This window comes from Aythya marila (assembly GCF_965140915.1).
Source record: "Aythya marila genome assembly, chromosome: 2".
In the NCBI taxonomy this organism is placed as follows: domain Eukaryota; kingdom Metazoa; phylum Chordata; class Aves; order Anseriformes; family Anatidae; genus Aythya; species Aythya marila.
Genome location: NC_139043.1, coordinates 92,840,527 through 92,912,615, shown reverse-complemented (window position 1 = coordinate 92,912,615; position 72,089 = coordinate 92,840,527). Strand labels below are relative to the sequence as shown.

At 39.6% G+C, this 72,089-nt stretch overlaps 2 protein-coding genes across 2 annotated transcripts; one reads left to right on the top strand and one right to left on the bottom strand.

Moving 5' to 3' along the window:
- Positions 1-36,793: 36,793 nt before the first annotated feature.
- On the bottom strand, positions 36,794-45,069 carry NDUFS6 (NADH:ubiquinone oxidoreductase subunit S6). Its single transcript, XM_082755110.1, has 4 exons — positions 44,905-45,069; positions 44,274-44,327; positions 38,778-38,900; positions 36,794-36,951 (listed from the first exon to the last, which is right to left on the bottom strand). The coding sequence occupies exons 1-4, from the start codon at positions 45,043-45,045 to the stop codon at positions 36,886-36,888; spliced, it is 384 nt and encodes a 127-aa protein (XP_082611236.1). The 5' UTR covers positions 45,046-45,069; the 3' UTR covers positions 36,794-36,885.
- Positions 45,070-45,099: 30 nt separating this feature from the next.
- Positions 45,100-45,986, top strand: MRPL36 (mitochondrial ribosomal protein L36). Its single transcript, XM_082755109.1, has 2 exons — positions 45,100-45,141; positions 45,252-45,986. Exon 2 carries the CDS (start codon positions 45,262-45,264, stop codon positions 45,565-45,567), a length of 306 nt encoding a protein of 101 aa, XP_082611235.1. The 5' UTR covers positions 45,100-45,141; positions 45,252-45,261; the 3' UTR covers positions 45,568-45,986.
- The last annotated feature ends 26,103 nt before the right edge of the window (positions 45,987-72,089 follow it).

Sequence of the window (72,089 nt, the reverse complement as noted above, 5' to 3'; positions counted from 1 at the left end):
GAGATGTTTGGAACAGAAAGCCACTTTCCAAAGCAGTATGGCAAGAGCATGAGGGTAGGCAAGGATTGAGCTGTCAGGGCTATACTGATTGCAGGACAGCACTTGAGTTTAAGCTCACTGCCAGCTTTTGTCCAGACTTGGCCCTCCTCTACAGTGCAGCCAGCTGACACACTACATACTTAACATTTTGGAATACAAATTGACACACAATTGTTGTAAATGATCCAGGAGATGAGGAGGAGCAAGGTTTGTTTTCAGCAAGAAACTCAGACTGCAACTACCTCATCAGCCAACAGATACAGTCAAAAGAGATCTGGCCCACAGACCCAAAGGCTTGGGTGGCATTTCCAAAAGGAATGACTGGTATCAAGTAGTTCCACATAACTTCTTAAAAAATCAATGTCAAATCCATGTTCACACTGAATAAAAACTATCCATAAAATAGAACACTTTGTAGAACATTGTCTGCAGAAAGGTTCAGTCAGTCATGCCTTTTGGTATCAGTGACCTGTGAATTTTTTTTTTGGTTCTCAGCAAGTATCACTGGAGCAAGCAGGAGAGAGGAAGCACTTATATTACAGTGCCTATTTTTGTAATGAAGTAAGGCATAGCCAGATGTATGTCTCCTAGGTCACTCAAAGTCTTGAATCTTAGGCTAAGAAATCCAGTGAAATAGTAAATGTCATCAAAACTGCTTATAACAAGGACAAATAGCATTTCAAATATGAGACAATCAAGATTAATTAGAAACCAGAATGATACAAGATGCAAAGCTGTATATCTTTGAGAATTAAAGCTGATTGTCATTGGCACAGCACACATTGTATTTATGCAACATCTTGCAGATTGTCCCCAATCTGTATCTTCCTCCATTATCTTCTTCCCACCTTTCCCTTCTTGTTCTAGTCTTACTATTTTCAAAGGGAAATTATTATATATTTCAGCCTTTTTGACTTCTTAGGGCTGAATTTTCCATCACTGTTTTTCTTTTGCTACATCATAACCTTCTAAAATTAATTATACAAATATCAATAAAACCAGTGAAGAAAACATTAATGGCAAAGGGAATTATATATTTTCAATACACACCTATTAAAATGTAGTCTTTACAAAACACATCTTAAAAGCTGTACTGTAGACTGAAGTTTCTTTATATACAATAAAAAGGAAAACCTGATTTTTTGTATCAGTGCAAAAATGCTACTGGACTAGCTACTAGATGACAAGGGTTTTCAAATTGATTTATTTTTTCCTCTTTTCTCTGCAACAACAGCACGATTTTAACCACCATATAAATTGAGATAGATTGTCACACTGGTAGCCACTGGTCTTGCTGGTGAACCAGAATGACAAGAGGAATTAAACTCCTTTCAGAGGCTGGAGGTATCTGTGTCAGTCAAACAGGATAGGTGGGATTCAGCTGCTTAAACATTGCCATCTCAAGCCACCCGAGTTGCCCTGGGGCAGACACAATAATCTCCATGGGGCTGGCAGCTCTGCAGCAGGACCACAGGGAGACCCACTCCCTTGCAAAACAGCAGGTGTGTGCCAGGCAGGCAGGCTTAAAATGTCAGGGCCAATACCAAAAGTGATACTTGACACTTCTGTTTGGGCAACTGAATCTTCCCCTCCTTCTTGAGTATTCATTCTCCTGACCTCCTTGGAGTGCCTGGGGGCTGTAGCTCACCTTTCACTCCATTCATATTTGAAAATGGACTTTTTTCCAGATATTTCAGTGAAACTAAATCAAATGCAAGAACTCTCACCCAAAGAATTTGTTTACCTGGTTATACACCTGGGAAAGGATTAAAATTACTTTTGTTTGTTTCCTTTTTTTTTTTTTTAATTCTTTCCATAATCTATAGAAATTATGGGATTTGCTAGCCTGGTCCTCTTACCTCATTTCTGACCACCTTGGAAGAATGCAGGGGAACACCTCCTGCAGCTTTTAAAGTTTGCTAACAATTTTCAGTATCTTTTGGAAAGAAATGTCTAAGAAAAAACTTCTCACAGAAGAAAAAAAAAAACAAAAAACTATTTTATGATGGTGAGTGCTCTCCATCAGGAAGTGAAAGGTCTGCTCTGAGATATGTATTAATTTTGAAGCAAGGCTTTCAACCCCATTCTCCTACCAGCCAGGAGACTGCCCACAGCAGAAAACCATTGAAGAACTGCAGGTGCAACCTTCCCAGGCTTGACAGAGCTGTTCCATCTCATGTTAATAATTAAATATTCATTGGAGCATGGACCAGAACCTGACTCTCCCACTTCCCAGGTGATAGCCCTAATTACATGCCTGTGTCATCAATCTCTGTCTCTGCTGTAATGAATTGTCATTATTTGTATATACTGGAAGAGTTTTAACAAGAGAAATGAACAGCTCCCATTCCTACTCCCCTCCCCTCTGAATATCCAGCAGCCAAGAGGTTACAGCGTTCTTTCTGGCACAGATGAAGAGCTGAATTTAAGCCTTTCATCTGAATTACACAGAGTAAAGAATTTGAGAAGAGATGCATGGAGAATAGCCATAGTCACTGCAAGATAGCCCTTGAGCAATCTTCCTTTTGTTAAGTTGAGAGAGACTGAATCTGGTAGGAATATGATTGAGGTCATTATGAAGAAAGTTCTTGACAAGGTTGGCTGTGGGTAAACTTTCACAAATACTCATTGGCCACTGAACTAGGGCTTAGCAATCTTGCTAGTTCCTTAAAACTAGAGTTATGCACCAACAGGAATGCATGAATGCTTAAGTCTCATTGCACATCTAGTCCCTGTTATCTACAGGATTACCTACACAGGTAAGCATTGTTTCAAATCATTTGCTAATGAAAGGCAGTGCCAATAATCAATATGTTGTCCCTACTCTCCTCTCTCTTCAGGTGTCGTTATATAACCCTTGCCACTGATGTGAACAGCAGAAAGATTTCGCATTAAGACTCACACAAAAGGTCCTTCAGACTCTATAATCACATATTGCCTCCCCAGGGCATTTTCTACAATGGAATACCACATTTTCATATCCATTACTCACATTCTCTGTAATATCTTCAGCACTAACAGTGTTGAAATTCCTTGTGCAGGCTTTAAATAGTCTGTTTTTGCAACACTGAGTAGGTGTTTCCCTAGAGTTTTCCACAGCTAGATGCTTCCTGAAATGCAGTACAAGAGAATTAATCTATCACGAGTTAAGAGTCTATTAATGCTTATCTTTTCTTTAAGAAAACAAATGAGATTAGAATGGATACACTTAGCTCTATTTATAATAGACACGCTGGTTCTGTGCACTTTCTGTATGTGCAGAATTGCTAAATCTACAGTGTAGAAAAGCACTTTCTGTTACACTGCAGTCAAAGGAGAGCATGGATATTTTTACATGACATCTTCACTCATTAACCCCTTTAATATTGCAGCCTCTCCCTTTAATGTCTGAGAGTTTTGGCAAGTCAAGCTGCAGCAGGGGCCAATGCAGTCCCCATGTGTCTATGAGAGGCAAGGAAAAGATGATAATCTTTAACCCTTGCACACCTGATCACATACTGGAGCATGATCCTTCTTGCACCAAGATGCACTAGCCAGGACAAGACTCCCACTCACCAGCCGATGCATGGTGCCACAGATTCCCTTTAGTGTTCTGTTTCTGCATCCTGTGGCCAAGGTACCAAGGAGAAACTGCAGTGCTGCGCTGCAAATACTCAGGCTCATGGTGCTGCAGCAAAGAGATGAAGATGGGGACTACCCCGCCTGTAAATTTGCACCTGCAAATATTGACTGAATTCTATTACAGATAACATGTCCATAGCCAGTTTTATCTTCCTACTTTCGTCCTTCCCTGTTGTATCTATTATGTTTGCCTAAAAAGTAATTACTACGTAAGCCAGCAGTAATTAAAACAGTACTTTAAAAAATCCATTCAAAGCTGTAATATCTGAAAATGCTTCCATGTAAATCTTTTGCACTCCAATTGTTCTTTTGCTAACAGCAGTTACAACAGTGTCACCCCAGTGAGTTATTTGGAATTACTCTTAATTTAACACTAACAAAAGTGGCAGGAGAATCAGGCTTCCTGAATCAGGCTATAAAACTCTCAGAAGGAGAAAAACAATGAAGGGAAAAATGATTTTTGTTTTCTTTTGTTAGTGCCAGCATTCAAATGTCATGCCATCATCCCAGCATAGACTTTGTGAAGCTAAGTAAGATGTGCAGCAGGACAGTGTGTAGACATTCACAAGGTTTTACAAGAATAAGCAGAAATTTTCACCTGCAGCTGGGTATAAGGGCATTTATGGCACAGTGGTAGAGCCTTATTCATAGCATTTCTACAGCAGGAAAGACTGGAGAAAAGCCATGAGAAGATCTATTAGAATTCAAGTGTGCTTTCTGAAATAAAGCTACAAGCAAGAGATTTCACTTCCTTTCATATAGGAGAAAGACAAACCTTAATTCTGAATGTAAATGCTTTAATAATTAAGAAATTAAAAAGCATATCTATGATCTCTCACATGTAAGTAAGAAAGCATGACCAAAAAACTGAAGAGAAAGGAGTAATGTTGGCTAAGCAGTTGACTAGGCTATTGTGCAGATAACATACTAGCACACCTGCCTTAGCACATCATTATTATTGTGGTGGCTTGTTATGCCATCTAGCAGGGACTCTAGGAACTACCAGTTCTTGGGAAGTGAAAAGACAACATAAAAGCGAGACAGGGCAAAAAGTTCTGCATTTTATATTTGTTAAGAATAAATTCAAACATTTGCATTTTTCAAATGGTTCAGTTTCTGAATGAAGAGAATCTTCTAAGAAAATGACCATTTACCATTATTTCTGTAATACACACTGTGTTATATTACGGAACATTTTCACACGTTCACTATACATTGTGGCATCAACCTTTTCCAGCTGTCAGTAAAAAGACACTAGATTTTTGATCTATCCCACCAACACAATCTTTATATTCTTATGCTTTACTCTCTACCTTATCTAGCTTTATTAAATCCTTTTAGAGGGGAATAAAGAGTAACAATAACTGGTGACAGTACTCCAAATACAAGAGCATTATACTTTATAAAGTCATAATGGTTTTTCATTTTTCTTTCATATTCTTTCACTGACCGTTTCTAGACTTAACTACTTCCATCACTAAATATCTAATTAATATTTAAGAGAATTATCCACAACTTCAGTGTTCATCCTTGCATAGATTCCTCCCTTGTCTGCATTATTTTACATTTAACAGTATAACATTTAACAATATAAAATTCCTAAACTATAATTTGGTTACTCTGTATCTTGACATACATTTGCAACTCTTAATTTTTTACTGCCCTAAATAATTTTGTAATATCAGGGAATTTTCTTAAACTAGTCTTTATCCCCTTTGCTAGATGATGCATGAATACACTGCTATTACAGATTTCTGACGTACCAGTTTAAAACCAGTACAAGAGTAACTCTTATGAAAGTAACTTTACACTTCTCTGCACAGTTTTAAATATACAGGATGACCACACAACAAATTCATTACTCAGGAGCCTGTAGGGATGGGGTACACTTCAAAGCACATGGAGGAACTCCAAATGATGCATACTAAAATATCTACTTACCAAGACTTTGACACCAACATGAGATAAAATGATAAAGAAAATATTAGAATTAGTATTTTGGAAATTTCTTCTGTGGATTCTTTAAAACAAGAGTATCAACAAACAAACTCCTTGAAGAAGGTTGCTACCTGTAATAAATTTGCTCTCTGGTATTTAATACTGGAAATTCTGAACAAAATACATTTTGACAAATACACCAATTAAAAAAAAAAAAAAATAAAAATACACAAACATACAAACAAATAAAAAAGCAAAGAAAAAAAAAAAAAAGACAGAAAAAGAAACTCTAGGATGGAAACCTAAAGATTAATATAATATAAAGACTGTTAGTAGGTGATTGCAGTAAGTAATCATATCCAAACATGAACCTCCTCTCCTTCATGTTGAAAAACAGATTTCCCTCACCATTCATAATATGATGTGTACCATCTGTACAGACATGGCCTAGGAAACTTCCTGGAACTAGAGAAACCAGAATGGGACGTGAGTGTGGATGCAGTCAGCAAAGTGCCGATTATAACAGAATACCAATATGAACTGAAAGCTGTTATAAGCATTATTCTCATCCAAAATACAAAACACAGCACCAAACCACCCAGTATGAAGAAAGTTACCTCTATCCACATCAAAACTAGGACCAGCTGCCACTTCTTCACAAGGGTTGGGGGATGGCACAGGAGGGCTCCCACAACCAGAAGGGAGATGAGCATGCACATAGTCACCAAAGTGAAAGAACATAAAAGTGAAAACACAAAGCAAGTGATGCCCAATGCAAAGGTTCATCTCCTGCTGACCGACACCCAGCCAGACCCCAAGTAGCAGCCCCATCTCCCTGGCCAACTCCTCCCATATTTATTGCTCAGCACGATGCCGTATGGTCTGCAACATCCCTTTGGCCAGTCTGTGCCACCTGTCTGGGGTCTGTCCCTTCCCAGCTCATGCTGCACCCCCAGCCTCCTCGCTGGCAGGGCAGCACAAGAAGCTGAAAAGCCCTTGGCTCTGTGTATGCGGGGCTCTGCCACAACTAAACCATCGGGGTGTGATCGGCAATATTGTAACCCCAAATCCAAAACAGCACCACACCAGCCAGTGTGAAGAAAATTACCTCTATCCATGCCAAAACTAGGACAAGCTGCCACTTCTTCAAGAGGGCTGGTGGATGGCACAGGAGGACTTGAACAACCAGAAGGGGAGATGAGCCCACATGCAGTCCCCAGAGTGCCAAATAGAAGAGGACAGCATTTTTACCAGGTGCTGGTGGTGGTTGTTTTCTTGCTTTCTTGTTTATTGCCCTGTCTTGGGAAGAGCTCCTCATGAAGCATCTCAAAAGGACCCCAACACTGAATTCCAGGTCTCCTTCCTGGCAGACCTGAAGTCTTTTCCTTCTCCAGAGGAACTGCTGCCCCTCTCACTTCCTCATATGGTCTGGAATTTCACAGAATCACAGAATGTTAGGGATTGGAAGGAATTTTGAAAAATCATGTAGTCCAATCCCCCTGCCAGAGCAGGATCACCTAAATATGTCATACAGGAATGCTTCCAAGAGGGTTTTGAATGTCTCCAAAGAAGGAGACTCCACAACTCTCTGGCATGTTTTTATCAAATGCTGGAAGAACTTGTGCATCATCGGCATAATATTTTTAGAAAAGAAAGAAAGTAGTCCTTGAGTTTGTAGGACCTCATACAGAAATTCATTTTCTCATCAACTTTTTGCTATCACAACACAGCCTCTTTTGGGTACAAGTGTCATCACCATCACAATGGCTATCACAGTGGCCTCCTAATATCAGAGGAAGCCACTTATTTGTCCTTTTTCTGATAGCTAAGATTAGTAGATACACAAGATAGATACTAAACCAGTTGTAGTTTTGCATCTTTGTGATTTGTAGCTATGGGATGTACGGATTTCATATCTTTGTAACTAGTAGCACTTGACAGATTTTTTTTCTCACCTTGTTTAATCCTTTTTTGAATTTGTGTAGTTATAGCATCTGCAGCATTTTGTTGCAAGGTGTCTGTTGCACAGTAGCATGGGTCAGAAGTACAGAAAAAAATCTGCATGAGGCAGAATTAAACAGACTGTCACTATTCAGCTTGGAAGAAATATGAATGAGAGCATGATATGGGGCTTCAGAACAAGGTAACCAGCTCATTGTGTTGTAAATCAACTGAAAAAGGAGGGATGGGAACAAGTCTAAAAGGTTCAAGGCAGATAAACAAAAGATGCATACCAGTAAAGTCCTCCAGGCAGTACCTGACACCCTGTAATCGCCCAAGTTGGCAACAGATGTTCTTCAGTGGTACTTTGCCAGGAAATAGAAGCCAGTACTTACACAAATTTTGGCATAGAATGTGGACAGGGATCACAGCACTGAATAAAATGACCTAGCTGAGTCTGCTCTGAGATGGATGTTTTACTGGAAACCTTCTGCTATTCACCCTCACTTTTTTTTTCCTCATTGTCTTAAATCCAGTGTTTCAGTCTCTAAAAGCAATAATTTGGGTTTTGTTTTTTTGTTTGTTTTCATTTTGTGTGTGTGTGTGTCTGTGTGTGTATGGGGGTTTTAAGACTTTATAGTCTTAAGAGACATCAATTGTTTAAAAACAATGTCAGGTGCGTGGAAATGTTAGGTAAGAAATAGAGTATTTGCCTGTCTGGACTTTAATGTACACAATTTTAGACTAGTTCCGTCCTTTTGTTACTTCATATGTTCATTTTCTATTTTCAGCACAGAACTAACATTATTCTTTCATACCTTTCATCTGTGATTTTCAACATTTACTACAGTTCCCAATGGAAGAAGAATGTGTATGCTCTGATATAACCTTATTATGCTTTAATAGGAGTATAGTATGGAAGGAAAAGTCCAGTGCCTGTAGTACTGTGGGAAATCAGTTTTTCTGATGGCATTAGCTTTGAGAACAGCTTAAGTTTTGATATCCTAGTACCAACGGGGGGACACAAGTATATGAAATCTGATCATGTATATAGAGATTAACTTGTTATAAAAGATCCAAATGCTCTTCCTAACTATTTTATGAGATTTTTATGCATTTGGAGAGTGATCACTAAAATTTAATTTGTTTGGACTTTATCATTTTAAATTTTAAATAGCTGCACAAAAATAAAAATTTAAATTTATCCTTGTCTAATAAATTAGTACAGTAATACTGATACTGCCTCTCAGGAATCAAAATTCAGTTTAGCATAACTAAAGAAGTCTTGTCAAATATGAATGGTCTAGCCATCTGTCATTGCTAGAGACTATAATATGCCTGACATGGCTGAATTAAAGTTCTCTATAAAGGGTTCATAATGTGATGTAAGTAGCATTTTCAGTATCAGGTAAATTTCTCAGATTTTTAGAACACATGATATAAAAGGTTTTTACAACCACTGTAATCACAGTAGATGTATACAAAAATACTTTTTGTGTTAGCTACAGCCAACAAGGAAATTTAGTGGCATTTTCTTAAGAGTTCAGCACTGCATTCAACACTGCCACAGTTTTTGTGCATCTAGGTAGGACGTCAACTTTCAAGTAACGACTGCATAAATAAAGCAAAGAATTCCCATTTAAAACAAACAAAAACAAACAAGCAAACAAACAAACAAAAACTTTATTTAACAACCTGTGCATAAGTAAAGCTGAGAGGTTCTTCAGCATAGACAGGTATCTAAAATCAATTTCAGCCAATGGAACTTAAATTAGTAAGCAACTTTAAAAGTTGATAAGTGACTTGTGGTAAAAGTTGATCATAAAAACATATAATCATTCATGTTGGAAAATACCTTTAAGATGATTTAGACCAACCTTTAACCTAGTACTGACAATTTCACAACTAAACCATGCTACTAAGCTCTACATCTACACATTTCTTGAAGACCTCAGAGGATGGTGACTCAACCACTTCCCTGGGCAGCTTATTCCAATGCCATGCAACCCTCCTAGTAAAGAAATTTATCCTAATATCCAACCTAAACCTCTCCTGGCATAATGTGAGGCAGTTTCCCCTCATCTTATCACTTTGGTGCTTGGGAAAAGAGCCAGATCCCTACCTTGTTAAAACCTCCTTTAAGGTAATTGTAAAGTACAATAAGGTCTTCCCTGAGCCTTCTTTTTTTTCTAAGCTAAACCCCATCTCCCTCAGCCGGTCTTCATAAGACTTGTTCTCCAGACTCTTCACCAGCTTCACTGCCCTTCTTTGGGCACAAAGAATGATGACTGATGACTGGACAAAAAGGATTGATGATTGGTCCTTGACACTTTTGAGTCTGTTCGGCTTTTCTATTTGTGATTAAAATGATTTATGATTGTAAATGCCTAAATACCCAGCTAAATTCAGTGAGAACTAGAAAGCTAATATCCTTTGAGGAATAAGGCCCTGTACTGGGTTTACATGGCAAGGGTTTGGTAGCAGAGTTGGGCTGCATGGGTTGCTTCTGCGAGCAGAGCCCAGGAGTTGCCCCATGTCAGATGAGAGCCAGCTCCAGCAGGCTCCAAAAGGGACCTGCTGCTGGCCAGAGCCAAGACAGTGACAGTTGTTGGTTGGGCTTCTGGGAGAACATATTTAAGGAAGGGGAAAAACTGCTGGGCAACAGCAGCTGGGAGAGAGGAGTGAGAAGCAGCCGGGCAGCCCTCCAGGTGAGTGCAGCAGAACGGCAGGAGGTGCTCCAGGCACACAGCAGCAGTTCCCCTGCGGGCTGTGCAGGGAGAGGCCCCTGGTGGAGCAGGCTGTCCCCCTGCAGCCCATGGGTGCCCCATGGAGCAGATGTCCACGCTGCAGCCCCCCCGTGGGTGGAGGAGCCCCCGGTGGAGCAGGTGGATGTGGCGTGGAGGAGGCTGCAGCCCATGGAGAGGCCCCGCAGTAGCAGGCCCCGGGCCAGAGCTGCAGCCTGTGGAGAGGAGCCCCCGCAGGAGCAGGGGGTCTGGGGGGAGCTGCCGCCCAGCCGTCGGGGACCCGTGCTGGAGCAGTTTGCTCCTGGGGGATGGATGGATGGACCCCGTGGGACGGAGCCGTGTGGGAGCAGTTCCTGATGAGCTGCTGCCTGTGGGCAGCCCCCGCAGGATCAGTTCGGGAGGGACACCACGGGGAGCAAGATAAGAGAATGAGCGTGAAGTGGTGGTGACAAAGCTTTAGGGACTGACCACAGCCTCTGTTCCCAGCTCTTCAGGAGGAGGTAAAAGAGTAGGATGGGGGGGAAGGTGGTTTTGGTTTGCTTTTAGTTCTCACTGCTCCAGTCTGTTAGCAGTTTGCAATAAAGGATATTAAACTCCCTACAATGAGCCTGTTTTACTTATGACAGTAATTGACAAGTAATTGATCTCCCTGTCCTTATCTCAGCCCTTGAGCTTTTTCCCCACCATTGTATTTTCACCCCTGTTGTCCTTCCCAGGAGGGGGAGTGAGAGAGCAGTGTAGTAGTGCAGAGCTGCCTACCAATATAAAACCAACACAGCACCTGTACACATTACACATGGAAAAGATTAAAGCAAGCATGACTTCTATTCAGAAAATGCATCTTTGAATGAGCATGTCTGTAAGAGGCCATGCTAATAAATTGTTTCATTCCACCTAGATAAAGTAAACTTACATGGAGGAAGGTTAGAATGCAAGGTTGGAACAAACATCGGTTTCAAAATAATTTTAGACTAAGAAAGCATTAGAATAAGTCTACAAGAAACATTTTATACCTGAGCAAGCATGGCCACATCGCATGAAGATCTCAGTAAAAGATTTGGGTACAGATACAATGATTTTAGAAATAAGTCTGCCACATAAAGGAATTTACACAGGACATGATACTAGGGGCACATAATGAAAAAAAAAAATAATAATATAAAGCAACAGCATAAGTATGTCAAGAGTATCAGAAAGATAATGCACAAAACAGCATTGTTAACAACAAATGTTAAAAGTAACAATCAGTTTACAGCTATACTTGAAAAAAAATAAAAGTATACTTAGACTCATTAACAGATAGAAAAAGAAGAATCTAGCAGTGTACTGGCTGGGATGGAGGTAACTTTCCCTGCAGCAGCCCATACAGTGCTGTGTTCTGCACTTGTAGCTAGAACAGCAGTGGTATCACACCAGTGTTGTGTCTATTGCTGAGCAGTGCTGCCACAGCATCAGCACTCCCTCTAACCCCCCCAGAGCCAGCAGGCTGGGGATGGGCAAGAGGGGGGGAGGGGACATCACCAGGGCAGCTGACCTAAACCAACCAAAGGGATATACCATACCATGTGATGTCACACTCAGCAATAAAAGGTGGAAAAGGGAAGAAGAGAGGAGGGGTGAGCTTTCATTGTGAAAACAATGTCTGTCCTCCCGGAAAACAGCTACGTCAATTGAGGCCCTGCTTCAAGGATATGGTCAAGCATGGTTGGTGGGAAGTAGAGAGTAATTTCTTTCATTTGCACTTCCACACACTTCCACACAGTCTTTGCTTGTATTTTTGTTTTGTTTCCCTTTTTCCCCTTTTCCCTTTAGTATTATTAATTAATAATAATTTTCCTTTAATAATTATTTTGCTGTAATTAAATTATCCTTATCTCAACCTGTGTTGTTTCTTTCCTTTTCCTCTTCCCCTCCTCTCCGGAGGAGGAGGAGTGAAAGAGTGGTTGTGGTGGAGTTCAGCTGTCTGTCAAGGTAAAACCACCACTAGCAGAGAAAAAAAAGTCTGGAGAAACTACTCATTTTCTTCTTTTGCGAAGAACTAAGCAAAGAAATTGTGATGACATATTTGATGAGAACACCCTTACAAAGAAGACAGAGATGTAAGTTAGAATATGGAAAGAACAGATTGCAAGTTCTTTGTAAAGGAAATAGGATGAATGTCCTTAGACCATGTTGGCTTGACCCTAGGAACTGACCAAAGCAATCTCCTCAGCATTCACAAATTTCCTGGGAACTCAAAGGCCAAGAGAGACCTAGAGGACAGAAAAGTAGTCACTCTCTGCATTTACTTTTTACTATTTACGGGGAAAAAAAATAAAATAAAAAATAAAATAAAATAATTACATTTGAAACATCTTTAATGCATTCACTGGAAATAGCAAATATGCTTCAATCACCTGGAATAAGGACATTAATATAAATATATATTTTATTATTATTATTATTATTTTTTGCCAACACCTCATCATGTTTGCTTCCTCCCTTAACAGGTCAGTTATCCCATTTCTTCCCCCCTTATCTATGAGGCTATACATCACTGATAATAAGGCTGTGAGCATTGTTACCTACAATATGCCTAAAGCAAGCAAAGGAAGACAGCTACGGGATTGTAAAAGATCTCCACACAATCACCATATTTTTCTTCCCACTTAGTACACTAACAACTGAGTGACAGACCTGACATTTCTCACCTATTCAATCCACAGTGCTCTCTGACCACATATGGCAAGTTTCTGGAAATTGTCCCAGCTGTGAAAAACATGTGGACATCCCATCACACCTTAGTCTTGCAAGTCATATGTTATAATACCAGCACACAGAAGGTGCGAAACCATGATTTCTCTCCAAGACTGCTGCATGCCCCTCTAGGCCAAAATTTTAATCACATTCATATTACAATTTAGCTAAAATTTGGTTTTGACCATGGATCCATATTACCTGCACCAGCACTAGAAGAACTGAGCAACATTGCATTCAACTATTACACACTCACTGCAAAAGCAATATTTCCTAGAGCTACAAATTTACCAAGTCTGAACACATGTTTTCAAGAGGGGCAAAAGTTCCCTCATTCTCTGATACCATAGTTATTTTCCTGTTAAACATCAAACTTTTTAAAAAAGCAAGCCTTTTCTTGACAATGACTGAAGTTTGTTTGGTTGGTTTTTTTTGGTTGGTTGGTTTGTTTTTGTTGTTGTTGTTTTGGTTTGTTTTTTGTTTTTGCTTCTGTATTTTTTTTTTGGCAAATTCATTGGTAAACATTCTACTGAAGCTTTCATTATTAAAAAATAGCTAATACATTTAAAATAGATGGTAAAATGCAAAACATAGGCACTGAGGAAATACTTCAAATAATATTTTTTCTTTGTTTGGTTGGTTGGGCTTTTGTTTGTTTTTGTTTTAAAATATAAGGTGCTTCCTTTAGTATCATGTGAGGATGTTTTGTGTCTGAAGGGAGAGGGGCACAAGAGAAGAGCAGCAGTCTTACAGTCAGGCTCCGGATAAGATCTAAGAAATACCACAGGATCTCCTCCTCTGCCCCTAACTGCTGTCTGGTGCCTCTCCCATTTACTGCTCTTGATAGGAGGACCACAGAATGCCAATAAATAGGTTTTATCTTGCATGGCTAATAATAAACAGAAAATTGGCAGCTTAACACATACTTGCTGTTTTCACCTTACATATGTTTTGCCTGCATTCAGTTCCTTTTGTCAAACTTCTATTTAGTGTTTTAGTGCACATACAGTTATAGTAGAGAGTTACAGAGTCTCTAGTATATGATTTCTAGTCATATGATTTCCTTGATCAGAGCACAAGACAAACTATTCTTGAATTTGCCACTTTCTCTCTATTTGCACATAACTGCAATTTACCTAAGAAAGGATAATTATTTTTTTTTCTAGGCAACTGCTATTTACATAAAATGTTCATCCTGATTGTTCATTTGTCTTTTCTGGTAACGTAATTTAAAAGACGTATTGAGAATGAATACAATTACCCTTCTAAGGCAGTTGAGGCATTTTGTTTTTAAAGAGAGTTTGAAAGTTTCTGTATTCATACCTGGCATTGAATGTTTTCTGAAAATTCCTTCATGCAACGTCTACAGATATTTCTTATATTAGGAAAAAAATCAGACAAAATAATTTAGACCAAAAGCTTGCTACCTCTGAATCTCCCTTCTTTTCCTTGCTTTAGCTTTCACTTTTTTCCACTACTACTCTACCCTTCCCAGTGAGTCCCCCTGCCTTTAATTCTCCTTTGCTTCTGCTTTTGTCTCTTGTCAGTGGCTTACATCATGACTTAAGTGCTGGTAAAATGGAGCAGATGAGTTACGGATTATATGATTTTAAAATGCTTTTGTCTTTGTTCCCATTGGAAAATACTATAGATTGGTTATATGAAAGACTTACAGATATATACATCTTCTAGGATCAAAGGTGCACCCACCTTTTTCTTGCTGTTTTGTATTTAAAAGTAGTCATGTTGGTCAGGAAATATTTTACAGGTGACCTGCTGCCAAAAAGAATTTGATTTTTTTTTTGGTCATTTTGATTTACTAGATCTCAAGATAAAAGAAAAGAACATTAAGAATAAGCCATTAAGTCACTTAACCAAACAGTCCTAAAGGATCTTACTGCTGAAGTGAACTGGATTTCAGTGTTTCTTCACCTGCTATGATGAATGATGCATGAAACACTTCAGATAGCACCAGAGTGATGAGCTGACGATGGGATTTTACTTGGCTTTGCTGGAAAATTACCAATGGAGGGGGCTGAGGGGGGAAGTATTAAGTAGTTTTGTTTCCCAGCTTTTACTGTACTCCTTAGTACACCCACATATACTTTTACTTGAATGAATTAAAGCTCTTTCCCCCGTCCTTCATAATGGAGGAAACACTGCATCACACTCGCTTTGTAACTAAGATTTACCCACATGGAATTAAATCCATATATTTGTAAAAAATATTTTACAGGTCTCCATATACACAAAATGAGCATTTTGTTATGTTACTAAGTAGAGGCTGTACAGAAAGTAAGAATTTTCTTTTTTCTTTTATTTATTTCTTTTATTTATGTTCATTTATCTTATTTTAACAGGCTCTTTACTGATTTTCCTCACAGAATGACTAACAGAAATATGACCCTTACACACCATTTGTAGTTAATTCATTAGGTCAACTCTAACTACTAAGCCCCTTGTCAGGTTATTTCTATTAGCGCTAAGGAGTAATTGACATTAAAACATTGAAGCCAAGTAGATGAGCTTATTCCACAAGGTCTCTTGGCTCCACCTTTGTGAAATGAAATCTGCCAGGTGGGGATCATATGACCTTTGCTATATAGGAAGCATGAGGAGTTATGTGAAGAATTACTTCCCTAGGGGAGATTGAGGCTCAGGTTATGTAGGGTGCTCTTCTACTGTGATGGTAAAACAGATGCAGCGTTCCCCAGTAGCTTGCTTTTTCTTCATGTTTTCTACCATCTCTGTGAAATAGTTCTAGAGACTATGAGCTAATTACACTGATGTTGCCTTCTCAGTACAGTAAAACCCTGGTGGTGCTACTTCACTGGGAAGTAGTTTGTCAGTGACACAAGTTCAGATGCTGGCAGGTAAGTGTCCCCAGTCCTGGCCCCCATTTCTAATAGTAGCTTCCCAGGATCCAACCTGAATGATCCTCTCATAGGAGAGGATAGTAGTCCTCCAGTTTAATGAGTCGCAGCAGAGCCTTCCTAACATCTCTGACGCATGCCCCAGGAAGACAACATGCTTCTCTGGCTAGGTTATTTGGGCAGCAGATAGGAGCCTCAGTGCCTCTCAGCAAGGAGTCCACAGTCACCAGGACTCTCTGTTTTTTTTTGTGGCACAGGTTACAATGCAGTGCTCCATCTGGCCCTGACCCTTATGTCTTGTGCTTCCCCCAATCTTGACTCTCTTCTCGGGGTTGCTTCCTGGGTTTGGACTACTGTCCAGACCATCAGCCTCTTCTGCAACCTCCCTGAGAGCCTCAAATCTATTTCCCAGAAACACCGTGGGGGTAGGTGGCACTGTGGGTGTTGGGGGCAGACGTCTCTTTCTGCTCCGAGCCAAGACAAGGGTCCAGCCCCTTGTGTCTTGCAGACAGTCTGGCCCTCTGTTCCGCATGTGTTCAACAGGGGCAGCCTCTACCTCTTGTCAGGACATAGGAGAGGGCTGCCAAGCAACAGCAGGGGCGGGGAAACCACTCCTATTTGTAACCCTCAGAGACTCCCTCAGGCTGCCAATTTCTCACTGCAGCCCAGCCACCTGCTTGAGGAGTCCCTGAAGCAGGGCACACCTGCACCTGTGACAGCGCTCTCGTCCCTCATGGCCCAGGGGGGCCTCCAGATTCTGGGGTTCCTCACAGTGACCTGTCTGGACTGCTGCCTCCCCCCTCAGGGGATCCATCTGGGTGCCCACATGAGACCAGAGAGGCAGCATCTCCTCTGTTTGGGTTACCACCTCGGACCGACCGCTGTGACGGGTGCCCACAATGGCAAGTTCTAGGTTCTCCTCCCTGCCCCGCGCTAACTGCCAAGCCGGTCCTGTTAGCATGTCCTGTTGCGGCGTCCTGGTCCCCAGATTTTTGCACCAGGAATGTGATTCCACAGAACTCTCAACCAGTTCTTTAGCTTTGTAGGTTCTGAAATCGTCCCTGGCTTAAAAAGAACTACTTCCCCACCTGTCACTAAGAATCGTTGCTGAGAAAAGCTGAGTTGCTTTTCTGTTACCTGAACAGGCAGACACTCGGCCTCCCTTCTCTGTTGAGTTTGGTTCTGCCTAGTCTTAACATTTTCAGTACTCAGTAGTGTACCCCAGACTCTCATATTTTGAGAGGGATTGCACTTCCATTAAATAATATGGAATATTATTTATATAAACAATATTTTTCTGTCTCAGGGGTGAATGGTGTGAGGCATTTATTAACCATTGCAGATTGTGGTTCTTTTCAATTGCCATGTAAATTAAGGCCATGCAAGTACCTTCTACTGTTTCATCTTCCCTTTCATTTGTAGTCAGGTTATTACTAAATATTACACATTTGGTGGTGAAATGTCCTAAAAAAAAAAAAAATAAAATAAATTACTTTTTAATTTTAACAACTTTTTTTTTTCTCTCTCTCTAGGTCTGCCAGTAGCTGACAAAGTGGAAAGGTGTGCTTTTCTCTTTCATTCTTGTGAAGTTAGAGGCATTGCCAATTTAAACTGTGACTGAGGCTCTGCAATGAAGTCTATCTTACTATTTCAAATTCAGTGATGCTACCTGAGTCTACGTTAATTAACTTTCAAGGATTCAACCAATTTAAAGCTTTTGGACAATGACAATTATTTGAAAATATTTCTACAGGTTTATTTTCTTCATTTACATTTGTTTGCTATCTCCATCTCATTCAAAGCAGTCAGGACTGGTTTGCTTCTCTCTTCTCTGGAAATTTGCACTAGGAACCATTGTTAGAATCAGAATCCTGATCTAAGAGTATGATGAAAAACGTTGCACTCCAAGTTGGAAATTGGAGAGGAAAATATTCATGTATATGTAAGAATTGTACTCAAATAGCTGATTAAACCTTTTCTTACACTTCAACAGATACTTACACCTTTTCAGGGAAAATTTTAAACCTGAGAAGCAACAGATAGTTTCTACGTTTCCCTTGGAGATAGTGTACTCTTCTGTATTTTGCTTCTATAGAAACAGTTCAAAATTTTAAAGTCATTTTGTGAGTCATACAACCAAACAACTTTGCACAGCATTGCATGTTTCTCCCTCCGTCCCTCCCCCTCTCCCCAGACAGATCAAGCCCTGAATGCAAGACAAGTAAATAATGCCAACATGTAAAACTAACTTGTAAATACTTGTAAAAATCAGTTGTGCCAGACTAATATGTGGTTGTATCTGAGCTTGGAGACTGCAACCATCTTCAGACTTCCAGATCTAGAGGAACACTTTGGCTGTAGCCTAAAAGCCACATGTACATAAGCTCCTCCAAGGCAGCCAATCTTCTTCCCATGACCTGCCAGGAAAGAGCAATGTAGGCATGTAACCAAACTAAAGCCAAAACTTCCAGCCCAGTCCTTGACCTGAATAGTGAGTGAGGATCTAGATCCTGGCATTTATATGTGATAATTTATATATAGCCGAAGTAAATACTGTAGTCAGAGGTCATGGGGCTAGATTTTTGAAAAGTCCTACATAAACAAGAGATCTCAGAAAAGCAAAATTTAAATAATATTAATGTCAAGAAAAGTAATTCTAATTGCTATATTCTTTATCTGTTGTGACTAGACAGATGAAAATCTATTATAGCAATTTTGCCTCTAAGGTCATTTATTTATTTATTTATTTGTTTAACAGGCTCTGTATTTATTTTCCTCACAGAATGACTAACAGAAATGTGACCCTTGTGCACCTTTTGTAGTTAATTCCTTAGGTCAACTCTTCCAGTTTTCTTAACACTTACCTGTGCTCCAAGAGGCAAAGTTAGATTGGGCAACATAAGCAACATGGAAAGCTCCTGGAACAATTTCTTTTAAACGGGTTAATACCCATTATCCAGTCCTGCAAATCTGAAAATCTTTGTCTGGAGATTGTCTAACATCCCTTCGATTTACTGTTGGAATAGAATATGTTTCATTATCACTTAGTATAAATGTATGATATCCTTCACAATCATTAAATATTTAATGTCTCCTATTTTTTCTGGTATATTTATTTCTAATGCAGACCACGATCAAGGGTTTTGTTGTTGGTGGTTTGTGGTTTTTGTTGTTTTTTGTTTTTTTTTTTGAATATACTTAAACCTTCCAATTGCTCCTAGAATAAGGATAGTTTCACTCATATGTACATGTTCTCCTACTATTATCTTAGGCCCTCCCAAAATGCCTTAATTCAATGAATAATTTATGCTAATTGGCATGAATATCAATCATTCCATGACTGTTCTGAAGATGATGCTACTGTTCAACACATGGAGATGCTGAATACTAGCTACTTCATCAAAACCATAGAAAATCTAAGGCACTAATCTAGAGTACCATTCAAACTGGTAAGCAAAGCTTGCAAAGCTTAGAAGAAGCATAAGCCCCTTTATTCCAGTAGCAGGTATAGTATAAAGAGCACCACAAAAGCAGTACTGTCAAAAATAATATTAAAGTCCCAGTTTTAAAAGTTTAAATGGAATCACTTTTTCATTTTCATCCCAAAAAGTAATACAGGTTTCATATGTAATCTTAACTGGGAAAAAAAAAAAAAAAAAGTGAGAGCAAAGAGGAAATCCACCTGTCTGTCCACCTTCTAAAGCTAACTTTATTTCATTTTAATTCATCTGGCTTTGTTAGGTACTGACATGATGACAATTCCTTGTCAATGATAAATATCAGGATTTGAGATCTGGTCTTTCTTTTTGCAAAAACTGGGTTCAAATCACCATCCCTCAGACAACTGGAGTATTTTTGTGGAGAAACAAAGTTCAAGTCCTTTCTGTACCTTATTCAGAAGAAGGCTTGGAATATATTTCTAACAGCACCATGTTTAATAGAACCAGTGTCTTTGACTTAATATGCATTTAATTACTACAGATTGAGTATGGACTATTGCAATGATCTAATTACCTTTATAACACAGTCCACAGTGGTTTTCAGGTATCACCATTGTTTCAATTAATATACATCTCAGAAACTACCAACACTAAAAATAGAATCAGCAATGCTGCAGAATCTTACAGGCCTTGGTAAGTGACACTCATGACTGAATCTGCCTGTCTATATCTTCCAGCAATTAGATTTTATTTTTTTTTTTCAGCCAGAAAAGACCCCATTATCAGAGCTTTGTTCCCTGTATGTGTACTTGTAGACCCTGATCAAGTCAGCCCTTAACCTCATTTATGAGGAAGTGCAAAGATGAAGCTTGTTAAATCTTTCACTACACAACACGTTTTCTACTCTTGTAATTTGTGCCATTGCTTTCTCTGAACTTTTTCTAATTTATCCCCATTAGTTAATGAACCATAGACCTCGAACTGGACTCAGTATTCAATAACAGGTGAACTCATGAAAAATTTAGAAAGATGTGCCTATCCAATGCAGCTCTACTTATTCTTCCAAAGCTCACAAAAGTTATTCAAGACAGAACTGAATTGTAAACAATTGTAAACTTACAAGGATCTGATAATCAAAAAAAAAAAAAAAAAAAAAAAAAGAAGAAGGACAAATGTAATATTCAATGTTTGCTATTGTCTGCTATTCACCTGGGATAAAATGTAACTTTGGTTGTTACAGGTATCCCCTCACTAAAATGCTTCTTTTTTCTGCAAATATAGACAGCACTTTATTTTTGGTTTACTTTTCTTCACATTAAGATATACAGCTTTGTGCCAGCTTTGGCTGGGCAAGAGGCAGTGAGCAGTATCACCACTGAATCCTCTGTCTTACTTAATAGCCCCTCAGTCTTTCAACCCTTAAACCATCTGTAGTTACTAATGTTGCCTTACGACACTGATAAGAAGCTAAGTGCCACACAGTTGAGAACAGATGCCATCAAGAGTCTGACAGAAATAAATAATTTCAGCAATGATCCTCCTTTTACACTGAGGTTTTCACACCTAGAAAAGGGCTACTCTTTAATACACATAATCCATATGAGTGCAGCTGGTTGATTATGCAAGACTTCCACTTCTGAATCAAAATATCATGGAGCACTACCAAATCTAATCTTTGCAAATATCAGAGGGTATTACATTAACACTTTTAGTTTTATCAACCACTACTACTCATTTCATCAAAAACACATCAAGCTAGCTGGACATGGTCTGATTTTCCTATGACTCATGTTGATTGGCACTAATTATACAACATTTCTTTAATTCATTATTAATTAGGTCCCTTATTATTTTGCCCAGAAGTGATGTCAAACTGACAGACATGTAATTATCCAGGTCATGCCTTTTACCATCTTTGAATGTTGGCATATTAGCCATTTTTGTTCTCTTTTTCCAATATTTCAAAGCTTATCAAAAATCAGCATTAATGATCCACAAGGCTCATTGGACAGCTCTGTGGAAACTAATTACTTGGGCATGCCAATTTAAAAATGTCTAAATTTAGCAGACATTAAAGAGCAGCCCCTTCTATTACTGGAAAATATTTTATTGATTTCCTATCATACAGTTATATAACGTAACAGATAAACCTCTAATTTTAATCTTTTAGCATTACTAAATTTTACCACATCCTTCTTACATTAGGCTTGTACACTTGTTAAAATTCTTTCAATTTCTAAAATTTCAGTGCTTTTTACTGGCCTTAATTATGTTCTCTATTGGTCTTGTTTCCCTCCTATTTTCTTCAGTTTCTCTTAGCTGTTCACAGTATACATACTGCTTAATTTTATAGCTCTTCTAGCTGTCCTCTGAATATGGGAATAAGTTTTTAACCAGTGTGGCTTCCTTCAGTCTGACTCTCTTTTTTAAAAAATGAAGATAGAAGGACCATACCTGTACAGAAAAATACAAGGCACAGGTAAGATTTCAGTTTAGGCAGCAGCACAACTGTTTTCTGTTTCACACTGTTCTTTTCCTAATAATTTCTAATACAGACTTGATTTTGTGACCACTACTGATGTTTGAACTGATGCTTTTATGGAGATATGGAGATATTGGAGATATCTGATGCTTATATGGAGATATAACTTAGTTACAAGAGATGAGGAAAAGGCGGAGGTGCTCAGTGCCTTCTTTGCCTCAGTCTTTAGCGGCAATACCAGTTTTCTCTGGATACCCAATTCCCTGAGCTGGTGGAAGGGTATGGGGAGCAGGATGTGGCCCTCACTATCCACAAAGAACTGTTTGGTGACCTGCTACGGCACTTGGATGTGCACAAGTCGATGGGGCCGGATGGGATCCACCCAAGGGTACTGAGGGAACTGGCAGAGGAGCTGGCCAAGCCACTGTCCATCATTTATCAGCAGTCCTGGCTATCAGGGGAGGTCCCAGTTGACTGGCGGCTAGCAAATGTGACGCCCATCTACAAGAAGGGCCAGAGGGCAGACCCGGGAAACTACAGGCCTGTCAGTTTGACCTCAGTACCAGGGAAGCTCATGGAGCAGATCCTCCTGAGAGTCATCACGCAGCACTTGCAGGGCAAGCAGGGGATCAGGCCCAGTCAGCATGGGTTTATGAAAGGCAGATCCTGCTTGACGAACCTGATCTCCTTCTATGACAAAGTGACACGCTGGGTGGACGAGGGAAAGGCTGTGGATGTGGTCTACCTTGACTTCAGCAAGGCTTTTGACACCGTCTCCCACAGCATTCTCCTCAAGAAACTGGCTGCTCTTGGCTTGGACTGGCGCACGCTTCGTTGGGTTAGAAACTGGCTGGATAGCCGGGCCCAAAGAGTCGTGGTGAATGGAGCCAAGTCCAGTTGGAGGCCAGTCACTAGTGGCATCCACCAGGGCTCAGTGCTGGGGCCGGTCCTCTTTAATATCTTCATCGATGATCTGGACGAGGGCATCGAGTGCACCCTCAGTAAGTTCGCAGATGACACCAAGTTAGGTGCGTGTGTCAATCTGCTTGAGGGTAGGAAAGCTCTGCAGGAGGATCTGGATAGGCTGCACCGATGGGCTGAGGTCAACTGCATGAAGTTCAACAAGGCCAAGTGCCGGGTCCTGCACCTGGGGCGCAATAACCCCAAGCAGAGCTACAGGCTGGGAGATGAGTGGTTGGAGAGCTGCCAGGCAGAGAAGGACCTGGGAGTGATGGTGGATAGTCGGCTGAATATGAGCCAGCAGTGTGCTCAGGTGGCCAAGAAGGCCAACAGCATCCTGGCTTGTATCAGAAACTGTGTGACCATCAGGGCTAGGAAGGGGATCGTCCCCCTGTACTCAGCTCTGGTGAGGCCGCACCTCAAGTACTGTGTTCAGTTTTGGGCCCCTCGCTACAAGAAGGACATCGAGGTGCTTGAGCGGGTGCAGAGAAGGGCGACGAAGCTGGTGAGGGGCCAGGAGACCAAGTCCTACGAGGAGCGGCTGAGGGAGCTGGGCTTGTTCAGCCTGGAGAAAAGGAGGCTCAGGGGCAACCTTATCGCTCTCTACAGATACCTTAAAGGAGGCTGTAGCGAGGTGGGGGTTGGCCTGTTCTCCCACGTGCCTGGTGACAGGACGAGGGGGAATGGGCTAAAGTTGCGCCAGGGGAGTTTTAGGTTAGATGTTAGGAAGAACTTCTTTACCAAAAGGGTTGTTAGACACTGGAACAGGCTGCGCAGGGAAGTGGTGGAGTCACCATCCCTGGAAGTCTTTAAAAGACGTTTCGATGTAGAACTTAGGGATATGGTTTAGTGGGGACTGCTAGCGTTAGGTCAGAGGTTGGACTAGATGATCTTGAGGTCTCTTCCAACCTAGAAATTCTGTGATTCTGTGATATTCTAATCCTAAACCTGACCTCAAATCTTAACTATATCCAGCTGTACATTAATCCCATTCTCTGTCTTGACCCTATATTTCTCCTATGCTTTGGCTACAGTGAGGTCATCTAGGAGCACATTTATGATTCTTGGCCTATGTTCTGGCTTGACCTCCACTCTTGATAACAGGAATACCACAGTTGTAGACTACATTGTGACATGCTTTTCTCCAAATATCAGTGACCTGAGAAGGGCTGCAGGGAATACAGGGAATAAAAACAGCCATGTCAAATACTTTACTGCCCCTTCCTACAAACTCAAGCAACACTTCCCTCTCAAGTGTAAAGCCAACTTTAATTTCCATGATGGAATCTATGAAACTCAGTTTCTGGATCTGAACATGCCAGATTTCATCACATCCAGCATATAGGCATCAAATCCAAGTATTTATGTGTCCAGAAACATCTGTATAGAGGACAAAAGAACAATACTAAGTTTATGGAAATTTATAAGTTAATCAATATATCAACAATATGAAGTAAGAATCCCCTTAGTGTAGGTAGGCAACCACCCCATTCCTGATCATTGGGATTATGAGTAACTAATAAGACTACATGCAGACATTACCCCATGTATTCCTGCTCTGTAAGTCACTCAGCTTGCTTTTAGAGTTGGCACAAACTGTACATGGAGCAAGTCCAGTTCTCACTCTAGATGTGAGCATCCAGAGAGAGCTTTGCAGGAGGCCACAACTGATTAGATTTACAGCTCTGATGCCAAAAGGCAGCAACTGCTACAGTACCCCTGCCAACTTCAGCCCTTACAATGTCTCATCCCAGATCTGCCCAGGCCCTCTTTCCTGAGAGACAGGCCTGTGCTACCCAGAACATCAGTGGAATCTTCGTTATATGCAGTACATTTCTGGAAGTCATTTTTATTTCTGATATCCCCTTATTTCAAGTGTTCAACCTCCCTTACACCCAAGCATTCCAATCTAAAATTAGGTCAGGCAGATCCCACTCTTCAGTCACACTGCTGTGCTTCTAACTTGTTTTCATTACACAAGGGTAAGGGCATTGTATTATCCTAAAATTAAAAATTAAAAACAAATTTGAGAACCATTTGAGGTTCTGCTATAGTCACTGGTATCCCAATTTGTTTACAAATCCTCTTTTAGCACCTAAAACACTTCAGATTTCCTTTCAGTAGCAGATGCATGAGAACTTAGTTTTATGATCTGTGAATTTGAGAAGATTCAAAGAGCATTGCACAGTCCAAAGATTATAGTACTTGCTTACGTCTACTTAGGTATTAAACCACAGGTCTGCTAGCAGAAGATGTCTCCTTGGAGAGGAGGGAAGAGATGCACCTTGTGCAAATCCTTTCTAGAAACCAAGAACTGCCTTACTCCAGGTTTTCCTGAAAGTGACTTTTTCCTACAAAACAAAGTTCAAGAAAATGTACATGAACATAAAAATCAGGTAATTTTTATTCTTGTATTCCTAACTACATTAAAAAAATATATAAAAATCATTATGTCCACAGCGAATACATTAATACAGACTTCTAAGCTAGTTTCTTCCGCTTCTCTAGTATCTCTACAAGAAAAAAAAAATCAATAACTTTTGGAAGTTATGACAACGAAAGTTGCAAATATACCAGTATTGACATAAAGTTAACACAAACAGAAATGACTTCCTGTTAAGATAAATCATAAGTGAAGACTAAGAAATCTTATGCAATACTTTGCCAGGCCAGTACACTATAAAACGTCAAATTTCCAAATAGAGATTTCATTTTGATCATTAATCACTGTAGTGAATGCAGTTTTAGATTTCTTGATCCACTCAAGAGTAAAAAACTCTAGCCAAATGACTGCCTTCTTAAATGTATGCTTCAGACCAAGCAACAGAGTTTCATAAAGAACAGGCTTTGGAGTTAGGCACTCTGTTTTATTGAAGCAGGAGATAAGCATTAGAGGTAAACCAGAGAGACAGGTTTATTACAAGTAAACCACTGATTTGTCAAAGATCTAGTCCTTATTAATAAAGGTATAAAAGAAGGGACAGATGAGTGAAAGGAACAGAAGACATAGGAAAAGGAAACAATGAGCAAACAGGAAAAAATTAAAAACTGTAAAGGAGAAAATATACTCACTGGGGAATGTTAAAAAGGGTGGGAATGCCTATGGAGCTGTAGCCAGTTTTTACAAATTCTGTAATGTTTAACTGTATTCTTATTTCACGACTGGATTCACACTGCTTAGGGATAAGAATTTTTTGCTTGAATTCTGGTGTTTGCTAAAACAGCTTCTCCATTAGAAAGTGCTGTTGATAGCGTTTGTACTGGTATACAGTTGCCAGTATGGCAATAAAAATGTATGCACAGCAGGGTCATTGGAAAGGTTTCCTAAAATAGGATGTAGTATCAGCAGAAGATAATATGGATGGGTGCAGTTATGCATATTCTCACAATATTTACATCACTCTAAGGGAAACAAACAGCCCCTTTAAAAAAGAAAAAAGGTTTAAAAGCAATATTCCCAGTGTTCCATCACATTATTTCCATTTTGCAGTAATTGCATTCTTTGTTCCTCTGCTCCTCTTTCATAATCTGTTCTTCCACATGACGATTTTTGCTTTGTCATCTCAATTTTTTGACACCTGAATGCTAAGCATTTCAGATGGCAAAATGAGCATCAAGTGGCAATGTAGACCTGGAATAATCAATAATGACTGCATAACTTTCAGGCTGAGAAAAATAAGTTCCTGTTACTGTCAGTTAAATTCACCATATCTCAAACACATCTGAGCTCTGTGAGCTGCTCTCAGCATGGAAAGATAGTCAGCATGTTCAACTCTAATCCCCCACTGCGACCAGTCCGTAGAAAATTATTTGGGGTCTGGAAAGACTAGAGTGAAAACTGTCACTACCTGGGTATGCACGGTCTTTAATGTGTCTTGTTGCACAGGCCACTAACACCAAACACAGCTTGACATAAAGAAAACTCTGTGAAATTCAATCATACAAGTCACTGACATATGCAGAAAGGAGACATATGTTTTTAATTCTACTTTTCTTGCTCTGCTATATTGCTTCTGATTATGAAAACAAACTGCTATTCTTCCTTAGCTACTCAAGTCCCTGCTGGACCTCCAGAAAGGGAGACAAATGGTAATTTACACCATAAATTTTATGAAAAGTTGAATGTGGGGTCATTTTTACCCTGATCAGTCCAATCCATTGACAAGATTGAATTGACATATGTGATTCTAAGGAATCCCTAGCTTTAAGTTTGGGCAGCAAACTCAAGAGACCGCTACAGAAAAATTTAATTACTTCTCAAACCAGCGTAGACTTATAGCAGAAAAAAAAAAAAATGCCAATGCAACATGGCTAATATAAACCAACCATTTCTATTGCTGTGACAGTACTCTGCATTTTATTTAGTTCTTGCTCAGTATTAAATAAACAATGCAAATATTACTTACAGGTCAGAAAGTAGGAGGTATAAGGATGCTGTCTGCTAATTTTGAGAGGCATGGTACAAGAGCAACCTCCAGAGCAGTAAGATGCCATAGGACTCAAAGAAGCTTCAAAAGCATGCATTTGCCTGTTATGGCATAGTCAGATCTTCATGCCTTTATGAACTAACTATACTTGGCTTGTAAACTAATTCTAGTTATTTTTTAATTAGAGAATAGAGAGCACTGAATATTGAGAATAAAGAACACTGAATATTATGGGGGGAAAAATGGATCATCTTTATTCATTTTTAAAGTTTAAATGCATAGTGACTTTCACCATGAAAAGCTTAATATATGTAGCAAAAATAATGAGAAGATATGCAAACTGTTTTTATTTAGCAGGTGAAAGAAAGATACAGCCATGAAGACTAGCTACACATCAATGTAGAACACTTCCTATTTTCACAGTGACTGAACATAAAGCAGTTTTTACTGTAGTAACTGGGATAGGCCATAGATAATTCCTCCCAGGCTGTAACTATGAAAAGCAGAACAATGACTGATAGAATTCAAGTCTGTAAATTTTATTCCATTATGCTTTCTAGTCTGAATTTGCTGTCTAAGTATCAAAGCAGCATTATGGTTGTTCAGTGTTTTAGTCTACCCTCGAAGATCCATTTTCACACATCTGCTTATGACCAGCCCAAGAATTTCTGCTTTTCTCACTTTTCCCCCACCTACTGGAGGTTAAGGTTGGCCTTTCCACAGGTATGTGAACAGCAGAACTCAAATGTGCAAGACTTCATATAAACAGCCATTCACAACTAGATACTTAAGCCTAGCAGATACAAAATGAGCAAAGTCTGGAGTTTACCTACGAAGATTCCCAGAGCAGAGACCTTCTTTGCTTCACTGGTGTTAATCAGTAGCTCCACATACAATAAGTACTTCAGGGAGAACAAGAACAGTGTTCCATAGCCAAGACTGGTGAGATGGGATTTGTCAGGGTCCTCAGCAGATGCTGTGCCAATTCATTATGAGAAACACTAATCCAAAGAGCTGTATTATTCATAAGAAAAATCAAAAGCCCACAGATGACCACATACACTAACATATTTCTTGTGTCTATTTGCAGAGAAGGCAGCACATTAACGGAACTGCACCAGTCATATATAACATTGTATAACTCATTATTTCTTAGGTCTAGGTCATTACAAAGAATAAATCGAAGGCTAACCTGATGATCACTGAAATGAGCAGCAATGGAATGGAGGAAAGAGGAAAGGAAGAAGGTGAAAGATATAGAAAGGAAGGTTAAGTTCTCACAGGTGAAAAAAAATGTTTAAAAAGGCTGTATATGCATCTGAGCAGTTGCAGTGATAGCCTCTAAACACATCTTCTCCAGACAGAATAGCTCAGACCTCCCCTTAAGCTTGATTGCACTTGTTGAATTTCATCTATAACTTGACACAGGCAAGTTCAGTAACCATAGCCTTGTGAAATGTGTTCATCTGATTTGTGTCAATATGGAATAATGCTAGGGCCACATGGCATGATGAATGTGACCTTCTGTCTTACATATCCTCGTATAACCACAAGTCTAAGAAAAACAGAGTAGTTAATGTATATAGTTCTTGTATCTTGCAAAAGAATGTTTTAGCAATTCCTGTCAATAGAGAGCTTGAAGGGAAATGTATTTGTAGGCTTTTCCTTGAAGTCTCTGATATCTGGGGGGCGGGGGGGTTCAGAATAACTGCTATTATAACTATTGCATGGGACACTATGCAAGTCTCTGATATCTGGCCAGGAGATTAAGGAGCAAGGGAAAGCTGAAGAACAACTAAAAGACAAAGCTTGCAGGGGATGCTGCACAAGTCTCTGACATACAGCCAAGTTGGACAAAGGAGAAGGACAAGAGGGAGGAAGACTATGAGCCTTCAGCATGAGAGACCCCCAGAGGGACCACCAGATATGGATGCGCATGCTCCAGTAGGAGGGTTTGGATTCCAGAAACTAATTATAATAACCCTGTTTTTTTTAGAAGTAGTAATGAATATGTATTAGTCTAGGAGCATAAAAATCAGATGCTTGATGTAACTGGTGTGGATCTTGGTAGAGTAGAGACTCCCGGCGCACCCAGTGCTGTTTGCTTACCTCTATTCCTTTAATAAATTGTAAACTTTTATTATAGTCCTATTTTGAAGACTGAGCCATTTATAACAATTGGGGGCTCATCCGGGATGGCTTTGGTTCCTGCATTCTGATTTGATCTAGGAGAGGCATCCCACCATTTGGTGGCTCCTCTTCAAGTCAGGTCAGAACTAATGCCATCTTGAACCTGAATAAAGGTAAGCAAAGCTTTTCATTTTTTTTATGAGCTCCCTTGCTGGCTACAGCACTGTATTTTGCCTGTAATTCTGCGTGTGAAGATCTGAACGAAGACGACGGAGTCATAAGTGTTTAAGGAGTATACCATTCGGTTGGGTGGGATTCGGTTGCTTGTGTGTGTAAGAGCATGGCTGAGACAGAATTCAGTTCCCAAGTGAGTGTGGAGGTCTTCTAACTACAATTCCAATCTCCTGCGATGGATTTGGCCAGTGAAGGACGGAAGTGAATTGAGTACCGACTGGGTGACGAGATGCTGGAGAGCAGCCCCGCAGAGAGGGATCTGGGGGCAGTGGTTGACAGCAAGTTGAACATGAGCCAGCAGTGTGCCCTGGCAGCCAGGAGGGCCAACCACATCCTGGGGTCCATCAAGCACGGCATTGCTGGTCAATCGAGGGAAGTGATTGTCCCGCTCTACTCTGCGCTGGTGCGGCCTCACTTCAAGTACTGCATGAAGTTCTGGGCACCACAGTACAAGAAGGACATTAAACTGCTCAAGAGTGTCGAGAGGAGGGCGACGAAGATGGTGAAGGGCCTAGAGGGGAAGCCGTATGAGGAGCGGCTGAGGTCACTGGGCCTCTTCAGCCTGGGGAAGGGGAGGCTGAGGGGGGACCTCATTGCAGCATACAACTTCCTCGTGTGGGGGAGTGCAGAGGCAGGAGCTAACCTATTCTCAGTAATCACCAGTGATAGGACCCATGGGAACGGTGTTAAGCTGAGGCAGGGAAGGTTTAGGCTGGACGTCAGCAAGAGGTTCTTCACCGAGAGGAGGGTGGTCGCACACTGGAACAGGCTCCCCAGGGAACTAGTCACTGCACCAAGCCTGTCTGAATTTAAGAAGCGATTGGACTGTGCACTTAGTCACGTGGTCTAAACTTTTGGGTAGACCTGTGTGGTGCCAGGAGTTGGACTTGATGATCCTTATGGGTCCCTTCCAGCTCAGGATATTCTATGATTCTATGAATAGTGTAGTCAGAGGTCATGGGGCTGGATTTAGAAAAGTCCTGCATAAAGAAGGGATCTCAGAGAAGAAAATGTAAATAACATTAATATCAAGAAAAGGAATTCTGATTGCTAAATTCTCTATCTGTCATGACTAGACAGATGAAAATCTATGATGGCAAGTTTGCCTTTAAGGTCATTTTCTTTTTTATTCATTTCTTTTCTTCATTTGTATTTATTTTTTTAACAGGCTCTGTACTAATTTTGCTCACAGAATGACTAACAGAAATATAACCCTTGTGCACCTTTTGTAGTTAATTCATTAGGTCAACTGTAACCACTCAGCCCCTTGTCAGGTTATTTCTACCAGTGACAAGGAGCAATAGACCTTAAAACTTTGAAGCCAGGTAGACGAGCTTATTCCACAAGGTCTCTTGGCTCCACCCTTGTTAAGTGAAACCTGCCAGGTGTGGGTCATTTGACCTTTGCTTTATAGGAAGCCTGAGGACTTGTGGGGGAATTGCCTCCCCAGGAGAGACTGAGGCTTGGGTACCCTAGGGTGTTTTTCTCTCAGGGTGAATCGGGCTCAGTGTTCCCTACTTGGCTGCTTTTCCTTCATGTTTTCTGCCCTCTCTGTGAAATAGTTTTAGAGACTCTATGAGCTAGTTACATTGGTGGTGCCTTCTTCAGAAAAACCCTGGTGGCACTATTTCACTGCCAAGCACTTTGGAAGTGACTCGAGTTCAGAAGACAGCAGGTAAGTGTACCTGGGTTCTGTGGTTGTTACGGTTGAGGAGTTTGAGTACTTCCTTCACCTTGTCTGTTTTCTGTGAAATTACTTAGGTGGATTCTAAGCTCCCTTCCAAGCACTGGAGGGGAAAAAAAAAAAAAAAAAAAGGCCTCAGAAGCCCAAGTGCACACAGGTCAGCCTGATGCTGAAGAAGGTTCTTAAGTATTTGGAAGATTGAAAAACAGGCTGTGTGAAAAAGGTGCCTTAATGTGAATGCAGATTTTGCCTTGTGGTAAGTAGAAACAAGTTAGGATGGATACTGGTGGAAAGATGGCTACTTTGACTAAGTGGAAATGGTGAGAACATGCTGTTCTTCATAAAAGAAATACTGTTTTCAAAATATGCAGGTCAAAAGCAGTATGGAGAAAGTCTGTCATCTTCCCTTCAGGCCTGGGTCTCAGCTGGGAACTGCTTCCTGAAGAGGTCCAGCAACTTGAAGAGAATTGACCATCCTCCCAAGCTCCATGAATCAGAGTCTCAGCTATCAGGGGTAAGCATCTTTCTCTGCAAAGAGGCGCGGAATAGAGGCGCAGAATAGAGGCGCATCCCAACAAGTCGTCTTCTTCCAAGGAAGTTCTCTGGGGTATCAGGGTAAGCTCTGACTGGGAATGAGTGGGAAAAGCACCGCATTGTGACTGGCCTGGATGCTCCATGTATACTTGGCATAGACTATCTTAGAAGAGGATATTGCAAGGACCCAAAAGGGTTCTGGTGGGCTTTTGGTATAGCTGCCTTAGAGACAGAGGGCATTAAACAATTATCTACCTTGCCTGGTCTCTAAGGACTGCTCTGTTGTGGGGTTGCTGAGGTTTGAAGAACAGCAAGTGCCAATCGCTACCACAACTGTGCACCGGCAGCAATATCGCACTAACCGAGACTCCCTGATTCCCATCCATAAGCTAATTCGTCAATTGGAGAGCCAAGGAGTGATTAGCAAGACTCACCTTTCAATAGTCCCATATGGCCAGTACGAAAGTCTAATGGCGAGTGGAGACTAACAGTGGACTATCGTGGCCTGAACGAAGTGACGCCACCACTGAGTGCTGCAGTGCCGGACATGCTGGAACTTCAGTACGAACTTGAATCGAAGGCAGCCAAGTGGTACGCCACAATTGACAATGCTAATGCATTTTTCTCCATCCCTCTAGCAGCAGAGTGCAGGCCACTATTTGCTTTCACTTGGAGGGGAGTCCAATATACTTGAAATCGGCTGCCCCAGGGGTGGAAACACAGCCCTACCATTTGCCATGGGCTGATCCAATCTCTGCTGGAGCAGGGGGAAGCTCTTGAACACCTGCAATACATCGATGACATTATTGTGTGGGGTGACACAGCAGAGGAAGTTTTTGAGAAAGGAAAGAAAATAGTCCAAATCCTTCTGAAAGCCGGTTTTGCCATAAAACAAAATAAAGTCAAAGGACCTGCATGAGAGATCCAGTTTTTAGGAATAAAATGGCAAGATGGACGTCATCAAATCCCAATGGATGTGATCAACAAAGTAACAGCTATGTCTCCACCAACTAGCTAAAAAGAAACACAGACTTTCCTAGGTGTTGTGGGGTTTTGGAGAATGCACATCCCAAATTACAGTCTGATTGTAAACCTGCTCTACCAAGTAACCTGTAAGAAGAATGAGTTTGAATGGGGCCCTGAGCAACGACAAGCCTTTGAACAAATCAAGCAGGAAATAGTTCATGCAGTAGCCCTTGGGCCAGTTTGAACAGGACCAGATGTGAAGAATGTGCTCTACACTGCAGCCGGGGAGAACGGCCCCACCTGGAGCCTCTGGCAGAAAGAACCTGGGGAAACTCGAGGTCGGCCCCTGGGGTTTTGGAGTTGGGGATACAGAGGATCTGAGGCCTGCTATACTCCAACTGAAAAGGAGATATTGGCAGCATATGAAGGAGTTCTATCTGCTTCAGAGGTGGTTGGTACTGAAGCGCAGCTCCTCCTAGCACCCCGATTGCCGGTACTAGGCTGGATGTTCAGAGGAAGGGTCTCCTCTACACATCATGCAACTGATGCTACATGGAGCAAGTGGGTTGCACTGATTACTCATCGGGCTTGAATAGGAAACCCCAGTTGCCCAGGAATATTGGAAGTGATTATGGACTGGCCAGAAGGCAAACACTTTGGGATATCATCAGAGGAGGAGGTGGGTCGTGCTGAAGAAGCCCCACTGTACAACCAGTTACCAGAGAATGAGAAGAAATATGCCCTGTTCACTGATGGGTCCTGTCGTATTGTGGGGAAGCATCGAAGATGGAAGGCTGCTGTATGGAGTCCTACACGATGAGTTGCAGAAGCTGCTGAGGGAGAAGGTGAATCGAGTCACTTTGCAGAAGTGAAAGCCATTCAGCTGGCTTTAGACATTGCTGAATGATAAAAAATGGCCAGTTCTCTATCTCTACACTGATTCATGGATGGTAGCAAATGCCCTGGGGGGATGGTTACAGCAATAGAAGCAAAACAACAGGCAGCACAGGGGCAAACTCATCTGGGCTGCTGCATTTTGGCAAGATACTGCTGCTCGGGTAGAGAACCTGGCTGTGAAAGTACGTCACGTAGATGCTCATGTGCCCAAGAATCGGGCTACTGAAGAACATCAAAACAACCAGCAGGTGGATCAGGCTGCTAAGATTGAAGTAGCTCAGGTGGACCTGGATTGGCAACATAAAGGTGAATTATTTATAGCCCGATGGGCCCATGACACCTCAGGCCATCAAGGTAGAGATGCAACATACAGATGGGCTCGTGATCGAGGGGTGGACCTGACCATGGATGCCATAGCACAGGTTATTCATGACTGTGAAACATGTGCTGCAATCAAGCAAGCCAAACGGTCAAAGCCTCTTTGGTATGGAGGACGATGGCTGAAATATAAATATGGAGAGGCCTGGCAGATTGATTACATCACACTCCCTCAAACTCGCAATGGCAAGCGCCACGTACTTACAATGGTGGAAGCAACCACCGGATGGCTGGAAACATATCCTGTGCCTCATGCCACCGCCCGGAACACTATCCTGGGCCTTGAAAAGCAAGTCCTATGGCGACATGGTACCCCAGAAAGAATAGAGTCAGACAATGGAACTCATTTCCGAAACAACCTTATAGACACTTGGGCCAAAGGACATGGTATTGAGTGGGTGTATCACATCCCCTATCATGCACCAGCCTCTGGGAAAGTTGAACGATACAACGGACTGTTAAAGACTACATTGAAAGCAATGGGCGCTGGGACATTCAAAAATTGGGATATGCATTTGGCAAAGGCCACCTGGTTAGTCAATACTAGGGGATCTGCCAACCGAGCTGGGCCTGCCCAATCAAACCTGTTACGTACTGTAGATGGGGATAAAGTTCCTGTAGTGCATGTAAGAAATATGCTGGGTAAAACAGTCTGGGCTACTCCTGCCTCAGAAAAAGGCAAACCCATTCGTGGAATTGTTTTCGCTCAGGGACCTGGATATACTTGGTGGGTGATGCAAAAGAACGGAGAGGTCCGGTGTGTACCTCAAGGAGATTTAATACTGGGTGAGAATAGCCCATGAATTGAATTGTACCATGTTAATTACTATATAATACAATACTGTATGTTATCACTACCATGACTACTATATACCCTACATGAAAATGGTGACTAATTAGAATATATGGAAAAGTGTGTAACCTGAGCATGACATAAATCGTATGGAATAAGGGGTCGATAGATGCCCTGGTTTCAGTTAGAATAGAGTTGATTTTCTTCCTAGTGGCTGGTAGAATGCTGTGTGTTGGCTTAGGATGAGAAGAGTGCTGATAACACCCCGATGTTTTAATTGTTGCAGAGCAGTGCTTATACCAAGCCAAGGACATCTCAGCCTTTTGCTCTGTCCTGCCAACAGGCAGGCTGGGGGCGCAGCAAGAGCTGGGAGAGGACAGACCCAGGACAGGTGACCCAAACTAGCCAAAGGGGTATTCCATACCATCTGACATCATGCTAAACAATATATAGGGGTGGCTAGCAGGGGGAGGGGGCTGGACTGCTCGGGGTTAGGCTGGGCATCGGTCAGCGGGTGGTGAGCAATTGCATTGTGCATCACTTGTTTGTACATATTATTAGTAGTAGTACTATTATCATCATTGTATTATTATTTTCCTGTCTTAATAAACTGTCTTTATCTCAACTCACGGGCTTCACTTTCCATTTCTCTCCCCCGTCCCAGAGAGGGAGGGGGGAGGGTGAGCGAACGGCTGCGTGGTGTTTAGCTGCCGGCCGGGTTAAACCATGACATTCCTATAGGATTTGTGGGTGGGTGATAGGTCCTAAACCCCCTGCAAGACACTCTTACTAAGGTAACCAAGGGCTGTGGGAATTGCCATAGCAAAATTTCTAGATGGGTCAGACAGAATTGAAGACCAAGGACCAGAAGAAAGGGAGCAAATTACCAGACATACCACTAGAAAGTCCATTAGGAATAACAATTAGAAATTGGAACAATAGGGACCCCAGAAAATGAAAAAGTAAATTTAAAAATGGTCCAATACTATATGATAGAATGACCAAAAGAACCCTTAAGACCCCTTGTATTTTGGCTGATATTTGGGTCCACGGAGGCCTGGGTCTGTCAGGCTTTGAACATTAATGTTAATAGTAGAATACCTGTGGATCCAGAAGAGAACAAGTATGCTGCAGCTGACACATGGAATTAGAAGTTAGAGAGCAATTGATTAAGAATGAATATGTGCTACATTTGCGATGTACTGTGCCTGTGCTGCGCTTAGACCTCCAGATAACAGGAGCCCCTTGGACCCCAAGAACCAGATCAAAACAACCTCATGGCTCGGACTTTAACCAAGGGGTCTGAAATAAGGAGGACTGTTCACAAAGGGACAGGGTATGCATATGTATAGGAGTGTTGGGAAACTTCATGTATATGTAACTCTTTACTAGATATAACCAAAGCCCACGTTAGGAGTGCACGACTTTGGTGGGACTACCCCCCACCCTCGTGCCGCCCAGCACTGAGTAAACATACCTTCTTTACAATCTTACTGATTGTGGAGTCAGCTTCAACTGTGGAATCAGCTTACACTGATTACCATTTTAGGGCACTGTTTCTTTTACACAGTAAAGGAAGTATAGCTACTTAATTCAGGTATCATGATTTTGCTCCTGAGATAGATGCCTATAAATGTTACAATGCTGAATTGTGCTTCCACTTTTTGAATTTAGCAGGCCATGAATAAGTTAACAGTATTAAACACCATCAAAAGACAAACACCTAGGATAATCAACCACCCTATAATTTATAATCAGATTCATTGTTAAAAAGAATACAAATTACTCATTACAAGTCACCCCTTGCCTCAGTCAGATGCCACTTTCAAGCCCACAAGAAGTCTGACAAACAAGGCTGGACATTTGTTCCATAAAAGCAAAAATAAATACAAGGTAGATATTGTAATACCACTTGGATCATCAATACTTGTAGTTTTAAAAAGGCACAAACTGGACTTTCCATAGTTAAGAAACACAAATGTAAATCTTGAGCTTTTAATTATATTGTTTATTTATAGTTAAACATTAACATCTTAACAGAAGTCTGCAAGCATGCAGGGATAATCTTTCAGTGATGTTTCTGTTTAAATTGAAGTCCACAGTAGCCACACGTTCCTGTCTTCGTTTCTTTGTCCTGCAAAAATATAGACACAAAAGATGCTAGTTTCACTTTACAGAACTTTTAGAAACTACAAAGTTTCTCTTACTTACATTCACCATCTTAAAACGGATCAATATAGGTCAGTACAGAATTTATGCTTACTTGAAACACTGCAAGTAAGAAAGGTGGTAAGAGATTCATACTTGGTATCTACACCATACGCAGCTTCCCTGCTGCCATTTTTAACTACCAGTCCTGATCTCTAAACACAATTTTTAAGTCCAGCCAAACAGTATCTTTTCAGCAATAAAGGATTCTCTTACCAAACTGGACAACTTAAGTCACTTCATTCATATTTGTTCCAGTGTTCTGAAAGGATCATTTTGTATTTATTTTAATAGAGAACGTGATTTTTCATTTTCAAGTTATATCTAGATAGGAATTTCAGCCAATTATGTACACTGACAGAATTAGTTACATGAAGGAGGAAAGTTCAGTAGAATTTCAAGAGAAATCCTAAAAAGAAACATTTTGGAGAAACAGATTACTACAGAATAAGATTTTATTCTTCTTTCCAAAAGATAAAAAGTTTATATATAATTAAAATTTAGAAGTGTGACTGATTGCAAGCAGTCGTTGTCCTCCTTAACATGAGGAAAAGACAAGACAAGCAGACAAGGAGGATTTTCTGCTATTTAGCAACATGACTATCCACAAGTTAATATTCAAGTGAAAAAATCCAGACTACCCTCCAACCCCCTAAAGTTGGGGTTTCAATTACTATGGCCAAGGAGAACAAGCTGATCTAGTATCATTCTCTCTGTTTGCAGGTACCAGCATTCAGTAATTCAACTACAGACCTCATATAAATTAATTGTTAACACAAAAAGATATCAAAAGTTACAGAAACTAAAGCATTTCTCAAGAACAGTGTGATGCAGGTAAAAAAAAATTAACGTTAAGTCAGAACAGATTGCTACAGAAGTTAACTTCTTAAGACTAAAGAATACAAGCTCCCTAAGTTTTATGAATTAGAACATCTGCTTTTGAAGAATGTAAAATAAATCATTATAAAATGCTTATTTTGTTCAAAATTGAAGAAATTATGATTGTCTCAACAATGCTGATGCTAAAGGACACTATTGTGTGTTCCCCCACCACTCTCTTGGGTATTAGGCAAATGTCAAATTTGAGGTAACCAAGCAAAGACTAAATTATCTTCAGTCTGCCTCAGGACAGTGCCTATTCAACTGATTCCATCAAGTTCATCAGTAGCCTCAATATTCTTCAATCCAGAATAAGAATACATTGGAAGCTACATCGCTACTGCCAGGGAGAATAGGAGGATAAGACATCTATTTTTCACTGATTCTCTGCCTATAATGAATCTTTCAGTCTTCAGAAATGCCAAGATTTAGATTTCTAAAGACAGGTTTTTTTTTCCTTTTTTCCCCCCCCTTGACCTTAGAGGATTCTAGAATAAACCACAGTCCCAAGAATAATGCAGAAGTATGGCTAGTCTACACAGTGGATTTAAGTAGTTAAATGCCTCAAGACACAGCAAGCTTTTTTGTTTTGCTTACAAGGCACTGCTCGTTAATATTACGTTTTATTTGTTTTGTTATGAGATTTATTTTTTCTAGAAAGTTAAAATCACAAGCAAGAAATTTCTGGTAACTTCAAATGGAAACTCAAATTCTTCTAGGTAGAAATAAATCTTAATTTTGTATTAGGAACTAAATAAAATGAGCCTCTTAGTAGTTTTTTTTACTTCATTGAACTAACATGCCAAAGAGCAGATGAACTTACACACAAGAAATAACAAACAAAACATGCTATATGAAGAACAAAGATATTACCAAGTTTATGTATACTTTAGGATGTCCCAAAGCTCCACCACCACCATCGCATGATATCACTCTGCTTTCAACTTCACTCACAGGCTGCTCTGCAATTAAATCAATTGCAAAGTTCTTGTTCACCTGAAAGAAAAAGAAAAAAAAAGAAAGCTTTCAGTTATCTTGCACACTCAAACAGAAAACAATTGCTTCCCAAAATAGTTACACTACAACCAACTTAAGAAGTTCCTACGCAGTTTTTTTCCTGACCTTCTCCACAGCTGTAACAACTTCAGCTGCACTGTATTTGTTCACCAGACCAGTGAACTGAAGGTGTTAAACCCCACAAAAATAATGCCCATACCTTAACACAGACCACAACAATGCTCAGGTTTACATGACCTAAGCAGATTCAGCAAAGAGGTGGAGCAGGAACAAGCAGCTGAGAACAGAAATTTTTTTTAACTGACACTGCCTCTGTATTGCTTTTGCCACTACATGATAAAATTGCAAAAATCTGTGCTGATAAACTCAAAATAATGGCGGGACAAGTAAGGTCATGAGAGAGATAAAACAACTGCCAGTAATTTAGAGCCTCCCACCACACATGTTACTCCATCACTGCACATAAATCTCAGGAAGACATTAACTTAGTACACAACAGTTATAAAGGCAAATTGTAACGAATTAGAAAGAAGAAAAGCCTCTAAGCACTGTTATGCCACTCTGTAAATCCATCTTACACACAATTCTTGAATATGTATATCACTACTGACTGTCAGATTTTTTACTCGAGCACATCTGTGAGACCTGCTGAACACACCCCCTCCTGGAGAGCGCCAGAGGCAGGCAACAGAGCGAGCTGCACCTACGCAGAACCTGCAGCACCTCCCTCATTCGTCTGTGCCACCTTCTTCCAGCTAGCTCAGAGCCAGCACTGAGCAGACAACCATCCCTGTCAAAAGCAACGTTACACGCATGAGAATATAAAATAACATGCAAACCCAAGAAGGTGCTATCTACCATACTGTGCATAAGTTTCATCAACTTGTCAGTATCTGAGTCTTAGGAAAAATACAAGATTTTTAAGTGCCCATTAAATGAATCTAAGAACCACAAGGGGGTTTTTTATGTAGTTCTAGTACATGACAACTTGGATTCTTTTGCCAAGCCTTCAATTAAAGCTCCACAAAAATCTGTGTTTTCCATACAGCAATAGAAAAGTCAGTTTGTCAACCACAGGATTTTATTTGCCTAAAGCTATATAAAGTTAACAAAAAAAATTAACTTTCAGTATTGTAGCAAAACAGCAACGTCAAGGAACTCATTGCTTGGGAATGACATCCACAAGTCATGTGCAATCTCAGTCAGCTTGCAAGGATTTTAACTGCTGCTTTAAGTAATGATCAAGATCTTGGATCTTTCTTTTTATGCTGAAGGAGGAAGACAGCACTCTGGTGCAACTCAGCTTCAAGATCATAAAGAGAACTCCACTCTTCCATATGCTGGCTTATTTCTGAACCACAAAAATATCTGTGGGGATAGGGGGAAAATAAGAACCTCTGATCTGCTGTACAACAATGACTTGTTTCTGGTTCAGCATGCTAAACAAAAGTCTAGGAATGTGCGAGGAAAACATGCCAGAAAAAAAGACTGAGAAAAAAAATTATGTGGGGAAAAAAAAGAAGCAATTCTTGCTTCAGTTATATCACGTCCCTTCAATTAAAGCACAGTAGTAGTTACTGAGGAAGGGAGATTTCTCCCTAAGCACACCCAAACAGCATGGTCTTTACCCAAAGCATAACTCAATGAACAACTTTTTTTTTTCTCCCCAGTGCCAGCCTGACAATCCCACTGCTGCTTGTTTCCAGCTACTTGCCTGTGCCAGCACATTGTCTGTGAGGCTGAGAGTGAAAAACCAAACTTGGAACCCACCCAGGTCCAAGAGTCCAAAGGAAAAGAAGTCTGTATTTAAACCAGACCATCTCTGATGTCAGTTCTTCTCACGGCTTCTGTTGCTGTGCTAGCACAACAGGAAGAGTGGAGCTGAAGTGGAAATTGCAGTGTGGCATTAGATTCTGTGTCATCTTAGGGATTATACGAGGACAGGATTACACTGGTCTGGCTGCACAGATGCAGTTTAATAGCTGCCATTCTCAGTTTTCTCACAGCTACTTGTTTTAGACCCTTGCCAGAGATCATTAATCCCCCAGTTCTGCAGATTTAAACATTCAAGATCCAGCACAGAGAACAATGATTTCAGCTAAAACACATGGATTTCGTTAGCCAAACAATTAGACTGGCAGAACTGAAGTGACAGCGTCCACATAACCTGGCCCTGTTCTCCCACAGCTTGGCAGGCGCTCAGAAGGGCCACGTGCAGAATCAAGGTGTGAGGCCAGACCTCGCTGGGGGCACGTGGAGCCAAAGGCTGAGGTTTGAAACAAGTGGCTACAGAGGCTGTACTGGTCTGGTAAGGAGTCCAATTTGATTAAGCAGTGAAGAAAAAGAACTAAGTGAGGAAGCACAGTCACCATGTCAGCAGGCTAGCTTCAGAAACACGGCAGCATTCAGACAACACTGCTGTGAAATTCCAATACTAGCAGCTGAAATGCATTTGGGGAATTCCTATAAGGAAAAAAAAAGCCACTAGAAAGATAACCCACTTTGCTAAACACCACAGATAAATTCACCACAGATAAACACAGATTAGGATTATTTTCAGTGTTAATAGGTAGATTTTGTTCCATCTTCACAATTAAGAACTAGCATTAAGTCTTGCTTAACAGACCTAGAGCTTGCCTTTTGCTGGGGAAAGGGGAGCTGGGCTGAACTTGAAGCTTTCAGCGTTCCTTCATACAAAAAGTGAACCAGAAATAAATTGGTCATGAAGACACATTAGCAGGACTGGCAAGCCATGGAAAATTAGAGTCAAAGAGCATGTCCTACAAAGTTACAGAGGTAGAACTGAAATAGACATTGCATTTGGGAAATACTCAATCACTGTTCTCCCAGGAGTAAGCTTCCGACCACATTTTAAGCAACATTTTCATTTAATTATTTCCCACATATAATTCCTATTTTTGCCATGCAGCTTAAGTTAAATAGCATATATCTTACGAAATTCATGATACAATGAAGTCAACAACACAAAAAAAAAAAAAAAAATCAAAGATAAGCATGAGTTCAGGTTAAAATAGAAAAATAATATTTATATATGTATGCATTAGAAAACTACCACATCTTATAGTTAATACCTCTAATATCCATACACATCTGGAGCATTAGCACTAACACACTGATCATGCATTGGAGAATACAGACCAGCTAAAACAATTCCTGTTTCTCTCCCAAAGGACAGCAGCAGATCCCTCAGGGAATTGCGGTGCCTGATTATTAGGGAAAACTGAATGCTGGAGGACATAGTTTCACGTACCCACTCTGTTGATACAAAGCAGCAGCAAGCCTACAAAATAACTTTTCATTTGGCTGATGTTAGTGTTACTTAATTTTGCCTTTGAGGCTTCATTATTTTAGAATACTGTAAATCTTAGTTTTATTTATTAAATTGTATTGCTGCTTCAGCAAATGCTCGTATGCCTTCATAAAAACACCTTTGCAATATGGGTAAGGACTCAGATTTTAAATATGCAAGGCAAATTACACCTCAAAACACGTATTTAAACAGATATATAGATAGGTGATTCAGCAAAGCATTTAATTATGTGCTGCTGCTAAACAAAAATGGCACTAGAATCATTCTTAAAGTTTTCTTTCAAATGAAAACACCGTCTAATTTTCAGATGCCAAACGCTTACAGCTCCCACCTTAAATGTAAACACCTAATGGATATAAGGTGAGTCTTGAATTTTTACAGCAATTTGAGAAGGAATTTCCATTGAAGTCACAAATGCTTGGAGAGAGGGAGAACAAAGTTAAACTTCATCAGCCAGTAGTCTAAAAACAAACGAGAAAAGCCCTCAAGCTTTAAACATACAGCAAACCCTGACAGAGAGACTTTCTTAGAGACTAGTGTATTATCATACACAAATTTACACTAGAACTTAACTCTTAGGAATCTGAAATCATACCACTAAGTAACTAAGAAATATGTTTAAAAATCACACTACTAACTTGTAAATGATATTGGATGGCTTTATAGCTTACTTTAAGGTAAAATGCATAACACGGAAATGATAACTTGTAAGTTTGCAAATTTAAGATCTTTCTTCAAATTAACTGGATACACAAGGTTATGGATTTATCCAATTACTCTGCATCTATGCTTTCCACTATCCTGAAATATTAGTTATTTCAACCAAAGTTCAGTTGGAAACTAGCATTTCCAAGTCTATCCAGCTTACTTCAGTTTTGAGTACTCTCAGTTTGGAAAAGCAGAAACATGTAAAACAAAAAAATGTTTATTGATTGAAGTTGGATGCTTAAAGCAAGCAACATGGCACTTTGTTTTACACTTTATGCCTATAGAAAAGTATTGTCAGATAGTTATTAGCAGTGATACAGCACTATAATATTTGTATTTTCTGAATTTAGTAAGTCGTGGTTAAAAAACATTTTACCTCAAACAGAAAAATACGAGGCATTTTGGACTCTTCCCCCCTTCCCCACAAGTCTTCTACTTGACAGAATCATGCAGAGAAACACAACTACATCAGCACTATGCTTTAACTTGGATCCCAGTTTCTAGGACAAGTCATGGGCAGCATGCAAATATGTTATTCCAGAAGTATCAACATATGTATGTATACTTTGCATACTCAAATTACCATACTGCTAAGACATGAGTTCTAATGTTTGTGCTCTGTTTCCTGGGTAGTTATTACATATTATAAATGATATTCAATTTTTTTCTATTCCCGTATTTAGATACACTATGATGTTCAGCAGAGAAAATAAGTCACTGCATTTGAGATTACCAGAAATGAAAACATGCCATCAACCTACATAGTTAACATGTACTTAGATAGCTAAGGTTACTAAATTTCTTATCTCAAATGTTTATGTTTGTAACATACAATCTAAAGCCTAGCTTTCACTTTTTTTGCTGTTAAAAGAAGGCATATTCAAACAACACCATTAATTTTGTAGTTTACCAAAAGAAAATAATGAAAACATGCCATTATTTACAGTTTTAAAATGTAACATTAGATTTCAGGCCCAACTGCCAAATATTTTAAAAACCTATAAACTTCTGCAGGGTTCCTCATCATTTTTGACCGTTTTAAACTTCAGCCCACCAAGCTACTGAAAACTTGGTTTTCTGTCAAAGCAGACTTCTTTATAGACAAGATCAAACAGCTACATTAACAAGAATAGGGTGGCACACAGAAGCTACCATATGCTGTACTGAAAGAAGATTTTTCACTCCAGTGAGAAGAAAACCACACAAAACCCGAAATCCAACAAACTTCATTTCTGAATTTTGGTGGTTGAAGACATCAAGTATTTAAAGGAAGTGCTACTTCCCCTCCCCTGAGGGAAAGTGGCAGGAGTTACCTCTTTTTGTCGTCCAACAAATCTAACTTTCCTGTAATCTTTTTCTTCATATACCTGAAAAATAAAAATGATCTGATTTAAAAAATAATGACCTCGAAGAACACAAAGGCTTACAGAACTATCAAGTGTAAATCGTTTAAATCTTTTAGTCAGTTTCAAGCACTGTCATCATCTTACAATTATATACTGCATAGGAAAAACTAATTTTCATTTCTGTCACAGAGAAAATAAATTATAGGTTGGAAAGTTAAAAAGAATAGGCAGAGGGGGCAAGGCAGGGATGCTTAAAGCCAGTAAACAGAAGCCTTGGCTGCGACCAGAGATACAAACAGCAGATTTATTACTTCTAGTGATGGGTTTTGATCCCACACTGCCACCCGGAAGATGACATACACTGTGACATGTAATATAAATAATATATGATATGTAACACGTATATAAATATACATACACAGTTATTTACTTTCTGAAGAGACCTCCGAGACCACCTGGTCCAACCACCCCCCTCCCACCACTGTCACCCACTAAACCATGTCCCCAAGCACCACGTCCAGCCTCTCCTCGCCCACCCCCAGGGTCGGTGACTCCACCACCTCCCCGGGCAACCCGTCCCGGCTCCCCGCGGCCCCACCTGCCCGGTGTGTGTCACCGCCTCGCCCGTGGCGGCGGCGCGCAGCCCGTAGCGCCGCGGGGAGGCCGCGGGCAGCGCCGTGCGGGTCGGCAGCAGCAGCGGCAGCAGCAGGCGGCGGAAGGTCGCGCCGGGCGCCGCCATTTTGCGCCCGCTCCTTCAGCCGTGCGCATGCGCCGCCACCGCCCCTCCCTCCCTCCCTCCCTCAGCGTGGCTACCGAGGAGCGCCGGTTGCGAACGGTTGGTGGCCGTTATGGGGTGACCGTTGGGGACCGTTGGGGGCCGTTAGGGGCGGTGGGGGGACGGAGGGGGTCGTGAGGGGGATGCTGATGGCGGCGCTGTCCCCGCAGGGCGCGGAGCATGCTGTCCCTCCTGGCTAGAGCCGCGGCGCCGCTGTGCCGGCTGTGCCGCTCGCCCTTCAGCTCGCTGGCGCCGCGTTGGGGGCCGCCGTGGGCCGCCGGGGCCTCGGCGCTGTGGAAAGGGGCGGCCGCCCCCCCGGCCCTGCCCGCCGGCCCGGCGCTGCCCGGCCTCCTGCAGCTCGCCGCCGGGCTGAAGACGAAGACGACGCTGCGGAGGCGCTGCAAGGACTGCTACGTGGTGCGCCGCCGCGGCCGGCTCTACGTCTGCTGCAAGAGCAACCCCCGGCACAAGCAGCGGAAGCTGTAGCGCCGCGGCCGCTGCCCGGCGGAGCGGCGGGGAGCGTCGCCCCAAAGGGGACCTCTGTGGGGCTCCCGGGAGGGAAGAAATAAACGTGGTGTTGCTGTGTAAGGTCTTGGGTCCGAGTGTGTGCGGCCTCCTGACAGCTGGCTGCTAGGGAGCCAAGGCAGAAAGTGCTGTAGGTGACAGGGCTGGATGTTAATTCCTAAACTAGACTACATCAAGTTCGTGGTGGTCACTGCCTTAACTTTGTTTCAAACTGTGGATGCTGAGAACTCAAAGAAACGACTTTCAGGATCTCTTGGTTATTTAGTCTTAATATTAGCCTTACAACCAAGTAGCTTGCTCTTAAGTTAGCAAGAGTGAAGCTAAATCTGACTTGGGTGCGTCTGTGCTTAATTAAAGTAAAATGGAAATAAACATGGCTGATAGTGCATTATTACAACACACTATGAATCTTCCATGAAGAAAACCGTGATGTTGAAAACTGTGGTAACAGAACCAATAGTGTCAAACTTAGCTGGGCCCTGAAGTGGGAAATAGTATTAAATATGTTACATCAAAAGATGGTATGCCAACTTTGGGGTTAGTCTGTATGTAACATAAAAAATTCTTTTCACTGTTGAGTTACAGCAGGGACAACCTAATGTAGTTTCATAACGCCAGTGTAAGTAACCCTTGCTTAACATTATGGGTTTTAACACAAGGTGATGGCATTTTATCAGTATAATGTGAGACAATCTAGAAATCTTAAGTTGAAGTTATCTAGCATTATCATTTAATAATATATCACCTATATAATACATGTTGGAGTGTTCTTAGTGTCTTCATCCTTCTGAGATATCCCCATTGATGGTTCTGGTGTACCTGCTATTCTACTAGTAAAAGGTTTCCTGACCCCTAACACAAAAAGGCAATAGCTGGGGTAGCTAGGAATTACTGCCTTTTGACTAGACTTTGTAAATTGCTTTTTGTAGATATCTACAACAAATGTGAAAACAGTAATTTCAGCTCCCAGCTAATTTGTCTTAAGTTTCTGCAAAGATTTAGGCTCATCAACAAATACTAATGAGGCCTCAGAATTATTTGAATACAGCTTTTTGTGTATCCCTTGAAACAACTCTCCAGCAGAGAATTTGGGGAGAATGACTAGGAACATGGATGCCCCAAAGGTCATATGGCCAAGCATACTGTTGAATGCAAGCTGCTGGGTCTGTGTAGCAGCAGGTGAAAATTTAGACAGCCATAATTGCTGCAATCCCCAAGTGTGTTCCTACTGCTTCTGAATATTGCTATGCTTGAAGCAGGGATGTTTGGTCTTCCTGTGAACCGCAAGTTCCCAGCACAAGGTACCAAACTAAGCATTTGGGCAAGTAGGTTACAGCTACAAGACTGCCAGAGTAGTGTGAGATAGTGTCCGAGACTTAGAAGAGGTGAAGGTGATGGAGCACCACCCATATTTGAGGTTGCTCAAATGGTATGGTGTCTAGAAGGACTTTTCTGCCCTCCTAAAATTCTACAACTTGAAAATTGTACCAGCTTCTATAATTATATCCTTTCATTTTTACTAGGTGCTTGGCAGGCATTGAGAAGCTGGAAAGTTGTGGCTAAACAACCCAGAGGCAATGGTTATTGGCTGGTCCCTATGTGCCTGAGCACTTTGTCTTTTCACTCGTCTATCTCACTACAGGAAATGCGAATTTGGAGAGAGAGGAACAGGTTAGTTAACATAGACATCCATCTCAGGAGGCATTGAGGAAATTCATGGCAATGAATCCCCGGGGAGAAAAATGGCTAGCGTCATCACACCAAAGGGACATGGACTGAATCAAAACTTGGAAGTCTCCTCAGAACCAAAGAACCTTGTAGTAGTTGAAAACTTGATGTACCTCACAAAGCATGGCTGAAGTTTACACGCTCACAAATAAGAGCTCCTACTTTATAAATAAATTTTCCAGGACAGTTTTACCCCTGCTTTAATGCAGCTTGCCAGCTAAGCAGTCAAAGAGTGTGCGTATGTTCAGAAAACCCAATGGTGAGGTCCACCCCCTTTTCTAGAAGGTCATGGGGAATGTGCAAGGACTGACCATGGGTTGAATGAGTTGGCCATCAAATGAGGAGAGGGTCTGCAGGGGATTTTTAGCAAAAGTAGTTATCAGCTATACCTACTGCCTCCCAAGCAGTTGATCCAGACCCATGTTTCTGTCAGAAAAATGGCTCGTACTCTGGTACAAGACCAAACGTTCAGGGGTTCAGTCTGGGGCTTGCTTGCCAAGGGCAACATCAGATGGCGAAGAGAGAGACCTGCAAGTACGAGTTGACAGGGCTAGGAGCAGCGATCGCTCTCCAGTTAGAATCAAGGGCACATGGCATTCAGGGGCAGCTTTACCCAGGTCAGGCTGGTATCTGTTAGGTCTGGTCTAATTCTGCTCAGCAACAGGGAATGAAATTTACAGATGGCTTACTCTACAGGAGAGAGGGGCACAAATTACTGTGCTTTCATTTTCCCTGTTAGCCCAAGGCTTTAGTTCAAGTTTGTATACAATCCAGATTGAGCAGCCTATTTCAACAACTTATAATTAGGAAAAATCATGTTACGATTAAAGCCATTAAATTTAGTGCTTCTAGTCAGAAGTTTTAAGATTTGAAGTAATGTGAATTCAGATGTTTAACATGGCTGTAGATTACTCATGTGTCATCATCTGAACTGTTAGCTTGTGATACCTTGGGGTGGAGTGTTCAAAAGAAGGGAGTATTCGTGGTCATCACTGAAACGTCATGTAGAAACGTCGGTAGTGCTAATAGATTTTGGAAAGAGGATTATAGGATTAGAAAACAGAAGGCTCAGAACTGTAATTGTACTCTGCCATTGACTTACTGTATTATCTGGAAAAGGTAATTTTGCCTTTGTCTCTATTTCTCCATCTGTTAAATGGGAATACTGAATCTCCTGCTTCTAAGTACCTTTTTTGTTTTGTTAACACCCACAAATTGTTATAGAGGTATTCTAAAAAAATAAAATCAGATTTCGTAGCTTTCTGTAATTTGGGTGACATCATGAAGGTGACTAGAACTGGTGGCGGTGCATGTTTATTTTAGGTTTATTTGCAACGCCAAATTAGATGCTGAAATAATGTCAGTCATTAACCTAGTTGTTGGCAGGTGAGGGTTTACATCTTTCATTACAGACTTTCTGGATGTCGTGTTGCTTAATAGCTTTTTTTTCAAAGGTTAGGGTATACAACTGCTACTTAAGCTACCCAGGCCAAAAATTTAGTCCTGTAAAACTAAAAAAACCGTCAATGTTAGTTCCATAAATGTATGATTTTTCTTTTTTATTTCGTCCTTTTTACAAGATGTTGTGAGGGCAGAAGATGAAAGGTAGAGCAATGATAAGGAGAGCGCAGCTAGAATGTAAAATGGTTTAGGGGAAAATAGGACCCAATAACACGGAGGAAGAAGAATCCTTACACTAAAAAATGAAATAAGACTCAGGCTCTAATTACAGTTTCAGCCTCTAGTTTTCTGCTGATTTTGTGTCTAGGTTACCCCTTCCAGCAATTCTTCGTTCTTCTTTAAATCCCTGCAGTGGAGTAGGAGTGTGACAACTGATGTCTCCTGTGACTGCCTCCATTGTACAGTTACGAAAATAATTTGCAGTTGTGAGTGACTGAACTTGCTTAATTCCTCCAAACTGTTTCAGGGAATGAGACTGTCACATTCCCAGTACGCAACAGGTGGATATGTATTTAGGTCATCTGGAGGATAAATCGTAGAACTCATGTATATTAATGACTGTCAGACTTTGTGATTGCATGTATGGGAATTACTGCGTTGGTTGCTGAATTCAGGACAACAGCTCTTCAGTGATGACAGGTGAGGGAGAAATGTTTGGAAACGGTGCTACTGGGGGAGCTGTGTCTGCTTGGATCCAGCAGGTGCATGCAGAGGTTAGCTGACTGACAGGTGACTTTTCCGGATTCTGACATCACCAAAGTAAGTTTCATAACAGCTATAACAGCTTTTTTTTTTTTTTTTTTGGTTCTGCATACACCTTGTAGCTTTTCAAATTATTTTATCATGCCACATACACATCTACACAATCAGAAAGATAAAAATAAGCACAAGAAAAGGCAAGCCTTAAGAACAGTTGCTAATGGCTTTGTGAAATATTAACAATTGGAAGCTTTCATTTGTAGAGGGATGAAATAGATGACTCATCTGTCGATAATATCCATAAGTGTGACTATGCAAGGAAAATTAAGTTGGAATTTTAATTTTTACAAGAAAAATAAAAAATAAGTGCTCTTGAACAAGGAAGAAGAAAGTGAGAAGCTTTCTCATTGTTTAACAATGCAAAGGGACACTGCAGCACCACTGGAGACGCTGTTCAGAATGTGTTCTGTGTAGTGCCAGGGTCTTCCTGTAGTTTCAGTGAGTTCCACGCATCTGATATTAGATAGGCTTCATTACCAAAGGTAGTTTACATCTATCTGCAGTACCTCCATACTCTAAGGTTCTGAATCAACAAGGTACATGCATATAATATGTATTGATGAAAACTATCACATGACTTTTAAGGTATAAATTAAGGGCACTGTTGTCCCGTTCATGTTAATGAGGCTGGTTATCCATTTACATACTTGTATGCATTCCGTCACAGCTCATCAGATTATTCATTTAGAGCTCAGAATCTGTACCAGTAGTTTAAACGGTGGGCTGAACATGGTAGTCCAAGAGTCTGAGAATGGGCTGGATCTTTCTGACTTGCTGCGATGGTTTACTTCACAAAACAGGAGGGGTCAAGCCCTCATCTGTCCAGTCTCTCCTACTCTCCAGGACAGAATTTTTCTGTGTGTTAGAATAGCTGAACTGCCCAAGAAGCTGCTATTGAACTGTCACACTTTCAGCCCAGTTTATTTAGGTACGTGGTGTTGTTTTACTTTTATACCTCTGGGAGATAAACTGCAGCAGTTTAGTTATTGCTCCATATCCCACTCATAGTGGAGGCAGCAATCTTTATAAGAGATTCATCACAGTGAAGACATTGAACCTGATCTAAAAATGATGAAAATGGTTATGGAGAGAATATTGGTACCCAAGATGAAGCTGTCACTTACTAGAGTTATCCACCAGCCTCCAGAAATGGAAAACTCACATTTCACTGAGAAACTTGGGCATCAGACTTTGAACTCTGTTGTCTGTAAATGTGAATACAGAGTTGAAAGAGAACATTGTTTTTCAAGGAGGCACATGTTTTCATATGCCACATTGTGCAAAAAGAAAAAGTGAACTCAGCACTTTGTGGAGTTGTTGATCTAAAAATATATTGGTTCCCTTTAGTGGCTGAAAATAAGCCAAGAAACGTGAAGGAAATAATACAAGCTTCTCTGTTGTAAATGATTAAAGATTGGTAACGGACAATGCCCAAATGAGGAAAAGGCCAGGAACAAGCAGTCTCAGGGTGTAAAAAGGGATTTATCATGAAGGGAAACTTCATGATAAAGCAGGAAACATTTTCTTTATAGAAGTGTTTGTGATGTCTAAAATTGGCCACTTTCATAGGAAGTTGAAGTTTTAGATAAAAGCCACTGTATGTAGATTGTGTTCCAAGTACTTTATTTTTGCTTTGAATGCTCATTCTGCTATTAAGTGATATGTTGGTTTCAATAAAGTTGTCTTAACATTCATCCTAATCTCCAATTGCAAAGTCATGAAAAGGAAACCTATAGGATATGTTTAACAGAACTACAAGACAGTAAATACAAAACAGTAATCCAGGACTCAGTCTGAAGGATGAAGAATTCTATCCTAAAACAGGTAAACACATAACGTCAAAAAACACAAGGCTGTAGCTTGTCATGCAACTAAAATTCTGGTCCAAGACACTGCCACTTCGCTGGTGAGCTGTTTTGGTTTCCTTTGTTTTCATATAAAGCTACAGGAACTGTATGCAGAATCAACCTTAGTAATGCTGAACACTGAGGTTAAAATGCTCCTGAAGTTTTCACTCACCAATCTTCTACTTCCATCATCTGAAAGTCACATTAATGGTACAGCTTTCCATTAAGGGTTCAGGTTTGTGGTCATTTTTCTATGACCAGAAAAGACTTCACACCTCAAGCAATTCTCCATTGCGCAGGTATGGCCGCAACGCCTAGTTGCTACATGTACAACTTTGCACTTGAATGTAACAAAATAAAATTGTTTTGTGTAGGTTCATTGTGTTGAGCAGCATACATTATTTTTCCCTGTGACTCTCCTATCATTATTACTTCTTTGCTGATTTTTATTACACCACATTTATCATTGTTTGATCTATATCACTCCCATGTCACTGATAAAAACACAAGATATCTGTCATTTGTTCTGATACTTCTGAAACCACAGTGAAAGAAATTTAAATTTTATGATGGTTCCCAATTTGCACTTACTTTTCAACATCTGTTGCTCAAGCAGTTGTTCATCCATACACGTTAGGTTTTCTCTGAAGTTTTGAAACATAGGACATCTCATGTCCTGTGCCAGCTTATTTGATTTTGGTCCTGCATCTTCTTCCCTTGAACATCCACACTACATGCATAATGGACAACTTCCAGATGCTTTCATTGCTCAGACAAAACCCGGAAACTCTTCAGTGTCTCGACGTGTGTGGCTTATTCTCATGCACAGTTGGGCTGGTTCCTCCAGCCCATCCTGGGTGTCTGTTGCTATTCAGCCAGCTTTGATGTCTCACACAACTTCACACCATGCCCTCTGCACTCAGCATTCATCCTCAGCATCATCCACTCAACAGACAAACACGGAGGGCTGTCTCATCACCCATCTCATTGCCTTGAACACATAGTAAAGAGAATTTATTTTGTAAGGAACTTGAGATTTGTGGCATGCATAATGTTCAAAGAGGGGGCAGGAGGGAAAATAAACCCACTGGGCAGCTGCTTAAGTATCCCGAGCCCAGCACACAAGGAGATTGTGGTGAAAGTACCTTTCTGGCCTCCAGGTATGTGGCAGAACACCTCCACACTGTGAGCTTCAGCTGCATCCCTTGATACTGCATGAAAAAGTAAAGAGCATAACTAAAAGCAGCCCCCGTGAAGGTTCTCAGTCATAGACGGCACAGCTGGGTGCTAAGCATTGCTCAAAGACTGCGTATGACTTGAGTGGTAGGTCAGAGAGCGGTGGCAGCAGGGGCCAAGGTGGAGGACACTGGTGTTAAGGGCTCTCAGAAGTTCAACATCTGGAGTCTCCTTAAGCATTTGCAGTGCCTCCAGTCCCTTGCAATGATGCTGCCTATGAGCGTATGGTAACAAGCAGCTCTGGGACAGCTGGGAGAGTGAAGGGATCACTGGAAAAAGTCACTGACCATAAAGGCAATGTATAGATAAATTCCAACTCCCTGATACTCTGTCAGCTACTTAAATATTAAAATACATTAATTACATTTTGCATTGAAAATTAAGTTTCTTTTACTAACACCATTCTTTGAAAGATATTGTAGAACTGCCCTCCATTTCCTAATCTTCCAACTCCACCTCTAAATTTATTCAGGACTTATTTATATTATGCCAGCAGTATCTTTTATGTTAAACAGCACTTCTGTTCCTGTGGAATTCACCCTCTTGATATTTCTTTCTAGGTAGCAATCATGTCCTTTCTCAATCTTTGTTTTCCTCAGCTAAACAAGTCATTTTAGTCTTTTCTCATGAAACAGACTTTCTGCTTCTCTCTTCACCCTAATAGACCTTTTGTGTAACTTCTGAATTTGTGAGATAAGGTTTGTAAGGAGAGGTAATATATTTTATTAGATCACTGATATTGTTAGAAAAAATAGAAAAGCTTTTGGGTATACAAGTTATTTTCACGTATGCCCAAAGCTTACCAGATTTTTTTCCGACTGTTTCAATTGTCTAATAAAAGATATTGCCTCTGCCTACAAGCATTTCCTCTCATATGTTCTTAGACATTATTGACTACACCATATGTCTTTTGAGTTAATCTTTCCTGAAATATTTTATATAATTCTGTCCTCCCAAATATTTCAGGTTTTGCCAATATGACAGATGAATAGCTGCCTCTGTGCTTCAAGGAAACACACCTCACCCTATATATTTTAGGATTGCCTTTGAACAGCTCATGGGCCAGCTTACAGTAGTGCCTCAGCATCTTTCCTTGAGATACTGTTATGCACAGGTTTTTCTCCTACAAATAGCCAGCAGCCTACTTTCCTTCAGTTCATGCATGGTGTTATTCTTCCTATAGGATATTCCCACTACCCCCCCCATGCTAGTTTCCTCTTGCTACCTTGTCCAGGCATTTCGATGAACTTCCCACTTTTTGCACTAGGTTGTAAGGGACACACCACTAGTTTCTCCTCTCAGTGAAAGTTTGCTTTTTTGGCACACCCAGGCTTTTCTTAGCCACTCAGATTATACAACCGTAAAAATCTCTGTGCTCATACAGAGGCTTTTATATCCATCAAGTAGTATGTACGAGAGAGTAAAAACATTACCTTTCAAAAACGTACATGGATTTGAATACTGAAATGTATTACTACTTCAAAATAAGTATTGCACAATCTTTGTTATTTTTAAGAGGATTTTTAAATCCCAGTAATAAGGCCAACAAAAGGCCTGACCTAAACCCCACTGGTGTAAGTGAGAAGAAGCCAAGTGACATGAGCAGGAAGAGTAAGATGCCATGTATACGTTCCCTGCAGAGCACACCCTACCAGAGGTCTGTCCCCAAAAGAGGGGACAAGGTGGGAGCTGGGATGCATGAAGCCTGTTCAGTGATTCATGCCTGTGCAAAACAGCTGCTCTAAGGGACTGGAGGGTCCCTCAAGGATACACATGCTGCATTTCTAATACAATTTTGAGGGGCGAGGGTCTCCTTTCCAAAAGTCTTCCTATTCTGTGCTGCAAATAATAGATGATCCTGTTAAAATTATATAAAGAATGGGTGTCCTATAAAGGGGAATGATATGCTATGTAGGAATCAAGTCTAATCCTGTTAAACAGTCTATTTTAGTGATTTCTTAAGAAATTTTGTGCATGTTTGTATATGTGCAGATTTGGCTGGACTCACCAATCTCCCCTTTTTTTAATAAACCAGCATAAAGTAGAATTTATTTACATAATGCAATGATCCATGAAGGTTACCATAACATCAAGGGACCATATTAACCGCTTGAATGGAATTCATTAGAAATTAACTACCACTTAAATTAATTTTCCCACATTCACAAGGCTGTAATGGTGGAAAAAGGAACCGTCCATCAGCATGTACTGACAGGAGAGCTGTCACTGCTTTTATTTATAGGTGAATACATTAACCCATGAAGCAGCCTTTTCAGACCAAATCTTGAGCTTCTGTACAAATAAGCCCCTTCAGAAGACTTTTAATAAGAAATCCAGCCTCAGTTAAGCAGGAACACATACTGCCTAATGCTTTTGCTGTTGGCTACACATTGTAGCTTTGTCATAAGAACCACAGAAAAATTTGCTTCCAAAAAATCCGGGCTTCACATTGTATGTAGTTCATTTTCAAGAGTTAGAGTGATACTGTGTTATTAGTATTGGGAAAACTATACCAACAAAAGTTTATTGTCCTTTGAATTTTTTAAGTCTTACAAATGAATATTTGTAATATAGTAGGATGAAATTCAAAGAGACTTGCACCCATGTATGACTGAGTACTTTGGGCAAATTTACTGTGGTACATTACAGTAATCAATATTAATTTAAGCTACAATGAGAAAGAACTTTGTGGCACCTGTTAGATGACCACGACTGTCGCAAACCAATACAGCATTGCAGAGTGGTGTCTCCATCTATGTAAACCTTATAGCTGAAATGTACTTAGGACAATTTCCTGCACAGTTAAATCCAAACAGTTTTTTTCATGAGCAATTATGGCTCAGAGCTAAGAACTGGTCCTTACCAATTAACAATATTTTTTATTTTCTTTTTAACAGAGGAAATACAGTAAGAAAATGATGGGATTCTTAGCTTTTAAGAAATATCCTTTATATATCTCTTTTAATATTAAAATAATTAAATTTTACATTTTTTTTCATTGAATGCTCTCATACCTAATAAACAGTGGAGACAGAACATCAGATGTGGTTGTATGCCAGCAATATTGCTCACTGAAGTGTTTCAGTCTCACTGCCATCAAGAAAGAGAAAGTATGAAACATACAGTGAATCTAATGGCGTTGTGAACACTTTCTCTTAGTGCTCCTCCATGGTTTCCCTACCAGTGTCAAAGGAAGCTTCCCAATAGTGTTAGTACGAGGAATTTGGTAGGCAGGTGGCTTTCTCAAGTTACAGCTGGTGTTTCAGTGAGTTTATTGCTGTGCCCAGACACTCGGCAGGCATAACAAATATATGAGCTTCTTCTGGGTTACCGACAAGTCCCTATATTCTAGGGAGCTAAAGGCTGTCCTGACTCAAGTGATAAAATTGCATGTTGTTATCTTTTATGTTGTCCCTTCTGAACAGATTCTTTTCAACAGCTTCTCAGAGGTATGGATACAATACATGCTCAGGGCTAAAAATATAAGCTCAGTAAGTGAAGAGAAAATCTGTTGCAGGCTCTGCACCACAATAATATATGTTGTTTTCCATTTCAGTTATGTAAATATGGCTACACTATGCTGTTCAACAATGCTGAATTAAAATCTCACTGCCAATATTACCTAAAAAGACTAGTGCTGCAGCTATGGCTCAAGCTGATGCCAGAAAGTATTTTTTCATGATCATTTTCCTTATTCCTTTTATTGTTACTTTTTAATTAGTTAAACTAAACATTCATAAGTACTTCTACTAATGGCTTAGGATGTTATTTTTTTTGCAACATATGCAAAGGATTTTCTAATGTTCCTATGGCAAACTGTGGGAAGCTTGTATTTGGACACAGACTAGCCCCCGTCCTTCTGAAATAGCAAGTGACACCAGTACAACATATGAGTAATTTATTATTTAATGGGCTTAGAACAATTTAAATTCTTATAACCACTATTTTGTTTAATTCTTCCACATTTTACATGGCACTGTCTTTTAGTTTTTCTGATTTGTATAAGCTAATGTACACACAGTCTAAGATGTGAATGAGTCAGACAAACTAGGAAATTATGCTATTCTACTTAGCTCTCAGCAGGGACTATGGTTAATTTGGTTAATTGATACAATATTGACTAACTAATGACTCTCAGTTCTGCCTACATTTTTACATTTGTTAAATTCCCCTGCCTGATTCTGGTTTTCTGCTTTATTTCCTTTTAAAATTTAAACATGTTAAAAAAAAAAAAAAATCTCATTGCAATTAATGCATTTCATGATTGAGGAACACTGAAATTAACTTTTAGCCAATTAAATTTTTACGAGTATTTGCTATTGTCGACAGTAGTAAAAACTTCTGTTTCAGCCACATCAATAATTAATTTAGAAGCACATGCCTGAAATACTTCCCCACATGAAAAGGAGTTGTTATTATCCCACAGCTTCCCTCACAGTCATCCTGGTGACTCCCTTGGCACTAGTACGCCATTATTTTGTTGGCAGCATTTTGATTTCTGCATGGTTATGATTAACCTGTACAATGTGTTCCTCTTAATGCAAAGCTGTTTTCTTATCCCTTCAATTCTACAAACTGGAAAAAGCATATAGCCGGAGGCCACACAGAATAATACCAGTGTCAAGCTTTAAAAAACATATTTGTTTTGTGTCCTCTAAGGACAAATGATAGACATGTAAAAATGTTTTCTCTGTTTCTCTTTCAGGGAATACTTACTTTAGAATTAACTTCTGTTACAGAAAACATAATTTGAAGCGTCTACTATATATTATTTCTGAGCATTTCTGCCATAAAGAGGGGAAATAGTACATTGTGTATGACATGTGTGATTACAAGGTTATAGAACCTCCTTATGTTTCTCTTGTTGTTATGGTTTCTCCTTAAGAAAAGCTTGTCACTGGAAACAGAAGAGCATCTTTCCTTTAAAGGAGGCAAGTATATAACACTGTCAAACAGTACAATGTAATGAATGTAATTTTTAATTGTTTTATAATACTTTAAATTCCTACATCATTAAAGCACTCAATATTCTTCATGCAATCCGGTCATGTATCACTTTTGAAATATTTCAGATGTGGAAAGAGATTTTTATGATACATCCTTAAGTGTTCCAATGATTATACATGCTGTAACCTATTTCTTCATAAATGCATTCCATCTTTAATTTTGTCCTCTTCAAGATACAATCATCCTAGCATCCTTTTATTCATAAGGATTGTTCTTTTACATACTTTCTCTGTCTTACCTATTTGTTAATTCTGTTTCTCTGTGATATCAAGCATACTTCATTTCATGCTTCATTGTCCAGGTTTTAGTTTCAGCTCCAGTATATTAAATGTTACCACCCTTTTGCTCCATATTTTATAGTTGACAGTACAGAAGCATTAAAAGCCTTTCTCAGGCAAAAAGAAAAATGAATGTTCTTAATTTGGAATTCTCTTCTTTCAGAAACTTGATTGACCCCAAATTTTATGCCTCCACAGTTAAAGAAAATAAAACCCATTCAAGGCAAAAAGTGTCTGAGCAACAGTTCTCTGAAGTGAAGATGTTATAAACTCTTCTTGCCTCCCTATTTCCCACCCCTCTCCCTTGAAAAAAAAAAAAAAAGGGGGGGGGGGCATTGTTCAGCCTGTCAGATGCTTTCTTTGGTCAAGGCTAGAAGGCCAAATGACAAATTATCCTTATATGTCAGTTAAAGATCTTGGAAGCAGCACAGATGATCGTAGTAGTTGTTGTCTAAGAAAGCACAGGTCTGGCCCAAAAGAATCAGACTCCCCAACCTGGTTTTATAGTAAAATGACTTCTGGTTTTGTAGTGAAATGACGTCTGTGACCTTATATGCGGCACCTGATCAGCTCACAAGGGCTGTCCTTCAACAGCAGAGTGAGCCCAGCCCACCCCTCTGGGAGGAGGAGCACACATTTGCCTCAGGACTTGGTCAGGAACACAAGTGTCTCTGGGCTAAAGATCAGTGACCAGGGACTTACTGGGGAGCAACCCAGAGAGCACCTCCAAGGGTTTGGCCTGAGAGGGTGGTTCCTTCAGCTTGTCCTGGTCCCATGGAGTCATTGGGGAACAAAGAGTGGGCAGTAACAGAGACTTACTTCAAATTCTCCTCTTCAAAGGACTCCTCTCTCCAGGGGAACAAGAGCAAACGCTTGGCCAGGTTGGCCTGGCGGATCTCATCAATGTGTGTGGTGGTGGGACCAGTAGCAGCAGTCTGAGATGTTGTACAGCACAATTCTCTCTCCAAAATAGAGGAAAACTGAGCCCTGGCTTGTGCTTTGCTTCCTTTCCCTGGAAGATGAAGACTACCTTCATAATCAGAGGGTAAAAATATTATATCAATAAATACCAAAGGTAAAACTCAAGATATCAGGAGTATTAAAGACCTAAAATAAAATAATTTTAATACAGCAGAATAAAAAAACAAAATAATCAATTGTATAGGTCATCAGCTGAAATGCTTTAAAAAGACTGTGGAAAATGTAGAAGTTACTTTATTGTGCCTTGTGAAGTGATTGCTTCAGAATTAGAAGAAGATGCTGTCTCACTGATGGTACTGGGATAGAACAGGATGCACATGTGCTCTCCCTGTTCACTGTCCCAGAGTAGTAATTAAAAAAAAAAAAAAAAAAAAAAAAAAAAAAGAAGAAAGCAAAGATTTTTCTGTTTATAATAGTTGGCCTCATTAACATATCAGCTACTCCTGCTCTGATTTAATGGAATATCAAATACTTTGTGCTCCCACTTAGAGTCATTAGGCTTGGAGTGCGGCTTGCTGTACTGTGGGGCCTCTGACTTCTCTGTTGTGCCATCATGACGAATACCCACAGATGACTTTCTCATTGCTCAACAATTCCTTCTTAATGTGCATTGCAATCTCATTCATTTGCCAGTCAACAAAATAAAAATTATGTTTTTATTTATACTTTTAAAAGTTATTACTTACTTTTTTTCTCCTTACATAAAAAAGTTTTCCAGACAATATATTAATGATTTAAAGCAACACTTCTGATTTTTAGAACTTTTTTTTTTTTCCCCTGAACATGTGCTGGAACATTCTTACTCATAAAAAGACAACAGTTCATTTAGTTGACAATGGTTTTCCACTATTTTGGGACAACAACTAAGAAATTGAAAATAAACGTTACTTAAAAGTATGGCATCTCTTACAAAAATTGAATATATAATGGGATTTCTTCAGAGATCAATCTTTTTCTATTTGCTACATCACTGTCTGCTGTCTGGATGGTTTATTTCCCTTTGACAGGGAATATATGAACTATTTTGATGATAAAATAAGAGTTACTTTCCCCAAATAAAAAAGGCTGAGTCTTGTTATCATATTTCATTTGTCTGTAAAACTAATTAAATGGTATGCTTCACTGTGCTCAGGCCACCAGACTAAAGTATGGCATAGAGTTTGAAGCAATGTCGCAGATAAATGCCAGTTGGTTCCTGCAGAAACACCCCTTCCTTCAGAGGCACAGTACCCTCCACTGATGAGCCATGGAACTTATAGAAAAAAGCGTTCACAACCCTACCATGTATTGAACCCTAACTCATGCATCTGTTGAATACAGCAGCAGAAGAAAATCGTGGAAGTGCTTGGGTGGTGTTTTCATTTTGCTTTTATGTGACTGTAGTTTGGCAATTAGTAATTTTAGAGAATAAACAAGATGACAAGTGCTTAACAGCAGAAGGCAGAAAGAAGGAATTTATCAGGGCTGGCATACTCCCACTCCCGTATCCCGTTCACATTATCTCAGTCACACACCATAATTGGAAGTTTAGGCAGCAACTCTTTTTTACACAGCATAAAGATATACAAATAACAAGCATTAAATAAGAAACATTGCACCACATCGAGATTAACAAAAGTAATAATGCTGACCTTGCTAGCACTCAAGTCTTTTCAACCGCGAATAATCTTCCATCCTGACAAAGAAGAGCAAGCCACCTAATCCTCTAGCATGTTCGTGATAGAAGAATTGCCACTCCTTCCCAATTAATCATTATCTGAGACAGTTCCCTTACACTTGAAAAGAGTACTCCTTAGCCTTTTGCCAGCTAAAGTTCCCCTTACACAGAGAAGAGCTTGCTGGAGGTCTCCTGAATTTGTTTCAGCGATAACCCTTGTGTTTCAGGTCTAGCACGTTGTATTTGCCCAAGCCCAAAAACTCCTTAAATGGTTATCGTAAGCCCTAGCCCCAGCATCCTAAAGAGGAAGCCTATCTAAGTATTTGTGAGCTTTTTTACACATCAAACTAATGTCTCTTTGCAGTTTTTCTCAACATTCCTTGGGTAGAGCTTGCTGTTTTACTACAGTATGAAGATTAATGACCCCTAAGAGGAGTCCTGTGGATTTCATTTGTATTCTTTGTGCTGTGTTTTCACACTTTCAGAGAGCAGAGCTGAACTTCTGAACCACTCTGTCAACCTTGTTAATTTGACAGTGATTTACATCTCTCTTAATTCATGCTGGAATATCTTCAGCTGTAGCTATTTGTTAGTTACTCCACTCGCAAGGGGAAATCCTGGGTTCATTGCTGCAGCACAAGGTCTCACACGCCCAGATGTGTAAATGACCTTGACTAAAAGCACCCATTTTTTCAGCCCACATGAATATCTGAGTATGTATATAATAGAAGTCAGGTGCATTGCAAATTCTTTTTCCTTTTCTCACTCAGGACTTAGGTGTCTAGATTCTTTCTCTTCCTCCCTGGAAAGATTCCCTTTCCTGGAGAAGTAAATATGCACAAGCAGATGAGACAGTTGACAGTGTTTATATTCATGTGATTTTTGTATAATGACTAGGAGAAAAGTTGGAGTTCAAAGTTGTGCCTAATGAAATTCTTGTAAAGGCTGATGTAATTACACCTGTGGTTAATGTTATTTAGTATACTCTGAGAGTGTACATAAACATCTTTTAGTACCTCAATTCTGTGAAGTTTTACTTGTCTTTACCTGAAGATATTGTCAGTATTTCTGGAAAGACTCGTTTCTAACCCATCAAGCTGCAGAAACATCTGCAACTGCAGGGAGCACTGAGCTTTGCAGGAGTATATTTCAGATTGGAGAACAAACTAAAGCAGGGTCTGACTGTCTCATTGGGCACCACTGATTTTACAGAAGGAACATCTGACAACGTTCCTATTATGCATATTGATATACTTTTTGAGACTGTGGACCACAATGCAGATGCCATCATCTGGAGGATAGTCTCAGTGTTACAGCCTCCTGAAACTTATCAGGTATCTCTTCCTATTTTTACATATAGAATCATAAAGGTTGGAAAATACCTCCAATATCATCTGGTCCAACTATCACCATACCACCAATGCCACCCACTAAACCAGGTCCATAAGTACCAGGTCAAGCCTTTCTTTAAACACCTGCAGGGAAGATAATGCCACCACTTTCCTGAGCAACCCATTCCAATGCCTGACTACTATTTCTGAGAAGAAATGTCTCCTCATTTCAAACCTGAACCTCCCCTGGCACAACTTGAGACCATCCCCTCTAGTCCTATCACTAGTTTTCTGTGAGAAGAGGCCAACCCCCAGCTCCCCACACCTTCCTTTCAGGTATTAAATAGTAGGTAGATCAGAATAGCTATCTATAGGGTACCATTACATTCCATTTTTTTAGGCAAATAGAAGCAAGTGCTGCTCCACTTTCCAATGCATATTATGGCCATATAAGAACTTTGTTAACAGAAGAAGAAAAGGCTTTAACAAGACAAAACATTTCGACTTTGTTTCAGCATTGTATTAATACTGCTCATGTATTTTTGCTTGTTTTGGAACACAGGCAAAATGATATGGATAATATCTATCTGTGAAGGACTGTAAAATGCCTCCACATTGAGCTGCCATTCAGGTTATTCACATAACACAGAAGATTGACATTCAAGTTGTTATTCACAGTTGCATGTAGATGTTTCTAAGTTGCTGCTCCCTTATATGCAATTTTCTTTTCTCTCTTAAAAAGACACTGTACTTCCTCCATCATATTGTGCCCAGATTTTATCTTCTTTTTCTTTTTTTTTTTTTTTCTCACATAAGTACCTTGCTATTTATGGCTCCATCAATATTGAGATAACATGTAACCAGTAAAACATTGCCTTCCAGATCTTGAAAAAGATCTAACAAACAATCCATGTAGGAAAATATATCCATTTGATTAGATGTTGTCATTTACAATCACCATTTAAGATCAACAGACTGTGATAAATTCTTTTACTACTGTTATATTGATCTAGTATGATATTAACATTTTTTACCAGAAAACTTGTCTTTTTCTTTGTTGCTACAAACAGCTAACTCTTCTCCAAAATGTTTGGAATGAAACATAAAATTAAATTAAAACAAACAAAAAGCCTTACCACATTACCTGCTGCTTTAGGGTAAAGTAGAAAACCCTTGTCACACCTTTTTATTCCAAGGAACATGAAGCTTGTTAGATGATGTGATCTACTATAGTCCTGAAAACTTGCAAGAATTTCTACTGTTACTTCAGATGTCCAAGGTGTGGATGATAGGAATTTAGATGTTTCAGTTTCCACCTATAGGAATATATGACACCTAGAAGCCTGCAGATTTGCATGGTTGAGATTGTTAAGGTCTGTCCTTCCTTAGAAATTACAGTGTCCAACCAAATGCTTATGGGGATAAGAACTGAAGATACATCTGAGTAAAATCATTTTATGAGCTGCATTATTAAATGTTTATCTATGACAAATTACATACACATCTAATTTTATTTTATTTTATTTTTTTTTTGGGGGGGGGGGGTTAAATTGCAAGTACAAACCTATCAGCAAGACTGGCAAAGAAAGGTAATATATCTCAATAGATTAGCTGAAACAGTTGACAGCAACAAACTTCTACCACAAACCCTCTAGACAGGTGTGATGAGAAGCAACAAAGTCCCAAAAAACTCCAGGTGAGACGCAATTGCTCTTCTGCTAAGGTGCCACCAGGGGAAGTGTCCAGGGAAAATACTGGCTTCTGGATCTTCCCCCTCTTCTCTCCCTTGCCCCATGTTGCCCAGCTGACTCAGCAGTGCTGCATGAACCCAGCTGTTTTTCCTTATAGTATGTGAGAGCCCTCTGACGGGAGGATCAACAGGAAGCTTGTAGCAGGCAATAACAATCTATATTTAAGTCCACTTTTTAATAATGAGAATGATAAATGCAGTCATTTTATTATGTTGACAGTTTCCCTGCAGAAGAAAATAGAATAAATTGTAAATTTTACCTATTTTTCTACTTGGATTTTCACAGCAATGAAATTCTGATAGTACTAGTACTGAGACATTCAGATAAACATGTGAACTGAAATTGTGTGAAGGAGTCCAGTTTCAGATGAAGCCATTACATTTATAGACTAATAGTTTTTGTTTCTTGAAGAGAGGTGCTCTGTTTTAACATTTGTAAAAAATGTGGACTTACATAATGAGAACATAGTATTTGTTTAAAGGAAACTGCTTTCCATATGGTCTACTGACTGTTATGCTTTCCTAGAATAAACATTGCTTTTAGTATCCATCCACTTAATTTTCTGTAGGGGTTGGGGTTATTAGCACTAGTAATAATTATATGTATTGTAACAGAAGAGTAAACTTTCCTGAAATAGACGCTGCTTTCCTAGATTATATTTTTCAATACAATTAACTAAGTGGTAATTATAAATATTGTTATAGACTTTTGTTCTTTATTCACTGGATGAAACTTGCATGTAAACAGCTTACTTACATTGTTTTCGAAATTATTATATTTTAAAAGTACTCTGTTTTTAGTAAACATTTCTCCCTTCAAATAATAAAATCAATAAAAACATTAGTTAGCTACTTCATATAATATATGCATTTTAAAAACATAAGCATATATAACATTTTTGCATTTATTCTTTATGTTTTAGTAAGCATTGCAGGAAGATTAGACTGGAGAATCTGCTAGTATTTTGTGTGTGTGTGTTTTTTTAATATTATGCTTTTTTTGTATTAATCTTAATCATGCATTACACAAAATCAATGACAATTTGAATTAAGAAATTGGATGTCAGTAGAAAAAAAAAAAAAATGTAAGAGCACTTTACATCAATAGGGATCTGAAGGTATATTCCAGTGGGCAAACAATGGTATAGAGGTTTGTTGCTCTTTTTCCTCATAATTTTAATTTATATATAATTTATTCTGAATCTTAGTTTCAGAAAGACTGCAAAACAGCATAAGCACTGACAATGAGGAACATTGGATCCAGTTTTGAAATTCAAAAAACAAACCAAAAATATCCAATATTTGAGGAAGTTTTTCTTATACTTTCAGGGAGAAGTAAAAGACACAGAAGACACATCCACAAGCCAGTAAATAAATACATACATAAATAAATCTTCCAAAATACTACATTATACTGCATTATTCAAAATACTACATTATAGCAACTACTATTCTATTTTAATGGATTACATCATCACAGGCTAAGGATAGGTTTGCAGCATGCAAAATGGTAATAACAACATAGAAAAGGCAGAAAAGTTCTGCAAATACTTCTTATCTGGTCTAATAGGTATGGCATTGCAGCCTGCTTACGGTTAGCATGGAAATCCCAACAACGTGTCCCCGTTAATTCTCTCACAAGCCTTATGAATCTTCCTCTCCCTCAGGGCAGGTTGACATCCCACTGAGATAGGAAAAGCAGGCTTTTGTGGGGTATTGGTTCAAATCCTTCTGGGCCAAGGAGAGAGCTGATTCCAACTTTTCTAACTTTGATTCACCAAGTGAATGCTTTCCTTGCCAGATAAAAAGAGATTTGTAAGTAGCTATTTTTTTTTTTTTTTCAAACGTGGCTTTATTTTGTCAGACTGTGTTTTGAAGGGATGTAACTATATTTTTGGCTACCAACCCAAGTCTGCAGGAAGGCCCTGAGCACACACCTGGTTAACCTCCCATGTGATGAGGACACAGCTAGTTTCAACGTGCTGCTTAAGCAGGAGAACAAATGAGCAGCACTGAGACAGAGAAGTCCCTCCTGGTCACAGAATGGGCAGGAGGAACACCCTCTAAATTTTTAAGGGCAAAGGCAGGGGTATCTAAGAAGTTTAATCACATCAATGAAGGGCAGCTGAGTCCAGGTGTAGGGGATGACAGCTTGTTTCATGCTCTGCTCAGCTCCTTTTCAAATTTTTCATCCTCTTTTTGGGGGAAAGCACAAAAAGACTATGGCCAGGTTGCAAGACTGACTGTGTTGCATGGACTAGTTAGCAATAGGCTTGCTGTAAACTAGAGAAAGCAAAGTTCCCTCTATAAAAAGGGAATAATGATGCTCTTTCCCCTTCTAAACGTTTTGAAATATACAAATGAAAGTCTTCAATAGGAACTCAGCTCCTATTTTAAAACAAGCCTTCAATATTGTTTGCCTGCAAAGAAACAAAGGTTACATGTTTCAAAAGTTTGCACAGTAAGTACTTACAAGCTGCACATTGTTTTTCATTACCAATGATTTGTTTTCTTGCAGAACAACTTCTTCTAAAATATTAAACATAGTCAAAGTGACTAATGCATTTTTTTAATCTAAGAATTGCTCAATTAAAAATTTAGAAGGCACGCAATTTTGATTTCTGCCGACAATAGTCAAAACTTGTGTATAAAGATTAATTACTTATAAAGTAAAACACATCTTTTAAAAACTGGCATTAAATTTGCATCTGCATTATATATTGGATTTTAGTCTGCTGCCTGTAAGCAAAGGACTTCTGGAGGACTTTTGGTGGAGTTTTAAGCTGCTCAGACAAATGTGTTATATGAACTGACTTTTGCTTGAGCCAGATAAAACCAAGAAGTAAAGAAAATGTTGTGCTTGTGGTTCTTACACATTATACCCTATATATATCTTCCTCAACAATACGGAAATATATATATATATTTACCAAATGTTGAGATTATGTTACATTATTGTGAATTGTTATCATACATCAAAAGATTTTCACATTTCATATAAATTGAAAAAACTTAACTCTCATAACGTTTTGCACTGATTGTACAGTGGTTGAGATGTCTGACAGAAAAATATACATTTCTTTTACTATACCAAGACTGCCCTCTAGAGTCTTACTGGGCCAAATTGCTCTTCTGGTGCAACTCTCCAGATCAGATTAGCTTTGAAACGTGCATCTTTATGGTCCCCATTATGTGGAGATCCATTCTGAATGCTACAGTGTTTGCTTGAGAAAAATGGATAGTACAATTTCGAGACAAATATGGATTTTTTTTCACTTACTATGAGCTCTGTTAACTCATTACTAAAAATTACTTGTAGCATCTTTACATCATACTTTTAGCATTCCGATTGAATCAAAAAATATTAGGAAAATGATGAAAAAGAGAACAGTTTTAATCTCTTCCTAAAACCACACGAGAGGTGTTTAAGTCTATAAAAGATGACAGAGGGAATGCATGCAGGATAGCTGCATTAAGAGTGTACTTTTTCTTTCATTACAAGTGTTAAAAAGCAGCACTTCTCTCCTCTGAGGGTTGGATTAAGCTTCCACTCAAGCCAATGGCAAACCTTAAGTAATCAAGGAAACAGAATTATTGCACTGATTGCCAGAAGGGTTTGTATTCAGTTGTTAAATTAATAATGGGTATCTGGTTCAATAAACAGTTGTGTTTCCCATTAAGTTTTAGCTGTAGTGCTGCTTCTTATTACTTACCAATATATTATGCAAAACGGGCAGGGAGAAGAGGACAACTTTGAAGTAAACAGACTCACACAATATGGTTTAAAAATCTACAATGCAAGGAAAAAAATAGTACACATTTTAAATCATACACCATTTATATTGTTCAAAAATAGAGATTCATTTACTCAAAAGTATAAAAATTGTATTCTCAAAAGAATACAATTTTTATTTAATTCCTAACTACATATTAAATTTAAATCCTAACTACAATTCTATAGCTCAAAGAATACAATCAAAAATAAGATACTCTTTTTTCCCTCAAAGAACTGAATTTTCATTGTTGTCCTGTTTCCAAGCTCCCAGTAGATATGGCTGATTACAATCAGCTTACACTTTTCATTTATTAAATATTCTGAGGCAAATCAGGGATAAGTAGCCCCAACAAGCTAACTGAAATAGGCTTCACTTAGGTAAAGCCAAAAAACATTTGGCCCTACTTTTGTATTTACAGTGGATGACTGTGAAGCTGAGACATGCCTTGTTGAATTGTTTACTAGTCTATCCACATATTCAATAAAGCATTCTTTTATTCTGATATTTCTGGAAAAAGTAGTAAAAAAAAAAAAAAAAAAGAAAAAATGGATCATAATGAATGGCTCAGAACTAATAACCGTTTTTTTCCACTGCAGTTTTATAGAGCATAACCCCCCGTTTCTTCATCATTCTTTATTGCATAGTACCAAGTCCTAGTCTTGTAAGTGCACCAGAACCTCTCTCACCAGGAAGGTCTGAGACCATTCCCTTTTGAACAAGAGCAGGATTATTTTGGTCACCATGACTGCCACCTGCAGAACTACAGTCAGTCATTTGGGATAGCCGGGTCTGATTTCACAAACAACATGAAGGGAAAACAATATACAAAGGAATTCAATATACAATATACAAAAATATACAAAGTACACCAAGGTCGTTATTTGGTTCACTATATTGCACACAACCTTCATTAGTTTAAGAAAATACAACAGATTACAAACATACATTATAGACGTAAATCTATAAAGACACCCACCAAATAAAATCTTTTTTTCCAGCTACAGAAAGTACTTGGAGTTCAGTCTGAAGTCCACTGCAATCAGTGGAAGTCTTTCCATTGACATGAATTGACATCTTACCTTTTTCTTCCTATTCTCTGTATACTAGTGAAGGCAGGAATCAATTTAGACCTTCTCCTATACAAATCTACATTATCACAAGAGACTGAATGATAGATCGGGAGGCCTCATGCATCTTCCTTTTGTTCCAAGAAATCAGTTTTCATATCATTTTATTCAGTGCTTATGGCAATAAGAGGAAAATATTCTACACTTCTCATTGTCTATTTTAAACAGGAATAAATTTCCTATTATTCTTGATAGCTTGGATCCTCTTTTTCTGCCTGTGCCTTGGAAATACTTGCAGTCATTGCCAACATAAAGATATGCTTTTATCTTTTAGGAAGCATTGACTTTTTAGTCTTCTAATTTTGTTGCCTTCAAGCTGATCATTTTTCACTATTAGGTCATTAAAGCAGAAGTGCAAAGCAGAAAAGAGGCATTTTAAGCAAAAATCTCAGTACAGGTTTTGTTGAAAGTCACATTAAATATTTTTCCTCTCCCTGTCCTATTACAACTATGACTTCACAAATAATACATAGTTCATCAGAATTGGATAGTAAACAAAACAAATGCTATATTTGCAGCGTTCAGAAAGATAAAAGGCATTTTTTTATAATCACCTGCTGTAATGCATTCATGCAGAATTTGTGCTAGTTCTGTACCTTACTGTGGAGCATCCTTACCTGTAAGACACTCTGAGGCACAACTTTCCTAGTTTCTCCAGTTGGACCAGTCTCACTCCATTGGAAACCAGTGATATCAAGTAAGATTGTGAGAACAGCTCCACTGACTGGTGTCAAGGGAGCTTGCCTGCATAGTGGGTCTGTGCAGTGGTCCTAGCAGTCACAGTGTTCTGCCACCTGCTTTTGGAAATGTTTGGTTATTGTAGGAGGGAAATGCTTTAGAGAGAAAAAGTGATAAGAATTTGTCCTTTCTCCCTTTTCCACAGATTCCTTCCCTTAGTGAGTAGGACAGTGTTTGAGTAGGATTTGTCAGTTCTCCCCGTGGTCAGAAAAGGGAACCATAAGGACATGACCAGTTGCGTATGGGAATGGATGAACCACTGCAGATGGGGATCCCTGGAGGCTTCAGCTCCTCTGATCTGGGGCTGATGCAGAACTGAAAGCATGTTTCTGCTCTGTGCCTTGTATCTGCACTAATGCGAGCAGGTAAATAGCCAGTTCAGGGAGCTAATCTAGCTGAAATCTTTCAAAAAGAGCGATGAAATTTTAGGAAGATCAGCTCTCAGAAAAGGATCGCCTCTGCATGTACAAAGGAGTAGGTACATAGTACAAAGCATGTAGAAAGGAGTATGTATTTGTCTTTATCAGTGCTGCTGATTCAGATGCCCTCAAATACATGCTTGGACTACATTAAGAATTTATTAAGGAAGTTCAGCTAGAAATTAAGCTACAAATATAATATCTGTGAAGAAACATCACCAGAAGAGTTTTCAAATGGGAAAATCACACACTCTCACAAATTATAACTGCTTTCCCATATTCTTTCCAATACTAACATTTTTAGATTAACTGCTATTTCTTCAAGGGGAAGAAAATAACTTGAATATAAGAAGACCTCAGTAAATTATTGTCAAAACATTTTCTTTTTCTTATTTATTTTATTCTACCAAGGTGCTTTCTGCTTAACAAAACATGTTTCTTTTTGCATCTTAGCATTACCAAATTCATCCTCTAGAACCCATTACATGTAAAAGAATTACACTGTCTCTTCTGGAAAGAACCCTCCACTCAGTGTTTTGTAATTGACTGTCAAATGCAACTCCATCTGTGATTATTGTTTTAACTTCTTTTAAATCTCATTATCAATCTTAAATTCTCACAGTGTGGGAGAGGAGGTATCCTCTTCCAATACAAGATGTCTACACATATTGCTATAAAGGAATTATAGTCTTTGAATGAGTAGATAAGGACACGAGACTTGTGTGCCTGAGTGTCCCTGTCTGGGTGTATTCTTATTAACAGTCACCCTTATATATGAAAAGAATCTATGCTTTTTTTTTTTTTTTTTTTTTTCCTTAGACTCCCAATTTCTTGCTCTTGCTACATAACTCTGGTGTCAGTTAAGGAGTAAAACATATGATGCTTCTTCTATAGTGCAAAAGAACAATACTGCAGTTAATCGAAAGCTGATTTTGAATTTGGGATGAATTCCTCATGCATAATTCCTTAAGGGCACAATACCATTCTGACTGCTGTCCCAAAGAGAAAACCAAAATACATGCTTAAATTTAGTCCCAGTGTGGTGGATGAGCCTTACTGAAGGTGTTGTATGTATGTGGGTATGTAGAAACCATACATGTATCTCTGGAGTCAATGATGTATGTGGCATAGCTCTGACTCCCCTGTAAGTCTACACCAATGATATTAGAATTCAACCAGGTTTTGGGTTGATTAAAACTTAATACATCAGATACTTATTTTACAACATCAGCTTAAAATGGCCACTTACAAACTCACTCAGTTCTGAGATGTTCTGTCACACTGGCACAGTTTTGCTGGCTTTGACTCCCCTTGCAATAATGTTCTTTCTGAATTTATACAATCTCCCCAATAAATTCTGAAATTTCTTCAAAACTTCCTTCAAATGTTCTTTAAAGATTTTTCTGAGTCATTCCCTGTAATCAGTGTTGTGCAGATAGCAGATGTGATTCGTGCCTTACATTTGTTGTTCCATTGTTCTTTGTGTCCTAGAGGATGCTCTGGTTACCCTCCTGGGTAGTCTTTCACAGCTAATAATGACTTTATGGTCCCCACCAGTTCTCACGATACTTTCACTGTATGAAAGGTCAACACAGTGAGTCCTACAAATAATTCTGAGTTTGTAGATCTTTTCCACAGACTGTCACACTATATGTCACAGGTCTCACTATAAAAGACACAGGAACTGAATCATCAGCCACAGTTGGCCCCAAAGTTACAACCTTCAACCAAATGTATGTTTCTGACATCACACTTGTGTTTTCCATTGCAGCCTTAACTTTGTAACCAATTTTTAACTAGTGTGGAGCAAATTTGTTCTACTACAAATAACTCCAAAAGTAAGCAAACATTTATAAGCTGCGGTAGCAGAAAGCACAGCAGGGACTGCATGACTTTGGTGATAAATACACTTTTGTTAGCCTTACTCCCACCGTGGGAAAAAAAAAAAAAAAAAAAACACACTTTTTTCCCCAGAAGATACCAAGTACTTATATTCCTAGAAACAGAGGAAGGTGCATATACTATCCTGTAGCCATAACTCTGTTTCTGTAAATGAAAAAGATCTTAAATATGGTTCACTGGCACATAGGACTAGGATTTTCCTTAAATCCTGTCCCTTGATATAACAAATATACTTTAAAAATGATTTCATAAATGTGTGGGATTTCATTTTAAAATTAGCTCTTTTTAACTGCAACACTTTGATTGACTTCTCCAGAACTAAAATGATGCTTCTTCTAATTTCAGGTCTGAATGCACTTATAGTCTTTTCATGTCTATTCCTTCTTATGCTAACATTGATTTTAATTTAAATAGATATTTCCCTTCAGTGTATTTACACCCTTGATATATTTATAGATTACAGTTACAACCTCCTCCACACTACAA

Bases quoted from the DNA above. Each gene is read 5' to 3' on its own strand.
- NDUFS6 (XM_082755110.1), bottom strand. From the start codon at position 45,045: ATGGCGGCGCCCGGCGCGACCTTCCGCCGCCTGCTGCTGCCGCTGCTG. The intron at 44,328-44,904 runs GTGGGGCCGCGG...TTTATTTTTCAG, and splicing joins CGGTGACACACACCGGGCAG to GTATATGAAGAAAAAGATTA. The intron at 36,952-38,777 runs GTAATATCTTTG...ATATTTTTGCAG, and splicing joins CTAAAGTATACATAAACTTG to GACAAAGAAACGAAGACAGG.
- MRPL36 (XM_082755109.1), top strand. From the start codon at position 45,262: ATGCTGTCCCTCCTGGCTAGAGCCGCGGCGCCGCTGTGCCGGCTGTGC.